This window comes from Myotis daubentonii, chromosome 4, assembly GCF_963259705.1.
Source record: "Myotis daubentonii chromosome 4, mMyoDau2.1, whole genome shotgun sequence".
Taxonomy (NCBI): Eukaryota; Metazoa; Chordata; class Mammalia; order Chiroptera; family Vespertilionidae; genus Myotis; species Myotis daubentonii.
This window is the reverse complement of record NC_081843.1, coordinates 13084961-13153517: the sequence shown is the minus strand read 5'-3', so window position 1 is coordinate 13153517 and position 68557 is coordinate 13084961. Positions and strand designations below refer to the sequence as shown.

The 68557-nt window shown below is 61.7% G+C and overlaps 3 protein-coding genes across 3 annotated transcripts; 2 read left to right on the top strand and 1 right to left on the bottom strand.

Moving 5' to 3' along the window:
- The first annotated feature begins 17161 nt into the window (after positions 1 to 17161).
- Positions 17162 to 22839, top strand: TEKT4 (tektin 4). Its single transcript, XM_059691817.1, has 6 exons — positions 17162 to 17695; positions 19602 to 19672; positions 20065 to 20208; positions 20806 to 21028; positions 21616 to 21770; positions 22569 to 22839. Exons 1-6 carry the CDS (start codon positions 17162 to 17164, stop codon positions 22783 to 22785), a joined length of 1344 nt encoding a protein of 447 aa, XP_059547800.1. The 3' UTR covers positions 22786 to 22839.
- Positions 22840 to 26125: 3286 nt separating this feature from the next.
- C1QTNF8 (C1q and TNF related 8) lies at positions 26126 to 29286 on the top strand. The gene is made up of 3 exons (XM_059691816.1): positions 26126 to 26165; positions 27675 to 27891; positions 28539 to 29286. Exons 1-3 carry the CDS (start codon positions 26163 to 26165, stop codon positions 29087 to 29089), a joined length of 771 nt encoding a protein of 256 aa, XP_059547799.1. The 5' UTR covers positions 26126 to 26162; the 3' UTR covers positions 29090 to 29286.
- A 6526-nt stretch (positions 29287 to 35812) lies between these two features.
- Positions 35813 to 37786, bottom strand: SSTR5 (somatostatin receptor 5). The gene has a single exon (XM_059691815.1). It carries the CDS (start codon positions 37763 to 37765, stop codon positions 36668 to 36670), a length of 1098 nt encoding a protein of 365 aa, XP_059547798.1. The 5' UTR covers positions 37766 to 37786; the 3' UTR covers positions 35813 to 36667.
- Positions 37787 to 68557: the final 30771 nt, after the last annotated feature.

Genomic DNA, 68557 nt, shown 5'->3' with positions numbered 1-68557 from the left:
CCAGTCACAAGGCCCAGCAACGTCCACAGGGTTCTCAGCAAATCCCCTCTCCTCCCAGGGCCTCCATCAACTCTGTGCGGGCCAGCAAGACCTCTGGCCTGGGCGCCCTTGACTCTGACATCCTCTGTGGCCCACACCGTGGGCCTGCTGACAGCTGTGGCTTCTGGCCAGCGTGCAGAAGACGGCCAGACAGCCTCCCTGTGCGGGGATGAGGAGGGAGGGGCGCTTGGTGTCCCAGGTCCCTGTCCCCCAACTGCCCAGGGCAGGGCCCCATGACCATGGGGGCGGGTTCCCACACACGGCACCCACGTGGCCAGGCTGAGCTGGGTCTGCAGAATGTCAGCTCGGAGCAAGAGGAAGTGAGCAGGGTGGCTGGTCCCTCTGATGTCTTGCAGACCCCGGGGAACCGGGAGAGACAGCCCACACCCAGGCCAGGCGAATGGCTGCCTTCCAGGGGACCGGGGCGTCCTGAGGCAGGTCAGGTCTGGGCTGGACCTGCGGGTGTGACCAGAGCTGAAGGAGAAACAGAACAGGGAGAGGCCATGATGGAGCCCGACTCCCACTGGGGACGCTGGAGAGGACAGCTGTGCTGACCACCCAAGACTCAGGCAAACTGGGCTCAGTCCTTCTCTGGCCACTGGGGAGCTGATGTGGGCTCTGAGGCCGGAAGACTGGCAGAGACACGCGCCTGGCCACTCTGCCCCCTGGCGGTCTGACTTACCCCTCTGAGCCTCGATTTCCTCACCTGCGAAACGGCTCAGTAATCATACTTGCTGCGGGGTGGTCATGGTCAGGGGCGGGGCGGGGCTATTTACACCCCACTGCGGTCTCTGGTGAAGGATGGTGCCCTGTGTGTGGGGGTGATGTGTCCCCGTGAGGGGCCAGGGTGGGCCCGGAAAAGGCCACAGGGCATCGGGATGTGTGTGTCAACCCTTGGCCTCTGGGGTGGGTGCACGGGGTGACGAGGGCCCCTGATTTAGCCCTCACTCCCCTCCTCCCCCAAACAGGCAGGGTCGGGGTGTCTGATCAGGTCTGCGAGTCTGCTCTTTGTGGCTCGAGGCCTGATCCCAAAAGAAAATATTTGGTTTCCAGGGCTGATGGCCTTGAAATGCAAATATTGCTTCTCTGTTTCCAACAAATAGCCAAATTTGGGTCTCTCCGAGCCGTCAGCTCCCTGCTGAGAGCTCCCTGAGAGATAACCAGAGGGGAGCCAAGCAGGGCTCTTTCTGCCTCGAGACCCCCCTCTCTCCTCCAGGGCCCACAGGTCAGCCCAGGGCCCAATCACAAACACAAGCCCGTGGAGGGCGAGGGCAGCCCTGGGCAGCAGGGTGGGAAGGGGGTGCAGAGGCCTGGAGCCTGCAAGGTCCCCCTTTCTCCCCTCCCCACCAGTCCCATTCTCTGCCCAGCATCGCCTCACTCTGAAGCGCACGCTGACCTGTGGTGGGTTGTGTTGTCCGGCCCTCTCCCCACCAGACGGGGCAGCTCCGGGAGGGGCTGCGTGTGGACGAATGCCCAGATGATCCGGCACGTGGGCTCCGCTACTTAGGTGACATGGAGCTTCCCAGGCAAAACCTATAGGGTTTCCCCTAAAGGAGGCAGGAGGTTCCCAGGCAAGTGCAAGCACCCAGAGGGTGGGGCCTGCCATCGGGGTGGGGGACCTGCCACATGAGGCAGATTCCATGATGCCTGGCTGCGTGGACCAAGTGAGGGACTCCTGGCAGCTCCCCAGGCCCACTCAGGGGTTCTCTGTGCCCCAGCCCACCTGAGGTGGCTCCCACGGCTAAGCCGACGTAGCTCATTGGCCCCATTCACAGAGCTGCACACAGAAGGAGCGATACACAGGGAGCGATATACTCCTGCCCTCAGCCTAAGGACACTTGGGGGCACGTGTTTCCAACATGGTGGGTCGGGGGTCCCGGGGTCGGGGAGCAGCCCAGGTCTGGTCTCCCTCCAGTCCATCATCCTACAGAACAGCCAGTGTGGTCTCAGGGAAGAGGGCCGTGCCAGCTCCTCCTTGCTGGGGGGACACAAGGCTGAAGTCTTAGCCCAGGACGCTGCGAAGGCCCCTTCACCAGCTTTGGGACAGGGAGGGAGAGGGGGGGCTGCAGGGAGGGGGAGCCCCGGGCCCTGGGGTAGAGACAGAGGACAGGCTGCCCAGTGGCCTGCAGTCCGCCACCTCAGGCCAGCGGAGCTGGAGGTGCTGAGTGGAGGCGGGACAGACCTGCACCGGCACAGGGGCTCTGGTGGCGCAGGCAAGGGGTTGCCAGGCAACCGCCAAACGCATCTGGCTGCTGTCTCTGCTCCCCGGGGTGGAGGAGCCCCAGGATTCAATATTTACCCGTTGCCACTTGCGAAGGCGCTTTTGTTCTGGGCGGCAGGAAGGGACAGTGTCCATGGAGCATCGGGAGCCCCGTGCCCGGGGGTGACAGGGGCCACAGCCATGGGTCCCTGGAGGGGGAAAGCACTGAGCCCCATGCTCTCGGACCCTGGGCTGTCTGTGCTCTCAGGGGCCATCCAAGTTCTCCCAGTGGCTTAGAGCTGGAGGCCCGGATGCTGTGATGGTGAAACTCCAGGCCACGGGCCTCCTGCTGGGCCCTAAACAGCACAAGGGGCTGCCTATGTTCTCTGCCAGCCTGGGCCCACCTTCGCCAAGCCTTCCTCGGTGGCAAGCGCCCCCAGGCAGAGCCTCCCTGCATGGTGCTCCGAGTCACCCCTGGGCCCGAGGTCCATCTCCCTAGGCCTCAGTTTCCCTATAAGGCCCAGGCATCTAGGGTGCCTGGCTGTCCCCTGAGATGCTGGGTGACGCAGGGCTCTGGGCCCCTGATGACGCAGGGGATTCCCTGTGGGTTCCAGGAGAGATGTTGGTTGTGGGGGAGGCAGAGCCGGAGACGTCCTCTCCCGGGAGGCCCAGCACTAGCCTGGGCATTGACCCTGCCAGGCTTCCTCAGGGCGAGGGCTGGGGGCAGGGGCGTCTCCCACCAGGCATTGGGACAGCGGGAGGTGGACACTGCCTGCCAAGGGTCCAGCCTGGTCCCACTCACCCCACCCCCTCATCTGGCCAGACCTGGATGGCCCAGCCAGGCTCACTCAGGGCCCTGCTGAGCAGCCAGGATTTCCAGCACCTTCTGGGGTCCTGTTTGCTCTCCCATGGGGCCTTCTCCCCAATCCGGGTGGGGCTGGGGTGCTTCCTGCCGGGAAGTGTCAGGGGCTGGGTAGCGGCCACTTGTGTGGGAAGGAGCTGACCCTGTCCTTCGCGGAGACCAGCAAGCAGTGTCCTCCAAACTGCAGGCAGGCGGAGCCTCAGTCTTCCCACCCATCATGCGGGCCCAGTCCCTCTCAGCTTCCCCCGCCTGGCCCTGGGCTGTCTGTGCCTTGGCCACACACCTGGGCCCCCCTGCCCACCCCTCTTCCCTCTGCTTCTACGTCCTCATGCAAACTAGGGCATCCCAGGTCTGAGGGTGTCCCCTGGGCAGGCGCTGGGTGCCCAGGGAGTTGAGCTGGCCGTCTCTCCCTCCAAGGGGACTGAGGCACAGCCTCTCCCCCTCAGGTCAGGGCAGCTGGGCACTGGGGCACCTGGACACCCCAGGCCTTAGCCCGCCTAGAGGCTGGCAACCCCAAGGAGTCTAGGGGTTCCCCAGGCTGGAGAACTCAGGTCTCCTGGGAGGAGGACCCTGCCGAACCCGTGGAATTGCAGATGGATGTGCTCAGCCACAATAAGGAATTACGGCCACTGCAAATGTGTAAATTTCCACACGCGAGTCAAACAGATTCGGGATTTCCCTATGATTGAGCATAAATTGCGTGAGATTTCTAAGTGTGAAATGTGCTTTCGGTGTATCCCAGTGCTGGCAGCTGACAGATGCCCTTCTGAGCTGGGGGCTGGTAGATGGAGCGGAGGCCCCAGCCCACCCCCGCTCCCCCACCCCACCCAGCCCGGGGCCTGGCCTCAAGGTCCCCATCCCAGCCACCCGTCCTGCAGCCAGGACTCCCCACATACCTGCTGGGACAGTGCTGCCCACCCCTGGCCCACCTGCATCCGGGACAGTTCTGCTCTGCTGTGCCCTGGGCCGAGGGAAGCACCCCTGGCTGTGCTGTGCCCTGGGCTGAGGGAACACCCCCACACACACACACCTGGCTCTGGATGAGAGGAGGCTCATCGATGCTGGGCTGCTGTGGGGTTTCATTCATTCACATGAGCACATTCTGGGCCTGCCCGTGGCCCAGGGAGGGTCTGGTGGCAGAGCCTGTGCAGTGAGGAATCTCGAGGCAGGGAACACGGGACCCTCCCTCTCCTAGGCACCCTGTGACCCCAGGGGCCTCACTGACCACGGACGGCCTTCTGCGGGTGTGCTGAGGTCTTTGATGCCTCCAGGAGGATCCGAGTGGCCACGTAGACAGGCCGGGCGGGGCTACGTGCCCAGAGTGTTCAGCCCCCCAGTCCTCATGGGAACCTGGGGACACAGCCGAGCACCCCCTGCTCCTAATCCCCACAGCTCTGTCCTTTCAGACATGATTTCCAGGGCCTCCGAGTCTCAGGAACCTTCCGGGGGTTCCAGGCTGAGCTGGGGGAGCAGACGGTGGGGCCTGAGGTGGGGGCTGGGCTGGTGATGGCCCCACGAACCTTGACTCTCCCTGTTTGTCGTGGACAATTAGCTGAGGGCAAACCCCATTAGTCCTCACGCATCACTAGAGACTTTAAAAGTAGCAGTTGATCACTAATACCACAGGAGGGCCAATGTGCAGGGGAGGGTGCTGTGTGTCTGACTGTGGAAAGGTGTCCGCCACCTTTGACGTGGGGCAGGGTGCTGTCACCATATGCAGGGCACCTTGTCTCCAGGGCGGTCTGGAGGGGCAGGCTCTCCCCCTGGGAGCTTGAGTCCACTTTGGAGCCCAGGGCGTTTTGCCTCACGGGCCCCAGGCACCAGGGTACCCAGTGAGCGGGCGTGCCCGGTGGGAATCCTGCCCCTTGCTAGGAGGTAGAGGCCCAACTCACCCCCACCCCCTCGTCCCAGACCTGATGAGCAATTCTCCACCAAGATTAGGAGGCCCCGTCGTCATAGAAACGACCACGTTCCCAGAGTAAACCACAGCCATCTGTGTCCTCTCTGGCCAGAGCTGGGAGTGCGTGGGGACAGGTGGTCTCTGCTCCCTGGATCTGTGAATGGGACACATAAGGTCAGAAGCCTGCTCGCGCCCCACCTGTGCCAGCTTCCCACGGCACAGGGATCAAATCCTGGGGCCCCCTGCATTGCTCCGACCCCGCTTCCCCTGCCCCTCTCATGCACCACACTGGCCCCCACCCTCAGCTGTCCAGCGGGCAGGCCAAGCCTGAGCCCATTCCAGACTCAACGTCCATATTAGTCACAAACCAGGGGCCCCGGGAACTGCCAGGAGCTGGATGGGCCAGAGGACCCTCCTAGGAGAGTCAGGCAGACAGACAGCGCCTCCGCAAGACGCCTTGACTTAGAACTTCCGACCTCCGGATGGTGAGAGTACGACTTTCTGTGTTGAGCCACCAGTTTTCGTCTTTTGTCACATCAGCCCTGGGAAGCTGATACACTACCCTCCGTCATGGCTGTCATGGCGATCTCTAATATGGACAGTTAATGTCTTATGTAAAATCTTTTGCGGCTTTTCTTGATTGTGATATACAAAGGGAGCACTATTTCCTGAAGACAGCCCCCTCGCCGTGTTTTCCAACCGGGTCAGTCCTTCTACCCACGGCCCAGGTTCCTCCAGGACCTCTGGGTGTGCCCTTGGGCAGCTGCGGCCCCCCGCTGCCTCGGCCGGGCCTCCTTCGAGAAGGGCCGTCAGCTGGCCCTGGGGGGGCTGGGGCTTTTGCCAGCCCCAACGTGCCAGACACCTCCTCGCCCACTTCAGGGGAGAGCTTCTGCCAGCGGCGGCCCCTTCGGGACTCTGGCAGTGGTCACGATTCACCTGGCAGGGGGATGCTGGCTTAGTGCAGTGGGGACCGCAGCTCCTGGCCCCCCAGGTCCCGCAGGCCCCGCTGCGTGGTCAGGCCCATGTGCTCAGGAGGCAGAGGGGTGGGCCGCCCAGAGGACCAGCTAAGGGCTCAGCGGGGGAACCTCCTGAAGAAAGGGGCCCAGGCGGGTCCTGAGGACGATGAGAGATGGAGGAAGGGGAGGGGTTTCCAGAGGGAGGATGACCTGGGGGAGGCCCTGCAGGCAGAATGACCTGGGGTTCTCAGGGCCCCTGAGGTCAGCCTGAACAGACAAGGGGTCCTCCGGGGAGCGGGTACGTGGCAGGTGGAACAGCGCATTCGGGGGGCTGGCAGGGGCCGTGGGGCACGCAGAGCCCTCCAGGGAGGAACTTCCTGGAAATCTGAGCAAATGGTGTTTGTGAGGACAAGGCGCCTGCTCCCCTACAGAGGCGGGTCCCCAGAGCTCCCTCTCTTCTCACGGAAAGCAAGATTTACAATAATGCAGTGCATTAGCGCCAAGTGGGAGGGCGGTCTGATCCCACCCCAGGGCGATCGATGCCTCTGCTGACTGACAGCCTTTAGAGCTGCCCAGGGGACAGGAGGGGGGCGTGCTAATGGGCACTGGGAGCAAGGCAGAGGCCCCTCAGCCCCTCCCGCCTGAGCTCCCCTCTCCCTCACCTGCCCTCTGTATATTGTGGGGGCACCTTTCCTCCCCAGCAGAGATAACATCTGCCTCCCTTCTCTGCCCACAAAGAAGGCCCCCATCTCCACACACCTCCCTGCCACCTGGGATCCCAGAGGGAGGATGTTAGCCAGAGCCATGGCCAATAGCTCAGCTCCGAGGTGCACTGGCAGGCAGAAATCGGCTCTCTGATGGGCCAGCAGGGCCAGGCCCCGTCCAATCCCGTTAACTCCTGCGCCCAACAGAGCGGCGGCACACGCTAGGCACCTCATATGATTTAGAAAACTGGCTGAATTACCGTCATTGGCATCTGTCTTGAACCCAAGTGCTACCAAGTGCTGGGGAGCTGCCCACCTTGATTCCATCCTCCCCCTCCCCCTCGCAGGGGTGGGGACACAGGCCGGGTGGGGATGGGCCTCCCTGTTGCCCAGCAACGCCATCCTCCATGCCTGGCCTTGTGACGGTCAGTTCCCAGTGGTGCCTGGGCTGTGCAGGCTCCTGTCTGGGGCGAGACCCGGGAGCTGAGGTCCCTGGCCTGGGCCTGTCCCCACTTCAGAGTCTCCCCTGGCCCTCTGATAAGCTCAGGATCTGGGACTGGGGTCTCCCTGTGCCCCCCATGGCCCTGCTCCATGGACTCCAGGACCATTCCCCAATGTCGGACCCAGCTCTGGGTGCTCCTGGAGGTCAGAGGCAGCAACTCAGTCCTGCCTCCAGGGTCCTGGTCCCTCTTCGCTTTCAGCTGTATGAGCTCTGGAGCTCCCCTCTGCCCCCTGGCCAGGCGGGGGTGGAGGTAGGGGGGTTGTCCACTGGCTCAGACGGCCAGCAACCCAGGTGTCCCAGCTCACGGGTGAGAGACACCAACACCCAGGGGCTAAATTCACTTCTGAGGCCAATTCCAACAGCCAACCCGAAGCCAGGGAACTGAGACAGGGCACTGCTCTCCCTCTGTCCTCTGAGCTCAGACACCCAGGCTGGGCGGGGTGGAGGGTGCAGGGGCTGAGGGGGCTGAGGGCCAGGCCTGGCTCCTGGGAAGGACGGGTGGGTGAATGAGGGTAAGCGGTTGGGCCGAGGCCGGTGGGTGGGTAGGGGCCTGCAGCTGCTCACGTGTGGCCCCGGGCCCGCCTGGTGACCTTGCCCGTCTCCTCCAGGCACTTAGCTGGCTGCTCGCTCCCTCTTGGTGGAGACAGAGCAGCCCCGGCTCCATCAGCTAAGTGGCTCCGCCAGCCTCCACCGCTCCCATGAGGACGTCCGGGCGAGGTGTGCCGACCGGCTCGGCCTATTTTCAGGCCTCTCTGGGCTAAGTGCTGTGTGGAGCCCGCCCCTCAGCCGCGGGTCCTCGAGGGGCTGGCGTTCTCTGACCACAGGGCACATGGGGGCTGGTATGGGCACCCCATGCACACACTGGACTGGCAATTCTAGGAAAGACATCCTTTCCTGCTGCCGAAGTGTTGTCTGCGAGACTGTCTGCACGCAGACCCTCCCGGACCTCCTGCAGGAAGGAGCCGCGCCGTCTCTCCTGGGGCAGGTGTTGGCGCCCTGGCGCTGCCACGCGGCTGACCGGATGCTGAGGGTGCAGGAGCACCTCTTCCCCCACAGTGTGACACCCACATGCCTGCAAACATTGCCAAAGTCACCCCAGGGAGGAGAATAAAGCAAGCTGATGTGAGGGGCCCCTGTATATGGGGGGTTGGGGCCTAGGGACCCCCAGTCACACTGCAGGTAGGACCCTGACTCCTCTTGTAAGGCAGGGGATCTTAGCAGCAGCCCAGCCCCAGGGGGCATCAGGCCACGACCCACGCCCCCAGAAGGAAGGCCACACATCCCAGGTCCCCGCAGGCCCAGACCCCGCCTGCTGGGGCTCTGGGGGTGGGGATGGGGGTGGGGGGCGCATCAGACTTCATCCATCTGCCAAGTGGGCTCCAGGAGGCCCTGGAAACAAGAGGTCAGAGGCAGGAAGACTGGAGCCTGCAGCTCAACAGGCCAGGGCTGGACACTCCACAGCCAGGCGGGCGAACCATGGCTCACAGCTTGCAGCAAGGACACAGAGAGGTTAGGGGGTTGCCAGAAGTCACACAGTGTGCAAGCGGGTGGGAGGCTCACTGGGGAGGGGTGTCAGTTTCAGGGCAGCTCTGTGTCCTTGATCGGCGCCTCCAGAGGGGCAGGATGGGGTGGGGCGGGGGTGGGGGCAGGCAGGAGGCAGGGGTGGCTGAGAACACCTTCTCCACCGTCCTCTGTGCCTGCCTCTGGGCTCTTATCTGCAGCCTGCACACCCCTAATCAGCTGACAGCAGCGTTTGCAGATGATGTTGCTGCGACCTCTTAGCATCAGAGCGGCTGCTCGAACCCCAGCACCTTTGCTGGGACTGTCCAAGGTTGTCTGGGCTACGACTCACCCAGAACCTGAGACTGGGGGCAGAGGGGCCACCGGAGGCCGGACAGGAGGGCCCAAAGCCTGCTACAGACCTGGGCACCCCCGGGACAGAGGAGGTGAGAGGACACCTTCTGAGGTCACTTCCAGGCCCTGAATCCCCCGGTCTGCAGCTCAGGGCTGGCCTGGTTTTGGCTTATTGCTGCGTGGGGGCTGGGACAGCCATGTGCCCCCCAGGCCGCACAACGACCCCTCTCATCTTTGGGCCAGCCTCCTCCAAGCTCTTCTTCCCGGGGTCACAAGGGCAGTGGGGTCCGGAAGGCACATGAGACGGGGGGGGGGGGGGGGGGCAGCGAGCACCTGCCGAGACCTGCCGGACTGGATCCCAGCATCAGGGCTGCTAGGACGGCCAGTGCCGAGGCTGAGAACGGGAGAGGCAGGCGACCACATCAACAGGGTCAAGATGGTCCCTCTGTCCCACCAGTGGGGCCTGACCTGCCACAGTCACCAACCCCCCTCTGAACGCCCCGCTAAAAATAACTCCAGCCCAGCCCTGCGCTGCTCCGCCCCGCACCTTCCCTGGGCCTGGCCCCGCCTGGCCCCCAGGAAAAGGCCTGTGTATCCCGTTACGCCCCTGTGGCAGGATGGCACCGAGGCAGCAGGAGGCTCCTGCAAAGTCACCTAGAGCAGCGGTTTCCAACCTTTCCCACCTCACGGCGCACAGAACCTAGTTGCTAAAATTCTTCGGCACACCAAAACATATATTATGTTTCTGCTGATTTGACAGAAGAAATAGGTATAATTTTGATCCATTCATGCCAGACGGCTATTGTGGTGTTGGCTGTTGTCATTTTTTTGTTTGACACTCTAAGGCAGCGGTTCTCAACCTGTGGGTCGCAACCGCTTTGGGGGTCGAATGACCCTTTCACAGGGGTCGCCTAAGACCATCGGAAAACACACATATAATTACATTGTTTTTGTGATTCATCACTAGGCTTAATCATGTTCAATTTGTAACAATGAAAATACATCCTGCATATCAGATATTTACATGACGATTCATAACAGTAGCAACATTACAGTGATGAAGTAGCAACGAAAATCATTTTATGGTTGGGGGTCACCACAACATGAGGAACTGTATGAAAGGGTCGCGACCCACAGGTTGAGAGCCGCTGCTCTAAGGGAAAAGAGGTCAGTGCCCTGACTGAATAGTCGGGTTGCGTGTTTTAAAAATTCTTGTGGCACAGCAGCTGACACTCACTGGCCTAAAGGGTTGGGGGCCGGGTGGACCCCAGCCACCCTGCTCTCAGCCCAGCCACCCTGCCATCTACACCCCTACCCCCAGGATCTGCCAACTGGGACAAGGGCTTCCAGGATGTGGGTGTGGCCACTGGCCAGGGTTGGCCCCTCAGTCCAGGCATTTCCATGGGGCCTGCTGGGCCCACCTGGCTGAGGGGGGGAGGGGTGAAGGTGCCAGAGCCCGACGGGCTCTTCTGGGCCCACCCGGTGGCGGGACACAAGCGGGGAGAAGAGGTACGTGGACACAGGCAGGCAGCGCGGGCGGTGGCGGCCAGGCCCGGCAGGGGAGGGAGGGGCTGGGAGGGGCTGGGCCTGGGGAACTGTCCCGGGGGCCACCCTCACTTCTGACACAGACTTCAGGCCCAGGGCCCCGCAGAGCCTCTCTGAGCCCGTGCAGCTGGGCGCCTGTGGGTCCTTCTGGATGGAGGCCACGGGACCTGGGTCTCCGTGTCGGCAGCTCTGGGCAGCGACCTGCGTCCTCTGGACGCCGGACAAGAGGCGCTCTGGCAGCCCCCAGTGCCAGGGCTCCTGCTCCGCACGGGCTTCTCCCCTGGGTCGCCCATGGCTCTCGCTGCTGGGTTTCCTGAGGTGCTTTCCAAAGGCTCTGCCCTTCTCCCGGTCCAGAGCCGGAGCCGTCTCGGAGCGGGGGTGCCACCCTGGCCTCAGAGCCTCCTGGAGGGCTGGGGCTCATTAAAGCAACCCCTCTAACCCCCCGACTCCAGAGATGACTGGGGCAGGCTGCTGAGAGGAGCCTGCGCCTCCCCGCCCAGGCCGGCTGTCTGCCCACTTTGGGTCCAAATCCCCGGCCTGGACCGCGGATGGTGCTGCCTCTGAGGCCACATCCGATCCCCCCATTGCCTGCCTGGGTCATAGAATGGCCTGTCTCCTCATCTGTGAAAGGACTGGTTGGGAGGCAGGTGAGGTCCTGCCCTGCCCACGGTGACGGAGCCTCCGTGGGCTCTGAAAGCCTCGCCACAAAGGACAGATGTGGTGCAGGGGCCTGGTAACCCCCACACGTGGCCTGTCGGCAGGCTGTCCCTGCTCCTGGCTGTTGAGCTCCAGGCGGGGCGGGGGTGGGCTGGGCGCCTTCTACCCATCCGCCCACCCGAGGCCCAGGCGTCAGCGGCCTTATCATGTCAGCCTGTTCCTGGCCCTGCTCAGGCAGACGCAAAATCTCTCCGAAATCCTGTATTTAATTTTGTTCTCTGGGAAACTGTAGGAGGTTTTGGAGATAAAGCTGAGCTGATAAGTCGGGGATTTGGCTGTTCTACCCCAAACTCCCGGGCTGGGAGGCCGGTGGCAGCCCAGGATGCCGAGTCAGCTGGGCAGGGCTTAGGAGCCCCCCTCGCTCCACCACCATCTACAGTGTTCAAGGTCAGGAGGCTCCCGAGGGCGACAAGCGTGAAGGACACCAGGGTGAGCATGACATGCATGGGGGTCAGACCCAAGGCCTGCCAAGGCCTGCCAAGGCGCTGGGGGCAGTGGGTCCATGCATTGCAGGAGCTTGGGGGGCTACATTGCATGCCGGGGGGGGGTGCTGATGCTCAGCTGCCCCGGGGCCTTCCCTTGGGGGTATGGTATCAGTCCCTGCCCTCGCTGGATGCGCTGCCCCACCTAGCAAACACCCCCACGTTCTGGAACATTTTCCGAGTCCCTAGTTTGATGGGGTGTGGCAGGCAGTCCTGCAGATTTTATTATTTTATTATTTTCAAGACCCCTGGAAGGTGGAGCTGGAAGCCCCTCGGTGCACTGCCATGTTTTCAGAGTCGTGGTTCTTGAGACTTTTCAAGTGGCATCTGGGTGGTAAGAAGAACAGGCCCCAAAGAACCGAACACAGTTCTGAGCACACAGAGCTGTGTGTGCCCGTGTTCGCAGTAGGTCTGTTTTCAGCAGCCCACACCCGGAAACGACGCAGGTGTCCATTACTGGGAGAGTGGGTGAACTCAACGGGGCCCATCCACACACGGAAGAGCATGCAGCCGCGAGAAGGAGTGAGGCCCTGCTGGCCTACAGCACGGGTGGACCTCGGAAACATTCCAAGTGACGGAATCCAGACGCAAAGGGCCCCGCCTTGTGTGGCTCCATTGACATGAAATGTCCGGGACAGGCAAATGCACAGAGATGGAGAGCAGGCTGATGATGGCCAGGGGCTGGGGGCGGGGAGCGTGGGGAGCATGGGGAGCCAGGGCTTCTGTCTGGGGCGATAGAAAGTTCTGGAACTAAATACAGATGGTGGTTTCACAACCTCGTGAATGTACGAAAGGCCGCCCAACCGCACACTTTAAAATGATAAAAATGACTAATTTTCTGCTGTGTGCGCTCTACCACAATAAAAGAAAGTAGTGATAATGAAAAGAAATGTGTCTGCAGGGCTCGCTACCGGCTGGGCACTGTCCGAGGTGCTGTCTCTCTGACCTGTCTTGGTGGCCTCACCTTTGCAGACGGGCAGAGGGGCGCAGGCCGGGCCCGCTCCCAGGCCACCTGAGAAAACACCGGGCGCTGGGTCTCCACCTCGGTCCTGCTCCGTGTCATCGGCCAGAACTCTCTTTGCGAAGCTGACTTTTTTTTTTTTTTTATCCCCCCGCCCTAGAGAGTCCCCTAGCCTCCCCTATCCCCCAGTGTCTTATGTCCATTGGTTATGCTTATATGCATGCATACAAGTCCTTCCATTGATCTCTTACCCTCCTCCCTCCTGCCCCCCAACCCTCCCCGGCCTTCCCGCTGCAGTTTGACAATCTGTTTGAGGCAGCTCTGCCTCTGTATCTATTATTGTTCAAAAGTTTATAATGGTCTCTATTGTCCATGAATGAGTGAGATCATGTGGTATTTTTCCTTTATTGACTGGCTTATTTCACTTAGCATAACGCTCTCCAGTTCCATCCATGACGTTGCAAATGGTAAGAGTTCCTTCCTTTTTACAGCAGCATAGTATTCCATCGTGTAGATGTACCACAGTTTTCTAATCCATTCATCTACTGATGGGCACTTAGGCTGTTTCCAGATCTTAGCTATGGTGAATTGTGCTGCTATGAACATAGGGGTGCATATATCCTTTCTGATTGGTGTTTCTGGTTTCTTGGGATATATTCCTAGAAGTGGGATCACAGGGTCAAATGGGAGTTCCATTTTCAGTTTTTTGAGGAAACTCCATACTGTCTTCCATAGTGGCTGCACCAGTCTGCATTCCCACCAGCAGTGCACAAGTGTTCCTTTTTCTCCACATCCTCTCCAGCACTTGTCGTTTGTTGATTTGTTGATGATAGCCAGTCTGACAGGTGTGAGATGGTACCTCATTGTTGTTTTGATTTGCATCTCTCGGATGATTAGTGACCGTGAGCATGTTTTCATATGTCTCTTGGCTTTCTGAATGTCCTCTTTTGAAAGGTGTCTATTTAGGTCCTTTGCCCATTTTTTGATTGGATTGTTTATCTTCCTTTTGTTAAGTTGTATGAGTTCCCTATAAATTTTGGAGATTAGGCCCTTATCAGATATGTCATTGGCAAATATGTTTTCCCACACAGTGGGTTTTCTCGTTGTTTTGTTGATGGTTTCTTTTGCTGTGCAGAAGCTTTTTATTTTGATGTAGTCCCATTTGTTCATTTTCTCTTTAGTTTCAAGTGCCCTAGGAGCTGTATCAGTGAAGAAATTGCTTCGGCATATGTCTGAGATTTTGTTGCCTTTGGATTCTTCTAGAATTTTTATGGTTTCCTGTCGTACATTTAAGTCCTTTATCCATTTTGAGTTTATTTTTGTGTAGCTGACTTTTTATCTCCACGTCCATCCATCCTGTGTCCAGCGCCTCCTTTTTCGTCGACAGTCTGGCCTTCATCTGCCTCCTGCAGTTGGGACCTTCACAATATTTCCTTTTGGACTTTTATAGCTTCTTCTAAAAACTGCTTCGTTTGGACACGTCTGGAGTTAGTTCCGGAGGGAGGGGGTTCGGGGGGGCGGGGGGTAAAGGTCAAAGCCCCTCCCCGTTGGCCTCTCTGGGTGGGTGAACAGGATGGGGAGCCTGGCAGGTGCGCCCGCTCACCTGTTTGTGGACCCTCCCAGCCTTCTCTCCCACCTGCTCCGGCCTCTCCACCCAGACGGCCTTGGGCATTGCCCAGAAAGGGCATCGTGCCGGGGGCTGGCACTACGATATCCTCCGGTAGGAACGAGGCCAGGGTAGAGGCTCCCAGACGAGGAGCTGGCCACACCAGGAGCTGCACACACGGAAGGCTCCATGCCACACAGCCCCCAGTGCTGTTGCCCAGATCTGCTGTCCTTGTCGCAGACCTCCAGAGCCCAGCCACAGGGTTGGGGACATCTTGAGTGAGCGGATCAAGGCGTTGGCAGCTGCCTGGGGCTGGGCAGAGCCCCCTGCCCCTCACCAAGTCCTGGAGGAGGACATAGCTGCCCGGGAGCCACACAGAGTACCCACTTCCTGGCAGATGAACTGAGTGAGTCACACGTGTGATGCCCTCCCTGGGTGAGGGGTGGACAGGAGAGCGTCAGTGGTCCTTAGCCCCCACCTTCTGCCCACTGCCCGGGGTACAGGCTCGGGAGCTGAGAGCGAGTCCTCAGGCCCCCCCAGCTTCCCTCCCACCTGGGCTGGGGGCCAGGCCTCTGACTGCTTCCTCACGCCCTGCCTAGCCTTCCTGCCCACACTCACGTCCTCTGTCTCCCCCATTGGCCCTCCCACGCCTGACACCTCCCCAGGGGAGGGGGCCTCCACAGCTGCCTTGGGACCAGGAGCTGCACACACCTCCCCTCCTCCCCACGGACTTGAAGGTGCTCCACCCCCAGGCTGGACTGTGTGCTCTTCAAGCTTCGGTGGAGGGGACCCTTCCTCCAGGAAGCCCTCCTGAGCATCCCTCAGCTGAGCCTGTGCCCCTGCCTCCTGCCCCCGGTCTGGGCTCCTGCATGTGGGGGCAGCCCCTGCCCTTCCTGCTGCTTGGCTTCTCAGACACCCAGCATCTGCTGTGACCGTGCCCAGCTCAGAGCTGTCTGAGCCACTTCCAATCCTCCTGTTATTAAAATGTTCCGCTGGCCCCGAGGGAGGCAGCCAGGGACGTGCTCGGCCCGGCCTCAGCAGGTGCATCTGTGCAGAGACCGGAGAGCTCCTGGAGTTTTCATTCCAGCTGGGACATCGGGGAGGCACAGCTGGGGGTCCGGGAGGCCAGATGGCCAGGTCGCTGCTCCAGTGCCTTGGGGTCCCGGGGGCCCCTCCGCCTTCCCACCTGTGACCCGGGGCCCGTGATGCCCACTGGGACGGCAGGCGAGTGCCGGAGGCTGTGATGCTGAGAAGGGACAAGCTCCTGTCTCCCCATCTCACAACTTCTGGGCCAGGGATAGAGCAAGGTGGGATCGGGGGGGCTGGGCTGACCCACAGGCCCGCCACGATGGCTGCAGGAGCCTCCGAGCCGGCTGGGGGCAGGGCCACCACCATTCCCCCGTGTGGCAGCCCTGCTCCGGGGCTGGAGTCCCTGGCCCTGCAGCCACTTCCCAACTGGCCCTGGGCCGGGTCTGCAAGACGCCCTCCGGAGCTCAAGGTGGAGGCGGAGCAGCCTCTGGCCGGTCCTTCGGGCCCTGGTGGGTGCTCCTGTCCTCAGGCCTGGCCACAGCCGGCTTCCGTACAGCCAAGTACCTGGTGGGCGAACGGTTCCAGCACTGCTATCGCCCCCGCCTGCCGGCCCAGGGTCCTTCCAAAGGCACTGAGCTCCGCTCCAGCCCATGTGTAATAGAGGTTCCTGGAGGGCTCCCAGGGGAAAGGGTCTGTGTGAAAAGCAGGTTCTAGATAAGAGGTGGCCAGTGGTCCCACCCTGAGTGGGTCCCTGGGGAAACCGAGGCACAGAGAAGCTTGAAGGCATTCCTCAGGCCGCACCAGCCCTGAGGGCCCCTGACCTGCCCACGAGGGCAGACTGGCTCAGGGGGGTTGGGAGACTCTCAGGCTCCGGTCCCCCAAGCCCACATGTATGAAGCAGCTACTCTCCGCCGCGAGGTTCAAAGGCCATCAGCACCGCGAGGGGTGCCCGTGCCAAAGGCAGGGCCTGGGGAGGAGGCACCTCCAAGCGAAGCCGAAGCCGCAGGAGCCAGGCTGGTGTGTCTGAGGAGGTCCTGGGGCTCCTGGGGCCCTAGTGGGGGTGGGACAGGGGCAGGATGGCGGAGGGGCAGGGCTTCTGCAGGTTATGCTGGGAGTGGGATGTCCGGAGAAGAGGGGGGGGGTCCCGTGGGAGGAGCCAAGGGGTGGAGGGGTGAGGGGCCACCCAGGCCAGAGTGTTGTTGGGCTGGCAGAGGTGAACCCAAGAGGCACGGGCTGCCCCTCACACGGCATTTTAAGCCAATGGCGCCCTCTGCTGCCCATGTGGGGCATCACCCCCGCATTGGAACTCTCCGCCCACCATGGGGATTAGGGGGGTATGTGCCCCATATTGGGCATACAGCTGGCCCCCCTCCCAGGCCTCAACCATAAGCCTTTCCCTGGGCGGCCTGGGTGTACTGTCCCCAGGGCAGGACCTGTGGGCAGATGTGGGAATCTGATTCCAGGCACCATGGAGGCTGAATTCAACTCCCCATCAAAGATACTTACACAGAGGGAGATCCCATGGGGACAACTGAGACAAGCAGGAGCTGACAGGCCTGGCCCCAGGCACAGTGCCTCCTCTGACAGATGCCAGCCCGGGCGGGTGGGGTTAGGACCTGCCTGGCCCTTTAAGAGGGCAGTTGGGGGTGGGTCCCTGTTGCCCAGCAACAGAAGGGCTTGGCATTTACCTGTCGCCAGGAGACCTGGAGACTTCCTGCTCTGGGGACAGAGTGGGTGGCCAGAGCTGCTCTGCTGACCGTGCCAAGTGCCCTGCCCACCCACCTGTGCCCAGGCCAGGGGCACCATGGCTCAGACGGACGTACTGCTGACCAAGCAGCCCGCCCCGCAGACAGTGCCGGCGTGTGAGCTGCCCCCCAAGCTGTACGATGTGGCCCGCAACACAGGTGCCCACACGTCCGCAGGCCTGGCCACTGCTGGCTTCCGCACCGCCAAGTATCTGGTGGACGAGTGGTTCCAGAACAGCTATGCCAGTTACCACCAGGCCTTTGCCGACCGCGACCGGTCGGAGCGGCAGCGCCATGAGAGCAGGCAGCTGGCTGCGGAGACGGGGGCTCTGGCGCAGCGCACGCAGGAGGACTCCACCCGGAAGGTGGGCGAGCGCCTGCAGGACATGCACTGCTGGAAGTCGGAGCTGCAGCGGGAGGTGGGCGAGCTGGTGGTGGAGACCGACCTGATGCTGGCCCAGAAGCAGCGGCTGGAGCGCGCCCTGGACGCCACAGGGGTGCCCTTCTCCATCGCCACCGACAACCTGCAGTGCCGCGAGCGCCGCCAGTACCCCGACCTCGTTCGTGACTATGTGGAGATGGAGCTGCTGAAGGTGTGAACCCCTTGGGCTCTCGGGGGCCCGCGCCTGGGCCACCCTCACCTTTCTGCCAGAAGGACCTGCATAGAGCCTGGGGGTGGATACAGGTGTATCCCCATCACACGGCTGGCAGAGGCCTTGGTGCCCGTGCCCCTCTGCACACACAGGCACAGAGAAGCTGGGAGTAGGTCGGGACTAGAACTGACTGGGTGCTGGGGCAGCCTGGGCTGGGGGCGGGTCAGGGTGCGGCCCCGGAGAGAGGCACTGTCCCCCCCACCAGGTGTGTGTCTGGTCTGACCTTCCCACGGTAGGCTTGGGGCACCACAGCTCAGACATGCTGGGTTGGGGGCACTGTGGCCTGGGAGCCCCAGTGTGGGGGCTCAAACACATCCGAGAGCCGGGGCTGAAGCTTGGCACTTGCCCACTTGTCCCAATCTCATGTCCAGCGCCCCTGCAGTTCTGCCCCCAATTATTGGTCACACTGGGGGGTAGACAGGGCCCACGCTGTGGCAGGATTTACACCTAAGATATGTGTTGGGGTTGACCTGTGGGTGGCATAGGCAGAGGCTGCGGAGGCAGGGAGAGGCCCAGCCAGCCCACCCCACCAGCCCTGACACCCCTCTACATACCATACACCCTGAGTATGGGGAGGGGCCCGGGCTGAGTCCTGGGGGCAGCCGTCTGAGATTGGAGAATGAGAACCACTGAATGAGCCCTTGGTTACCTCAACTTCTGGTACCTGATGGGCAGCCCCTTGGATCGCCCTGGTCATGCAAACGAAGCCTGGCCCTGAGCCCCAGGAGGCTGAGCGCCCTCCCCCAGGACACGTGTGGTGGGAACCCAGGCACCAGCCAGGAGTGCATTGTGATGGGGCGAGAAAAGGGGGGGGAGTCTACATTTATTCCGCAAGGATCCCCACCCTCAACCGGCAGGACCTGTCCTCGGGCGGCCCCATAAGAAGAATCAGTCCAGGAGCCTGACCCTGGGGGGCAGTTCCCACACCTCTCTGCCTGGGGCCCCACCTATGAACAAGAGGTGGGCATGCGTGAGGGATTCAGAGACACACAGCTGCCCCAGAGGCTCAAGGCATCCCCTGCACCATCCCCCCAAGCTCAGGCCAGAACCTGAGTCCCTTCCGTCACCTTCCTGCCCTCCCCCAGGTTGCCAACCCCCTTCTCTGCCCCCCACAACTGACCCCTACCCTCAAGAACCTCCCAAGTCTCAGGACGTGGCCCCTCTGTCTTGAGCCAAGGCCACTGGCCAGTGGTGCGTGGACCTACGAGCGTGGCACAAAGGGGGACACAGACCAGGGGACAGACCCGGACACATGTGGGTTAAGAGCACGAATGGAGGCGAAACTTCAAATGAGGGGAAAGGGCTGTTTGTCTGTAGAAAATGAGCAGTGGAGGCAGCACAAAGAGAGGCAGGGAACCCCCTGTGTTCTCAGTGTGGGGAGGCCTCTCTGTGCCGTGGCCCCAAGGGGAGCCCCCACTCAGGAGGGCCCCTCGTCCCCAGGGGCCTGCGTCCGAAGAGGCTGTAGGCCTGGCTGTCCAGGGGCTGCTGCCCTCAGTGCCCTGGGCAGGCTGCAGGGACAGCCCCCAGAGCCTAGAGGTGCTGGTGCCCCCAGAAGAAAAGACCCCACACAGTGCACCACCTAGAATGGTCACCAGCCCAGAATAAACCTTACGAGGAAGAGTGGGGTTCATGCCCCACTTTCCAGAAAAGAGAGCGGGGGTCAACAAGGCCCAAGGCCAAGGCCGCTCAGCCAGGGGTCAAGTGCCAGCTGAGCCCCCAGCTCCCCTGGGTGTCGCCCCAAATCTCAGCCCCTCCTGGGCCTCTAAGAGGTTGGCTGTGGGCCCACAGCAGCCCTGCAGCCCTGCCGTCAGCAGATCTTCAGCAGGGAGGGGGTCTTCTCCCCCAGGAGGCTGAGCTCATCCGGAACATCCAGGAGCTGCTGAAAAGGACCATCATGCAGGCTGTGAACCAGATCAGGTGGGTCTCCAGCCCCAGGGTGACCCCTGGCCCCCCGCCCCTCAGGCTGGCTTTGGGCAGGAAGCCAGGGTTACCAGGCCCCGAGGCTCAGAGAGGTGAGGCCTTGTCCCTGGTCACAGCCAGGAGTGCAGGCTGGCAGGGGCACCAGGTGATGGGGGAGTAGCAGATTCCTGCACGGCCCGGGGAACCTGGATGTCCATGTGGCCCTGGCCAGCATCCTGGGGAGGAGGGGCAGCTGCTCTTGGACACTGCTGGCTCGGTGGCCTCGGTGGCCTGAGGACCCTACGCTGGGCAGATGAGGTGTGCCTGCTGTTTGGGGGTGCCCGGCCCAGTGCCCCAGTAGGCCCAGCTCCCCGCTCTGGGCATATTCAAGCCCTGCCCGCTGCCCCCAGGATGAACCGGGAGCACAAGGAGCTGTGCGAGATGAACTGGTCTGACAAGGTGGAGGCCTACAACATCGACGAGACCTGTGCCCGATACAACAACCAGAGCACCGAGGTGCAGTTCCACCCGCACTCCACTAAGTTCGAGGAGAGGTGGGCCCCCAGCCCCCTTCGCACAAACACCCTGTCCCCACACCCTTGTCCTCCCTGCTCCCCTCATCCCGTCTGGCTCCTGGGGGTCCTCCCAGCCCCCTCCCTCCCCCCCTCGCCCTGGCCCTGAGGCCCTCACCATAGAGCCTGCAGCTCTGCTTCTGGGTATCTCCTGCCCAAGTGCTCAGCATCACACAGGCACCAGAGGGGCCAAGGGGCTGCGGAGGGAGACGGGACCAGGGCTGGAGTGGGGTGGGCAGGGCAGAGGCACAAGGGTGGGAGGTGGGGGGGTCAGGGGAAGCCTCGGAAACTCAAGGACAAGGACAAGTGGCCTGCAGCTCCGAGATCGGCCAGTAGGGAGCGCGAGACCACCGCCTATCCTAGCCCAGCCCGTGGGGAGGGGTTGGGGTGGGAGGTGGGGGGGGGGAGGCACAAGGTGCTGGGTGCAGCAGAGGGCGCCTGGCAGAGCTGGGGTAGTGGTCGCTGGAGGCGCAGGATGGTACGGGGCGCGGGAGCCGGGGCGCGCGGAGAGCCTGGTGGGACCCAGAGCGCTGGCAGGTGCACCCACCGACCCCTGCTCCACCCGTGCCCCGCCCACAGCGCCTCCACGCCAGAGTCCTGGGCCAGGTTCACACAGGAAAGCCTGCAGCGCGCGGAGCGCGAGCGCCTGGCCTCCTTCAACCTGCGGGGCCTCATTGACTGCGTCCTGCGGGACACCTCCGAGGACCTGCGGCTGCAGTGCGACTCGGTGAACCTGGCCTTCGGGCGCCGCCTGGAGGAGCTGGAGGACTCGCGCCACAAGCTGGAGCATCACCTGAACAAGGTGCGCCGATGCGCCCCAGCCACACCCAGGCCGGTCCAGGCCAGCCCTGGGGTCTGGGTGCCCATAGCCAGAGAGAGACCAGGCTCCTGTGCCCCGCCTCTTCCTCCACCCCTGGCCACTACGCCCTGGTCCGGACCCGGCCTGGCCCCTGCCCCTCCTCTGCCCCTCCATCCTGAGGGACCCCAGAGGCGGGGCCTCCCCCCCTTCCTGCACCCTCACTAAAGCCAATGGGAACCCAGGTGGCGCTGTGTTTGCCTACTGGCACTGCCACCTGAGTGACTAACCAGGAGGGACGGCCAGGTGCGAGCGGGAGAGAAGATGGGAGGAGGTGGACTGGGCCCGGCAGGGCTCTGACCCCAGGCTGTTAGGGTGGCTTTTGCTGCTTCCAAGTCTCTCTGGTTGTTGACCACCAGCTTTGCTGTCTCACCACCGACGCACCCCCCACCGGGTGCCCTTGTTGGGGGCCCACGCCTCCTCCGGAGCCAGTGGACAGGCTGCTCGCTGGACAGCCCCAGGGCTCAGGGAAGAGGCCAGGCCCCTGCTGGCAGCCTGCCTTGCCCGGGACCCATGGGGACTGTCGTGTGCAGGCGCTTCGGGAGATCGCAGACCAGGAGCACAACATTGCCGAGCTGAAGCAGGCCATCAGGGACAAGGAGTTGCCTCTGAAGGTGGCGCAGACCCGCCTGTACCAGCGCTCGCAGCGGCCCAACGTGGAGCTGTGCCGCGATACCGCCCAGTTCAGGTGCAATCCTGGGCGAGCCAGACCCCCGCCCCTACCCCCACCCAGGCGCTGCCCAGGCCCCCTCAGCCTCTGGGACCCCCATGAACACCCCTTCCCTATGCACACAGACCCGTAGATGAGTTGAGGAGACACTGGGGTCTCACACGGGCACAGCTCACACACGCAGACATTTGCACACCCCACTCCCTCCCAGCACGGCTGGGCACTGCATGGGCCACGGAGGGGCACTGTGTCAGGACTTTGAGTGCCAGGGACCGCGGGGCACTTCCCCCCTCACCCGGTGCTGAGCGATCTTCCCAGGGAGGAATCTCGGGGTCTCAGCGGCTGAGTCCTGCCTCGCAGACCAGTCCACACCTCTGGTGTCACAGTGGACCCTCGTCCTGGGCTGGGGCCATGGGTGGGACCATGTCTTTTGTTTTTCTAACTTACTGAGCTGCCCTTGTGAGTAAAACCACCCCCACCCCACCCGCCTTGCTATTCCTCCCTCCTTGTTTCTTGATTTTGTTCAGAAAACTGGGGGCTTCACTCTGCTCCAAGGGTCCGTCCTGCTTCCAAACGTCAGGAATAGGAGCCTCAGGGAGCCTTCGGGCCTCTCAGAGCCCTGGCCCCAGCCCACGCCCCAGCTCAGCGTGCGGGCTAGCGTTTGGGACCTTTGAGGTCCTTTTATGGCCGAGCATCTTGGCCAGGACCGATCACCAGGGTTTCCAGCCTTTGACTCTCAGGTCCTGCCCCTCCCACCCAAAGGCCTGGTGATCTGGTGCCAGCCAAGCTCATACCTCCTTCCACCAAATCCCCTAGGCTGGTGAGTGAGGTAGAGGAGCTGAACAGGTCCCTCTCAGCACTGAAGGAGAAGCTTCTAGAAGCGGAGCAGTCGCTGCGCAACCTGGAGGACACACGCATGAGCCTGGAGAAGGACATCGCTGTCAAAACCAACAGCATCTTTATTGACAGCCAGAAGTGCATGACCCACCGCGCCCACTACCCCACCATCCTCCGACTGGCTGGCTACCAGTGACCAGGGCTGGCACCACGGCACAGCCCCCCAACTGTCCTTGGCCGGATTCGGGCAGGGACCCGCCCCCCGCCCCTCAAATAAAGAGCACGTTTGCTTTCTACTTGTGGCATGGGGCTCAGAGTGGGGCCTTCGCGAAGTCAGTTCCTCACGCCCAGGGCACGCTCGGCTACCACCCGTGGAGAGGGGTCAGCCAAGGAGGGGCTCCACCTCGTCACTCAAGCTGACCACGTGAGGCCAGGCCCCTCCCCGGCTCCCAGCCAGAGCCCAGGCACAGATGGTTTCTCTGCCCACCGGGGCCACCGCAGGGTGCCTCTGAGGAAGGGTCATCTCTCATCCCATGGGAGCCACACCTCTCGTCACAGCCTCTGGTCACTGCCACAGTGACCTGCTCTTTGTCCCCCACGGGCCCAGGATGCTGTCGTGCTGAGGCCGGCTGGCTCTCCCCTCGTTACCGGGAGGTGAACTGGGGCAGAGCTGTCGGGACACACTGCCAGCCTGCTCTCCCCTGAGGACTTGGCCCGGGGGCGTTGGGCATCCACTCAGTGGCTCAACATCCCCGGGGAACCCCCGGCCAGGCCAGGCCAGCCAGTGACCTCCTGGGAAAACCCCTGCCACCCCCTCCTGGCACAGGGTGGGCACTGGGAGGCAGACCCTGAGCTGGAAGTGGGAAAGTCAAGGCTGTGGGTAGCCTCCATGCCCAGCCACCTCGGCCACCTTTAGGGGGCCAGTCTCCTTGTCCAGCCCCCTCCTTAGCCAGCTAGTGTGTCAGGTGTGGGTGTGGGTGTGAGGAAATTGCAGGGCCCCTGCTGCCCGCCTGGTCCCACGCCTCCTGCACCCTGTGTCCACGGCTCTGGGCAGAACTGCAGTCCCCAGGGAGGGCCAGGCACTTTGTGGAGTGGGTGGTGGCAGCGAAGCCCCCTTGCTGTGCCCACAATGTCTCCCCCACCCCCGGCTGCTGTCTCTTCCCCAGCGGCAGCTCATACACAGGACTCTCAGGGACATGTCCATTAAGAGGCCGGGAGATAATAACTCCCACTGTGCAAACTGCTGCCACTCAGACCCCCATTATCACCCATGGCCAAGGCAGTGTCCCCATCAGCTCCGAGGGTCGTCTTGTCCTGCCTCCTGGAGGGTGGCAGCTGATGGGAGCTAAGTGAGGGGGGCTGTTCGAAGCTCATTAGCTCTAAAGCCTGGTGGTGACACCAGGCAGGGAGGGTGGCAGGCAGAGTCCCGGGGGGGGGGGGGGGTCCTGTCTGGCTGGGTTCCACTGTCTGTAGTCCCCTGATGCCATCTGTGAGGCTGGAAATTTTGTCGCCTTGTAGAGACCAATGACCAGGCCCTGGAGCTCAGCCATGGCTCCAGGCCACACATCGAATGCCCGAGGCTTTCTGTGGGGCTTGGGGTGGGGATAGACAGCGAGGTCACCCCAGGCTGGCCAGTTGCCTCCAGCAGGCATTCAGCCTCCCCAGACCCTCTGTGGTCAGCTGACCCTGTGGGGCCACAACACACAGCCACCTCTCGTTGTCACGGAGATGCGGGGCAGCATGTCCAAGCGATGGCTATTTCTGTCCAGGAGCCTCGTCCTCGTCCTGCCACCCGCTGAGTCACCCTTGGTGCTTGTTGACTCCCTCCGCTCAGAGCCTGGCCTGCCCGCCTGCTGCAGCCACACACCCCAGCTCGTGTCGCAGGGGCCTGACTCAGCCCAACGCCCCCCCCCCATATGTCCTGCCCCAAGGGGACTCACAGTGAATGCCCATCACTTTTGGGGGGCTGCTCGCCTGTTGGAGAAGGGTGCAGGGAAGGCACGGGGAGGGACATCAGCCCTGCAGCGTGGTGAGGCCTCTGGCTTCACCCATGTCCATCTAGTACACTCCGGCCTCTCTGAGCCCATTGGTGCCATTTGCAGGCGGGGACAGCAAGGCTCAGATGCAGAGCTCCAGCGCCCGCCTTTCTCTGGGAGCCTCAGGGACCATACTTGGGTGGGCAGGGAAGAGCCCCAAGCCTGCCCTGGGCCCATCGACTCCACAGGGACTGGGTGATGAGAGGCAGGGGCCTAGGCCACTCACCACCCTGAGGCCGCCGCTGAGCTGCCTCGAGTCTCAGAGCCAAACCACCGGACACTGGGGCTGCAGGGGCTGCAGGGCAGCGAGCCATCGCTCAGGGCCTTGGGTCTTCACAGCCCCTCTGTCTGTGCCACCCTCCAGGTGAAGACAGCTGTCCCCAAAGGGAGTCCCTGGGCCTGCTGGAGTGAGCTGTCCTCTCCTTGAGGTGGGGCCAGTCTGGGAGCCAGCTCCAGCTGGTGTGGCCCCATCCGCACCCCTCACCAGCCACACTCACCCTCATCCTGCACAAGAAGCCCCCCACCGGTGGGGCACCTCAACCTCAACCTCCCCCATCCTTGCCCCTCCCTGGTCATCAGTGAGGAGGGCTGGAGCAGCAGGACTGGGTGAGCTGCCCCGGCCGCCCACAGGCCGCCTGGTTCCCAGGCCACAGCTGGTGCCTCACCACAGGTGGCCGGCTTGGGGTGTGTGGGGGTGCACTTCCCAGGCATCGCATGTCCCCATGTTCAGAGGCCAAGGTGCAGGGTTCTGCACCTGGACCCAGTGTCCAGCTGTCCAGACCCAAAGCAGGGATGAGGCCAGGCTCTGGTGTGGGCTCAGCTTTAGGCTCATGGTGGGCCCAGCCCTGCCCGCCACTGCTTGGGGGGCCTTATGAGTCATTCCCACCAGTGGGCATAACAGGGACACAGCTTCTGTCACAGCAGGCTTCTTGCTCTGCTGGGCACCTTGACCTGGAAGGGTGCAGGGGAGGCCGGGGCCGACACCATGGTTCTGGCCGGACGCTGCTCTCCTGGGCTCCACCCACCAGCCCCAGACCTCGCTTCTCAGCCAGAGACGGAAGGCTGTGACCATTACCCGGAGGGCCCTGGTCTGCCCCAACCCACGTTGGCTCCAGGCCCTCTGACCAGTCTCCTCCCAGCTGCGGCTGCGGCCTCCCTAACTCTCCCCTAAGTCACTGCACCCCAGATGGAGGAGGCAGCCAGCCCATGGCACCACCCCCCAATCCACCAGTCCCAGACGTTCCCGACCCGACCCCGAGACCCACATGAGGGCACAGGGCTGGCAGGAGCACCCGGGAGCCCCTGTGGCAAGGCTATAGACCCTTGGGCAGGTAGTCAGCTGGTGGGGGGCAGACTGACGGCAGGCGGCAGGGCCCGTGAGCTCCTGCAGAGGCTCTGTAGCTGGCCCAGGGCCTGTTGGTCTTGGATGGCCCAGGGGAAACCGTGGGCGCCTGGTGCGGGCATGAAAGGGCTCTTTCACCGGCTGCTGGGCAGTGACACTGGAGGCAGCCAGGCAGGCAGCAGCACCGACGGTGAAATGGTAACAGGGAGCATGAGGGTGGGTGGGTATTCACAGCCGCCCAACCCAGGCTGGTCTTGCAGGGGTCTGTGCTCCCCCTGAGACCCCAGCAAGAAGGAGGCTCCAGCCCAGGCTGTCTTCTGGGCAGGCCAGGCGGCTAGGATGCCCAAGACCCCAGACTGCCAGAGGGGCGGGGTGGGATCCCCTGGAGACACCCACTCCTGTCCGGTCCCTCCATGGGAGGAATCCAGGAGGGTCTTGCAGGATCCAGTGAGGCTGGGAGGGCTAGTCAGGGTCTCCTGGGCGCTAGGGGAGGGTGGATAGAAGGGGGTCCCATCTGCCAGGGAAGCTAAGCCTGAAAGTGGGTCTCAGAAAGAGGAAGGACCTTACACTGGAATGCAGCCCCAGAGGGCTCCCTGGAGGAGGGTGCCTGGGTCTTTGCTCAGCAAGGTCGGGCTACAGAGAAGAGAGCAGACCCTTACCTCACGCGCCTGCCTGTGGCTGAGCCTCCCAGATGCAGCCTCTGGGGACACCAGGGCCCACTTGCTGGGGGAAACTGAGGCCCAGGTGCATGTGGGACTCACCCAGGGGCCCCAGCAGCTGCTGGTTGAACCGGGAAGCGGTGCCCTACCTGGCACGGGTAAGCCAGGTGTCGGGCAGGGTTTCCTAGGGGAGGGTGTTAGGAGGCAGGAGGCCCAGGGCTGGTGGGGGTTGAAGACCATCTTCTCCATCACAGAGTGGGGGGCCACATGGGCAGCCTTCCCACAAGCCCTCCTCCCCTCCCCTGGGAGCTTAGGGCTAGAGGGTGCTCTCTGCCCCGCTAGGCGGCAGCAGGAAACTGCCCCACACAGGCCCCACCCAACCAGGACCCAGGCCCAGCCTCAGGGGCGGGGGAACTGCGCTTCCTCGAAGCTGCCCCCCGCCCCCCAGGGCTCTGCCCGCACAAGAGGGTGGAGTCAGAGCCCCACCTCCGCCATCTGCCAGGTGCAAGGTCCCCAGCCATGGGGGCTTTGGGCACCAGGACTCCCCGGCTGCAGGCACTTCGGGTGCCTGCTACAGCCCAGAGTTAAGGCCCTGGGAGGGTGGAGGTGTACAGGGGGAGCAGCCCCGAAGAAGGAGCCGGCAATACCAGCTCGGACTGGGCGGGGCTGCCTGGGCCACTTTGCCAGGGGCTCTGGAAGGGCCGGTGTGAGCTGTCCCCCGTGCAGGCCCTCAGATTGGTGGTGGCCCTGGTGGTGCTGTGTGAGAAGGATTCTGAGGCCACATCCAGGTCTGGGTGAGAGAGTGTGGGGACTATGAACAATGTGTGTCAGGGGCAGGGGCTGAGATTCTGAGGAGGGCATGCCAGGCCTCTGTCGGGTGCAGGAGACACTGGCCCTGCCCACTGTGGCATCTCAAGGGCCCCAACTGTGTACCCCTCACAGATCCCATCTGCTGGCTTCTAGACAAGGGGGCACAGCCAGCTGCTGTGGGGTCTGGGGGCTCAGCTGGGTATCTCTTTCTCAGATGCCCTCCCCTCCCCTCTCCTAGGCTCCAGCCCAGATGGCAGCCCCTGGCCTTCTGCTCCTCCTGGCGCTGCCTACAGGGGCCTGGCCCAGGCTGGGGCCGCCCCATCGGCCATGTGTGCACTGCTGCCACCCGGCCTGGCCCCCAGCGGCCCCCGGCTCATACACCCCTGAGGGTGAGGGGGAGAAGTGGGTGCAGCTGCCCCACGTGCGGCCCACCATCGACATCTCAATCCTCAAAGGTGAGTGTCACAGAGAGGTGGCCCCACCCTGGTCCCTGCCCGCACAGGGGCACCACCCTGAGGCAGGGGAATGAAGGGGCAGGACAGAGCTCTGAGGCCCTGATTGAGCAGAGTGGTTCTGGGAAGGCACCTGGGGCCCAGGTAAGACACCTTGTAATGGTCATCAGCCCCCAGCCACCCCCTCAAGCGGGAAGCAAGGTGCTTGGAGAGGGGCTGTGAAGGGAGAGGAAACTGAGGTTCCCTTCAGTTTGCTCACCCACTCTGCATCGGCCCTCCCAGCCCAGCACCCACGGGGTGGGAGGGCTGGGGCCCCCTTAAGAGAAGGCAAGAGAAGCTGAGCTCAAGAGGGCCCCTTCCTGGGGTGAACAGCAGGCCACCAGAAGGCTGGACCTGGGTACCAATTTCCCAGCCTCCTCGTCTTTCAAAGCCCAGTTCAGCTGCCTGGACCCCTGTCATTCCCACTGTCCCTCCGTCCCCACGTGATCATCTGTACAGGCTCCAGAACAGCCACAACGTTGGGGTGCGGCCTCTCACCCATCATACGATTGGGAGACTGAGGTTCGGGGAAGTGAGGTCACCCACTAGGCCACGTGGCCAGCAAAGGGACCCCAAGCCTTGACCAGAGGCTTCTGCTTGCTCCCCTGCAGGTGAGAAGGGTGAGACGGGGGTCAGAGGCCGCTCCGGCAGGAGCGGGAAGGAGGGCCCACCGGGCTCCCCGGGTCTCCGGGGCCACAAGGGCCAGAAGGGGCAGGTGGGGCTGCCGGGCACCCCATGCCGGCGTGCCTACGCAGCCTTCTCGGTCGGTCGGCGCGAGGGGCTGCACAGCACCGACGCCTTCCAGGCTGTGCCCTTTGACACGGAGCTGGTGAACCTGGATGGCGCCTTCGACCTGGCGTCGGGCCGCTTCCTCTGCACGGTGCCTGGTGTGTACTTCCTGAGCCTCACCGTGCACACCTGGAATTACAAGGAAACCTACCTGCACATCATGTGCAACCAGCAGGCCACGGCCGTGCTGTACGCGCAGCCCAGCGAGCGCAGCGTCATGCAGACCCAGAGCCTGCTGCTGCCGCTGGCCGCAGGGGACGCCGCCTGGGTGCGCATGTTCAAGCGTGACCAAGACAACGCCATCTACGGTGAGCACGGCGACCTCTACATCACCTTCAGCGGCCACCTGGTCAAGCCTGCCACTGAGCTCTAGCGCTCGACGGCACTCACTCCCCAGACCCCCCGAGCCTGACCTCGCCCTCGCAGCCCAGGCGGATGCCAGTATGTTTGCGCGATGACTGTGCAGTGATTGCACACCAGTTGCATGCAGACGCTGAGCTGAGGGGTGTGGCAGGAGCAAGACAGGTCTGGGGGCCTGGCCTGGCGGGGGTGGGGACAGCAAGTGTCCACACTGAGAAATGGAGATGGAGACTGTGGGAGTGGGTGTTGGGCAGGGTGGGCGGGGGGTCTCTACATGCTGTGGCGTTTGCCTCCTGGTCAAGCGATATTTTGCTTATTAAAGGCTGTGCCAGCACCACTGCCTTGGAGACATTTGTAAAACACCTACTGGGTGCCGGGCTGGACACTGGGGAGTCCAGAGATCAAATGCAGACGTCAGCCCTCTCGGAGCTGATTCTAGCAGGAAACATGCTAATTCCATGGGTGTTAGAGGCTGGCAATTTGGGTGGGAGTGAGAGTCATGCCCTTGGGTGAACAGCAGTCCAGGTCTGGTGAGCTGATTTTCTGGGGTTCCCGGCATCCCCTCGTTTGTCTGGAATGAGCTGGATGGTGGAGGAAGACCACACCTCGATGTGTACCAGGGCCTGCAGGAGCCCGGGGAACCCCACCCCTCACCCTTAGATGTGGCTGAAGTTGGGGCGGGGCAATGATGAAGCAGTCACACCTACTCCCTGCAGGCATGGGCCCAGGGCAGTGGTCGGCAAACTGCGGCTCGCGAGCCACATGCGGCTCTTTGGCCCCTTGAGAGTGGCTCTTCCACAAAATACCAACTTCTGCGCATGGGCCACGAAGTTTCAATCGCACTGTACATGCGCGCCCGCACGTGGTATTTTGTGGAAGAGCCATACTCAAGGGGCCAAAGAGCCGAAAGGCCAGTGGTCGGCAAACTGCGGCTCGCAAGCCACATGCGGCTCTTTGGCTCCTTGAGTGTGGCTCTTCCTAAGCCTTAGGAGTACCCTAATTAAGTTAATAACAATGTACCTACCTATATAGTTTAAGTTTAAAAATTTGGCTCTCTAAAGAAATTTCAATCGTGGTACTGTTGATATTTGGCTCTGTTGACTAATGAGCTTGCCAACCACTGGGCTAGGGGAACAGAAGGCCTCCATCCATCCCCCAGGTTGGAGCCATCAGGCTGCCCCACCTTATAGCCCCTCTGAGTCTGTTTCTCTCCTGCCATGTGTCCCCCTGGCCACGCAGAACCGTCTGCCCAGCCCTCTGACCCCATCACTGCTGCCTCCTCCATGGAGACTTCCCTGGTGTCTCCTCCAGTGGCTGCTTCCTCCTGAGCAAGGATTCTGGGGGAATGAGGCCTCCAGGACCCTGGAAGGAGCCGCGTCTGGAATCACTAGAGCCTGGTGAGCTGGCTGAGGTCCTGAGCTATGTGGAGGTGGCTGGAGTTGCAGGCTGGCCGGCTGAGCAGGAGATGCCGGGGCCTCATAGAAGGGGTACAGGAGGCGATAGAAGGTGGCTGCTGAGAGCCCCAGGGCCCTCTCTCCCAAGGGTGCACCAGGAGCAGGCTGCCTGCCAGGTGGCCTGGGGCCTCTTGGCTGCTGGGTGGGCACAGGCCTACCTCAGTCCTCATCCACCTTTGGGGCGCAGCCTGGCTGGTCCTCCTCTCCCTCCACCCCTCCCATCAGGACCCCAGCCCATTATAAGATGAACCCCACATCCATCTGGCCCTGGGGCTGGAGAACCTTCTCAGGACAATGATCAGCTGATGGCGGGGTTAGAGGCAAGAAGAGGGTGGGGACCCCTCATCCCTTTCATAAACAGGCACCTCCTGCCCCTGCTCTGGGGAGGGGACGTGTGGGAACATGGCGGCCCTCCCCTGCCACCGTGGAGCTCCGTTATCCCACAGGACCATCAACCTCCAGCTGAGGCTGACAGGGACCTCCCCACCACCAGGGGGAGCGCCGAGGGAGGGACGGGGTCACAAAGGCTAGACAAGTGGGAAACGGAGGCCGGCAGGGGTCTGCAGAACCCCCAGGTGTATGCGGCGCTGGGAGCTGGCACTCTATCGGCTGGACTGTCCCCGCTAAGAGCGGCCTGGACAGGGGATGGGCGAGAGGAGGGCCCCCTTTGCTGTCCATGCAAGGCCTGTTTGAAAGTGGAGGGCTCCCTGCCAGCCGCCCCCCCACCCCCACCCCCGAAGCCCAGGCCTGCAGCCTCTGGAGCAGCGGGCCCCCCTCGGCACACCAGGGGGCCTGCCCCATATGTCCCTCTGGCCTACTGAGGAGAGCAGGGGCTCCTGGGGTCCCCACATTCAGGCCCTACAGCTCCATAAGGAAGCAGACCTGGGTGGGGCGGTGACTCCAGACCCTTAGTGCCAGTCCGGGCTCCCTCCTGGGCCCTGGGTTCAGACAAAACAGGACCCTGCCTTGAAAAGCCACGGACACAGAGGTCAGGTCAGACAAGTGCCTGTGCCTGGAGACCCAGCCCCTCAAGGGGCTCAAAGGGGACCCCTGGCCTGGGAACCCAAGGCTGGACCAGACCCTGCCATGGTACATGGCAGGCAACAGCAAAATTGGGGGGTTGGGGGAATCTTACAGTCAAGGATGGAGGGCAGAACGTCATGGGCTGCTGCAGCTATGGCCCCACTACAGACAGGAGGGGCCGCGGGGGCTGAGGGCCCCGGGGCCGGAGTGCCCAAGCCTCAGGCTGGACTTTGTGTCCTTTTATGGCTGGAATCGCCGGAAACGCCCGGGGTGCTTGGCAACCTGTGGGCACATCAGGAGCGAGTGCTCATGGGGGACAGGGTGGCAGACAGGGTTCTGCTGTGAGATAAATGTGCCTGAGCAGGAATGGGGGCCTGTGGGGGGATTGGAAGGATCCCGCCTCCCGCAGGCCTCCTGGCACCTGCACTCCCCTCCCACCCTGACCAGGAACCGCAGACCCGCTGTGTGTTGGGGGCCAGCCTGGCCAGGAGGGGCCGGGAGGGAAGCCCCTGTCTGCCAGCTCCAAACGACGCCTGTGTTCTCTCCAGCCGCCTGCTGAGGGCCACGCCAGGGCCCCCAGAGCAGCAGAGGTGGGGTCTAGAGGCAGGGCCACGAGCGGCCGTTGTGGGGCAGGAGAAGTCTGCAGGCCTGGCAGCCACGCTACCTCCTTTGAACCTCACGGCGTGAATCCGCTGTTAGAGCAGCCGGGCAGGTGGACACTGGGGCATCCGGGCCGAGCGTTGAGGGACAGGCCCTGCTCCGCTGCTGACGCAGGAGGGCAGAGTAGGTCAGGCGAGGAAGGGCGCCCGACAACCTCCAAGTGCCAAAGCGACCACGTCCTCAGAGACCCGGGGGTGTGGAGGCGTGTCCCGAGCGAGGCCAAGACCCCACCGAGAGCCTCAGGACTTGTCAGGGAACCTGCCAGAGGGCACTGCCCATGAGTCTAGGATGAGAAGGCAGTGCCTGCGTCACCCCACAGCCTCCAGGTTTATTTATTACAAAACAAACAAACAAACAAATAAAAAGTGACTGAGAACTGGGGCAGGGTGGGGCCGGAGGGGTCAAGGTCACCATCTCTGCGAAGTGATGAAGGGCCCAGAGACACAAAGGTCAACGGGCCCTGCTGCCCTGACACCTAGAAGACGAACGAGGAGTTGACCCCAATCAGAACAGCAAGCGGGCAGCCCCCACGGTGTGCTTCGGTCGAAATCAGGAACGACATGCATGCGCCGAGGGAAAAAAGCCGGAAAAACACTCGAATACCGGGACAGCCCGGCGACCTCTTGAGAGACAGGATCATGTCTGGGAGCCAATTACCCACACTAGGTCTCTTCGTTTAGCGGAATTCCAATAAAACATCCATGTACAAAATTTAGGTGAAATTCATATAATAAAAGTTACCATTTTAAAGTGAACAACTTAATGGCATTTTGCACTTTCACAGTGTTGTGCAACTACCAGCTCTATCTACGTCTAGAATATTCTCATGATCCCCAAAGAAACCCGGGACCCCATTAGCAGTCACTCCATAACCCCTCCCCCAAATATCAAGGAAGAGATCCTCTGATCTCCCCCCAAGACAGGGGTCATGGGAGGGAGGTTCGCTCAGGTGGAGCCCTTGCCCCCCCAACTTTGGGACCCATCCAGGTGCCCAAATGGCGCCCTCAGACCTCCACCAGCACAAATCTGGCAAATGCATAGCTGCCACCTCATCTCCAGACACACAGCCTGAAGGAGGGGAGAAGAAGGGCCAGGCACAGGGGGAGCAAGGTGCTGGAGTGGCATGAGTGTCCCAGGACAAGGAGGGGCGGGGGGCACCCCCTCAGGCTCCTGGGCAGTCTAGGACCCTCAAGGTAAGGTCCCCATCTGGGCAGAGACCCCATCATTCAATGTCAGTTATTCATTCAACAAACACCTTTCAGAGCTGTGGTAGCTGGACCAGCCCTCAGGAGCTGGGGGATGGCATCGGCCGTCTATACAAGGCAGGACAGTGCCCGTGGGCCTGATGGAGAGGGGGGGGCTTGGGGAGGACCCCTCGACCCCAGCAGCCAAGGTGGAGGAGGGGTGGTGGGTCATGGATCCAGCTGTCTCTCCAGGTCCTCATCTCCATCCAGCCCTGGGCTCCGCGGTTCTGCGGGAGCCCTGCTCAGTATCTTTCAGTCGCTAGGGCACCCCCCAAGGACATTACTGATCTCCGTGGCCCCGGGTTCCTGTGGCAAGTCCTTCCTGATGTCTCCCCTTCCTCCGCTTGTGGTTCTGCCCCGGACCCCACCCAGGGCACCCCGACATAGCTCCTGCTGATAGGGGTTGGGCCGGGAGTGCAGCCTCGGTTAACCACAGGGCAGATCGACCTTGGTTTCCCTCATGGTGGGGATGCAACACCTGCTCTGCGTGCGGGGCTATGCTGCCGTCGCACCACACGCCCACCCTGTGCCCAGCCCCGCCAGGCAAACAGAGCCCTCCTGCTCTGCACCCCACCCCCGAGGCAGCCGGATTTCCTGAGCAAGGTCATTGTGGAAGCCACTGGAGCCCATTGGCCAATAAAACCCATCGATGCAGAGAGAGAGCCCATAAAACAGGTCACCCTCCCCAGAGGGTACGTGCTCTGTGTCACACCCACCCCACTCAGGGCTGGAGCCAGGACCTGCAAGCAGTGTGGCTCCGTCCGCAGCCTGTGCTGGGTGTGGGAGGGCAGCAGGGCTCCCACCAGCTCCCAGGGCTCATGCTCCCCTGGGGCACTCCTGCTCTGCCCCTCGTAGCCCTGGGGCAGGGTCCTCATCCCCTCCCGCTCAGTGGCCCACCCTCACCCAGGCATCTGCAACTGTCCACACTAGCCAAGCCTCTCCTCACTCCCACAGACCCGGGGTCCGCAGGCTGCCCGGAACCCCCTGGAACACCCCACAGGCTCCCCACCCTGGGTCCATCAGGCCCAGGCACAAACACACACTCACCCCCCCCCCCCGGCAGGAACAGATCAGGGTGCTGCTGGCATCTGCACACCCCACATGGTGCTCTCAGCTGGCATGGCCTTGGGGAGGGAGCTCGTGCAGTTGAATCAATTGGGGGAAATTGATCTGGGCAAGATTTCCGAGCCATCTGCTCACTCCCCGAGTCATTTTGATCCCAGGGAGGCCTGATCATGGGGTGGGGACGGCAGGTTGGGCTGGCCTCAGTTTCTCCTGGGGCACCCACCCCTCCCCGGGATGCCGGTCCCTAGAGTGGGTGATGGTGGGTTTGGCCACCAGCTCCCAGTGATTCCAATCCCAGGCTCTGTGGACCCCACATGGAGGAGCCGCCCCCACTCCTTGGAACTGAGCCCAGGAGTGGGGGAGACTCAGCCTGGGTCCCTCAAGGCGGGCAGGTCCCCACACCCAACAACCATGAAGGAGCTGACCCCCAGCCCCCACCCTTAGAGGCCAAATTCAGATCCCACCCCTCCCAGGAAGTGAGAGGGGCTGCCCCTGCCCAGCCCAAGGCAAAGGCCCATCATTTCTTTTAATCCCTATTGTTTACACCTTCCACGATGGCATCATCTAAGTGCCCACTGATCACTTCTGGCTGGTGTTTGCCCACCCCCGTCCTGCCTCCTCCGATCCACGAGCTCTGATTTGCATTGGCTTCTTGGCTCCGGGCACAATATTTGCTTTGGGAAAGAGTCAAACCTTTATTCTCTAATTTATTCAGGAGAGTGGTTGTCAAACACCAGCGCCCTCATTACACCGCCGTGTTTCCAGGGTTTGGCCTCTGTCTGGAATCGGTGGGGTCGGTGGGGAGGCCCAGCAGAGCTGTCTGGCCTTTCCCTGCCCAGCACAGCTCCCCCTGCCCCTTGTGCCCTCCTGAGGCGGGTTCCTGCTCTGGGCTGACAGAAGCTCGAGTGAGGTGGCACTGGCCAGGGCTGTCCCAGGCAGGGGGTCTGCTGGTTGAGTCAGCCCGGAACTCTGGTCCTTTTCCTTCCAGCCTTGGATAGAGGCCAACGGCACCAGGCCCCCAGCAAGGCTCGGGCAGTCCTCTCTGGGACCCCGTTGTGGCCTGAGTAGGGGGAATTGCTGGTACTTCTGGAGGGTCGATGGGGCCACGCTAGCCCGGGGGGTGCGGAATTCCTCAGGGGCCTGGCATTTGCTGGCATTTGCATCTACCCACACAGCCTTTCTCGGCCGGCTGCTATTTGCACTGAGAGGCCGCTCCCGCACTGCTGTCTGGATATTTCTCCTCTTCTGCTTTCATCCCCTGCCACTCCAGCCCAAAGCCCCTGCTGCCCTCACGGGCCCCTCCCAGGACAGCCCCTCCCAGTGACCTAGGCCCCCTGCACTGAGCCCCTCTGGACATCTGTGCCCCCACCCACAAACCCAGAAACCTGGGGGCTAACAGTGCACCCCCAACCTCGGCTCCTCCCTCTCCCTCTGTACTTGCTGCCTTCCCCACCCAACCCCACCATGGAAGCCATGGCTCCGCCCCTCGCTGCCCCAAGGGGACTGTGGGTAGCAGGAAGGGAGGTGCAGCAGCAGGGGTGGGCCAGCTCCTGAGTCTCCTCTGGCATCCATCACCCTTTGTCACTGCCTGGGGCATTTGCAGCTTCTGTTCTTCACACCTGCCATGTCCAACGTCAACAAGCTCCCAGGAGCCGGGAGCCGGGGGCACAGGCCAGAAGCCAGCACAGCGGAGTCTTTAATTTCATGGTGTAGCACTTGACGCTGACCAGGTGGCTGACCAGGTGGCACTGGGCTGACAAGAGGGTGGAGGCTGCAGGGGGGGGGCAGGTATCACCCTGTTACACTTATGACCACTTCCCTGGCCTGGGAGGCTGACACAGGCTGGGGCAGGGCCAGAGGGTCGAGATGCCCTGACCATTGCCTGGACCCCCTGGGCCTCTGCCACCCACCCCCTCAGGCCCCGTGACCCCAGCTTGCCCAACAAGAACAGACAGGTGGAGTGGCAGCTTGTCACGGCAGGACCACCCACAGCATCATTCCAGACAGCTGCCCTCACGCCTCGGAGAGTATTTAGGCTGCTGGGGAGCACCTCAGCAGGTCCCCGAATCTCAGGGAAGGGCTCGGCCCAGCAGGAAACCCAGACCGGGCGGGGCAGGGGTGCCGGGCCTGGCCCATCAGTACCCCTCACAACCTACTGGTCTGCATGAGCCCGTTGGCCTCTGAGCTGCATGCAGCCAGCGTGGCCTCCTGTAGCCGGCTGCTCTTGTCGGGCCGCGGCTCCGTGGCATCCACGTCCTCAGTGCCATAGCCCTTTCGGAAGCACAGAACCTTCCGGAAGCTCTGGCGGAAGTTGTCGGAGAGGAAGCCGTAGAGCACAGGGTTGGCACAGCTGTTGGCGTAGGACAGGATGACCACGAAGAAGTAGACACCCGCGGCGGCGGGCTCCTCGGGCAGGACGATGGCCAGGTTGACGATGTTGATGATGAAGAAGGGCAGCCAGCAACCCACGAACACCAGCACCACCACCACCACCATGCGAGTCACCTTGCGCTCCGAGCGCCGCCGCGTGGAGCCCACACGCACGCCGGACGCCTTCACCTTCACCACGATGAGCAGGTAGCACAGGCAGATGACCAGCAGCGGCCCGAAGAAGCCCAGGACGGACGTGTAGATGATGAAGACGGCGCCCCACAGGCCCACGGGCTCCGGCCAGCTGAGGTTGCAGGTGTCCCAGCCCTCCTGGATGTCCGCGAAGACCACCAGGGGCAGAGACATGAGCAGCGAGAAGGCCCAGACCGCGGCGCTGGCCAGCTTGGCCACCCGTGGGCGGCGCCACTGCGTGGAGCGGATGGGGTGCACCACGGCCAGGTAGCGGTCCACGCTCATGATGGTCAGGCAGAAGATGCTGGTGAACTGGTTGATGCCGTCCAGCGTCATCACCAGGCGGCACAGCACGGGGCCGAAGGGCCAGTAGGAGACGGCATTCTGTGTGGCCAGGAAGGGCAGCCCCAGCATGAGGAGCACGTCGGCCACCGCCAGGTTGAGGATGTAGATGTTGGTGACGGTCTTCATCTTGGCGTGGCGCAGCACCACGTAGATGACCAGCGCGTTGCCGCCCAGCCCCACCACGCACACCAGCAGGTAGAGCACCGGCACCACCACCGCTCGGGCCCCCGGCGAGGATGCGGGCCCCGCCATCGTCCCGTTCTCCCCGCCGCCGCCGCTGGTGGCCGCTGAGGTGTTCCAGCCGGCCGGTCTGGAGGTGGGGAACAGCGGCTCCATCGCCACCAAGGGCAGGGGACTGTCCTCTCTGCAGGAGCAGAAGGAAGGATGCTGGCAATTAATCGGACAGCCAGGCCCTTCCTCCCCCCCGGCCCCGCCCACCTGCCCCAGGAGGCGCAGGATTACCCCATGCCGCAGGGTAAACACGATTACTCATGTTCAACTTGGCTGGGAATCACATTAAGCAAATTGTTTGGAAAACAAGCCGGGAGAGGAAGGAGCAGGAAGATAGCTGCTGTGAGCGGAGACATTGACATGTCGTCCGATGATACTGCAATGACTCGCAGAGATCTCACCACCCCTACGCCTCCCACCTCCCTGGATGGTTCCCGGAGTCTGAGGCCAGCCCCTCTCCCTGCAGCACCACGACCGCACCTCACAGGTAAGGGCTGAGTATGGCAGGTGTCACCTCCTCGAGGACTTTCAGGGACCCTCCTCCGGGACAGAGGGAGTAATTAGCCAGCCCAGACATCGGCTGGGCACGGCCCTCACACCCAACCGGTGCCACCTGGAAGTGCAGCAACACCTGCCGAGCCCTGCTCTCCAGGGTGACCCCAAAGCTGAACTCTGGGTGACCTCCTGTGACCATCAGGAAGGTGCCAGGCCTCGCCTGTGGCCAAGAAGCCAGACCTCGGGCTGCAGAGGTTTTGCCAGCGTCCACCTGGCTCCCAGGAACACTGTCCTCTGGTAAGCAGCATCCGTGCCACCGCGGCCCAAGAGGAGTTGGTTTCCCTGCCCCCACAGCTGCCAGCCAGCCCACTCGCTGCAGCACGGATGTCATTCTGCGAAGGAAATGACCCGAGAAACCGCTGTACAGTGTGCTAGCATCGCGGCCGCGAGGGACACACTCCGCGTGCTCTGTGGTGGGCCCATCACCTCCACGGCAATGGCAGCGTTTCCTCAGCCTCAGGCAGAGGCCGCCATGCTGGAGCAGGCAGAACGGACCCCCCGCCCCCCCTACACACACACACACACACACACACACACACACACACACACGTTGTAAATAGGGAACACAAAGTGGACAGAGTACTAGTAAATACCAGAATGATAGCTCGTGCCGCAGGGCAGGAGGAAATGCATGTGTGGGCGCGCCAGGCACATGTGTGTAAAGGAGAAGGCAGAGAGAGCGAACAGGGAGAGAGAGTGTGAAAGGGGGCGATTCGGGGAGGCTGCGTGGAAGGAAAGACTTCAGCTGTGTGATGGGTTTTGTAGGAAAAGAGCTGAGGCAAAGACGGGGAACATGAACCCCTGCCGCTCAAGGTGATCAGCGCGCCTGTTTGTTGTAGAGTTTCTGTATTTTTCTGTGTGTTTAGGGTAGTTCACAACAATGGTGATGATGACAAAATAAACACCTCCATTGACAAGAGGGAAAGGAGAAAGGGGACACAGGTATAGCTGATGTCTCAGGCCCCCAAGGGATGGGGAGTTAGCGGGGGCCCGGACAAGACCCCGAAAGGGGCTGGAAAAGGGCCATGATGACCCAGCCAGGGCCGCTCAGGCCCAGCAGCCCCCTGGAGCCTTGCTCAGCTAGCCCAGTGCCCCCGAGTCACCTCAGAACAGAGGATGCGCCCAGCAGCTGCTGGTTCTGAGTTTGGGGAGGCGGCTGAAATCTGATAGACAAGTGTTGGGGGCAAGGCAAGCCCAGGATAATTAACATCGACAACGACAGAAAGAAACCCTGTTCTCTCGTGGGCAGCACACTAGCTTTGCCAAGTCCACTTGGCTGACCGACGCTAGGAAGCATGACCTAGGAAATCAACAGGGGGAAGCTGGCCCAGCAGATCCATTTCAGGTGAAATAATAATACTATGACTGAATAATCATGTCCAAACTGTGTTTGACATGTGTAGGATCCTCCATGAGGCCTGGATAAACATATTGTGAAACAAATGTGGCTTCCGGTTAAGAAGCAAATGAACAAGTGTGCTAGGTGTGTTCTTGAAAATGACAACTCTTGGATGTGGAAAATCATCGTTTGGGGAGGGGGGGGAGTGTATCCAGTCTGGATACAGTTGAAGAGAGAATCGGGGAATCGGAAGAGGAGCTGAGGGAGTTCTTCAGGATGTGATGCCGAGAGGAGGCAACGGCAGAGGGCTCTGAGCCCTGGGGGGCGTGCACAGGCCCATCATTCAGAGGATGGCTGGGCCCCTGTGGAACTGACCAAAGGCAAGAGCCCTGCTCGGAAGCACAGACCTGTCGGGAACAGAATACAGTAAGTGTAAGACAGTGTCAGAGCGTTAAGGAGAAGGAGAAAATCCTGGAGAACGCCCGTAGGGAGGCAAGAGGAGACCTCGAGGCGTGAGGACCAGGAGGGCTGTGGGGCTCAGGGGCCACAGGAGCTGGCGGGAGAGGGAAGTGTCACCCGAATCCCTCACCACGAGGGGAGAGAGACATTTTCTGTGTTTTGCTGGATTGGTTGCTCCTGGCGCTAAGCACCCCTTGCTGTGTGTTGTGTCCTGGTGGGAAGCATGTGACCAAAACTCTATGCAAAAAGGGCAAAAGTATGATGTTTGGGGACAACTGCGTTTCAAGACAAAGGGGTCCCTGGGGTGGTGCTCTGAGCCCTCCGTCAGAGGGTGCTGCCAGGTGGGGGGAGCCCACACTTCCCCGGGGTCTTTCAGGCTCTCGGGGCTGCCTAAGGCGCGCTCCTGTAAGAAGGGACTCAGCCTGCTGAGCTTGGCTCCCCGTGCCTGGCACAAAGGGCCCTCCTCACATTTAAAAGAAATCCCCAAGGGGCTTTGAGCCCATTCTACACGGGACCAAACGGGGCGCTGTGGGGAGAAGGAGCCCCCCAAAGGTGTCCTGTTCACCCTGTCGGGGGGTGCGGGGCTCAGATGTATCTGGGGTCTGGGTCTCCAGGCTGCTGTGGCTGAGTGTGCCTTTGATTCTCAATCAGATACACATCTTGTCTTCACGAAGCTCTCAGCAGCTCAGGGCTCCTCGGAAGATGCTGCCGCCAGGTGCCCAGGCCGCCCAGAACCCAAAGTGGGCAGAGCAGACTGCCAGCCCCCCCACCGCCACCCTCCCAAACACCCCACCTCCTGGTTAGACTCAAGAGCGATGCAAAACAAAATTAGGCCACTGTTACTGAGTCTGCCTCTTAGAACATTATTGCACAAGGGCCATTATTCAGGACTTGCCATTTTAGTCACAGAAATTACACGCTCATGGAAAAATTGTCTCTGAGGCCCCTTCCCCTGTGGATGGGGGATTCAATGGGGGGGAGGGGCTGTGGAACTGACCATGAACCAATGCTGGGGGCTGACTCAGACCTCCCACCAGGAAGGGAGCGCCCAACCCACTCATGTGGCACAGGGAACACAGCGGTGCCTCCATCCCCTGCCCCAGTATACCCACCGCACTGCCCCAGCGATCCTGGGTAGTCATGCCCCTTCTCTGAGCCCTGGCTTCCTGTAACAGGTGATCCTATAACATGCAATTTCGCTGAACAGAGTCAACACGCGCAGGTGTGCAGGATGCTGCCTGCAGTGGCGGCACACAGTGGGTTCTCCAGAACTGCTGCCACTCGCCTGCCCCAAACAGCCCAGCATCTCCTCCCCAATGTCAGGAAAGGCACCTGCCCAGAGCTCCTTGGAGAAGTGGGCAGAGCCTTCCCAGGGGCCTGGGCACAGAGATGGGCCTCAGTGCTCCAGCACTCCATGCCAGAGTGAGGTCCGGCCTGTGCCCGCCCCCAAGCCCCGCCCAGGCTGGCCCCTGGCGAAGTCAGCCGCATCCTCCACGTGACATGGAGAGCCCACGCCTCACCTGGGAGGTAGCAGATTCGCAGGTGCTGCCCTCCCCCCACACACACAATTAGGGCAAATGTGGGGACAGCTAGGCTAAGAGGAGGCCCCATGGCTCCTGCCCTCCTGCCCTCCCCCCACATGCTCCATCTGTCCTAAGGCAGCCTGAGGTCAGGCCCAGATCCCCTCCTCACGGGAGGGACACTGAGGCGGGTGTGGGGGGCTGCACGCCCAGGACATTCCCGCACTACCTTCTGCTCCGCACACGGCACCAGGAATCTAGGTCATTACTTCACCAGGAGCCGATGGCGGGTCATGGTCATTGGGGCTACCCACCTCCTGCTGCCTGGGAGGCTCCCAGTCCTTCCCCGAGGGGCTGGCCGCCCCGGGAACCTGTTTTCAGAAGAGTCTGAGCTGCAGCAAGAACCGCCTCAAACTCTGGGCAGTGCCAGCTCCTGGCTCTCGCCCTTGCTGAGGGCCCCAGGCTGGCGGGCTGGCCAGGGCAGCGGGCCAGCCAGGTGAGCAGGGGAGGGCACCCTGGTCCCTGGCAGGGGTGGGGGGGGGCTGGGGGGCGAGGAGGCAGCACCCAGGTGGACTTCCAGGGCATGTGCTCCCTCTGGGGAGGGGGCAGGAGGGCTCCAGAGCACAGGTGCCCAGACCTGGAGGAGCGGGTGCTCCATTTCCAGCGGGCAGGGGCGGCACCCCCTCCTCCCCCTCCCCTCCCCTCCCAGCGCGAAGCACCTGCTCCGCCTGAATCTTCCCACCACGGGTGCCTCCTCTCCACAGAGCAGCAGACCCCAACGCCACCGCCAGTGCCCCCCTCGCACGCATTGGCTCCTGCTCCCTCCCAAGCTCCTGCTCCCTCTGTGTTCTGCTCTCCCCACCCACCTCCAGCCACAGCCTTGCAGGAACCGCCCACCCTCCGCAGCCCCAGGGTGAGCCCACTGCGGTGAGATCAGGCCGGGAGAGGCTCGGTGGGCAACCTCACTGGGGCCCTCTACCCTGACCCTGGCACACCAGGTCCCAGGCCGGCAGACGGCGAGGGTGGGGAGTGAGGGAGTGGGTGGGGATGCGGCGGCTGAGGCTGGGAGGGAAGGGGAGAGGCTCCAGGCAAAGGTAAGTGAACCTCAGAGGTGCACAGGGGGCGCCTGGGGGGCAGGGGGAGCCACAGGTGGTGGGGGCGGTGCGATCCTGGGCGCAGGGTAATGAGACCCCCCCCCCAGAGGATAAGTGATCTGTGCGGGACCCCTCCCCCCAGGATGGGGATGTGGGAGGGGTGGGCGGAGGCTGGAGGAGGGGCAGGGGCATGGCACTCACCAGCAGGGCGCCCTCTGGCCGGTGGAGCCCAGTGCCTGCTGCTGTGCCGTCAGGGCTTTGGGGCGCCAGCGAGAGGCAGGGTGGGCGGGGCCAGCAAGCAGGCAGGTTGGGGGGGTGGCGTGGGGCTGGTGCAGGATGGGCTGGGGGCTGGGGGCAGGCACTAAGCTCCCTGCAACACCAAGCCCTGTACATCTGTCCCTCTCTGTCTGTCCATCTGTCCATGCTCCTTCTTCAAGCCTTCGCATGTTATCCTGTAGTCCTGGTGCCTGTGGGGCAGCCATGTGGGATGAGGGTAGCAAGCAAGGGCCAGGCTGCATGTCCTCCCCAGATGGGAAGGCGGTCTGCGTGTGCACACGCATGTGGCCTGTCACACACCCAGCTGATTCACACAAACCCTCTGGGTGTGTGTCAGTGGGAGACTCACAGTTGCTGGCTTTCCCAGGTGCCCAGCCTGAGCTGGATGCTGCAGACATTGCCGGGGACTAAAAGGAAAGCCCTATTCCAGGAGCTCCGGGAGCGGCAAAGAAGGTGATAAACCCAAAAGAATCTGTTGTTATGGTTCATCCTGACCCGAGGATATTTTTTCCCATTGATTTTTTTAGAGAGTGGAAGGGAGGAATGGGAGAGAGAGAGAGAGAGAGAGAGAGAGAGAGCGCTGGCACTGGGGCTGGGAATGAAACCCCAACCCAGGTATGTGCCCTTGACTGAGAATCAAACCCGTGACCCTTTGGTTTGTGGGCCAACGCTCTACCACTGAGCTACACGGGCCAGGGCAAACCAAAAGGAAGTTTTAACAGAGGAACTTCCAGATTGTCATAAGTACCGTGTGGTGAGAAGGATACTGAGAAAGAGAGAGCCATGGGGACAGGAAGGCCAGGCACAGCCCCTTAGGGAGGGGCCTGACTGCACTGAGGGTGCCCGGGGAAGGAAGACTCCGCAGAGGGACTAACAGACGCAGAGCCCCTGCGGCAGGAGTGAGCTCGGCCGCTCATGGGGCTGTGCAGGGGGGGGAATGGGGCAGCCATGGGAAGGGACAGAGATGGTAGAGCCAGGCCAAGCAAGGGGTGTGACCTGACCTCGAACTGAGGGAGGGCCTTGGGGGTCTGAGCACACCGGGGACCACTGGACTTGTGTCCTGAGAAGGCCGTCTGGCCTGAGAGGTCCGCTCTGTCCTCCACGTGCACAGAGCTCAGAGCGTGTCGAGGTCGGGGAGTGGCGAGCCTGTGCAAGCTCTCACGTCGCCTGGGCGCCCACCTGTGGGCAGGGTCCGTGAGCTCTGGCTCCTTGGCCCTCTTGCCCTATACAGGGTTTGCCCCCTCCATGGGTTTGTCGGGATTCAGGGGGGACAGGAGCCAGTGTGAAAGCCCAGGCCCATTTTTCTGGGGGCTGGTTCTGGGAGGCAACACACCCTGGTGGATTAAGCTGTGCCCTATTCCACACCCTGTCCCGTCTCATACTCCCCACTCCTTTCTCCTGCTTCCTGGGGTCGCCTCCCAAATCGCACCCCCAGACCCAGGCTCTGCCTTGGCAAGGCAGGCAAGTGAGCTGGCCACGTGGCTGCCCAGGCAGGGGCTGGGCGGGGAAGCCTGGTGTGCACACCTGAGCCAGGGGCTGTGCTGGCCCCGTCCCCGCCCTCTGGATCCAGCGGCCCCATCCAGTTCTGGGGCTCCCTGAGTAACTTCTGTGATCCCACTGTCCAGGGATGCGGGGTCCTATATGAGAGTGGGCGCCCCGTGCTGTCCCTTGAATGGAGGAGCATTGCAGGGGTGAGGAGGGGCAGGCATAGGCTGTCTTGTCCATAGGCCGTGTCTTTGCACTGCTCTGTGGGTAGGTGGGTGCTTGGTCCAGTCACAGCCCAGGATCAGGCCGGGGCACCCCAACACCCTAACACCAAAGTGGTCTCACCCAGGCCCTCTCTGACAAAGGAAGGAAGGTGCTCATTCCAGGGCCACCTCCCCCTGCTGCCCCAGGCCTCTGGCAAGAGCCCCCTCCCCTCTCAGCCCCGAGCCTGAGCCCCAGGAGGATCAAGGGAGGTGACGCCCAGGGACACTGCAGAGGTCACACCAGCGCTGGCGGGAGGAGGGCGAGGATTAGTGGCAGTCAGGAGCCATGGCAACAGGACAGGTGGCCCGATGGGCTCCCCAGGGACGACCCCTGGACCCCTTGCATGGGGACCCCCACCCTAGCTGTGAACTCTTCCCTGGCCTGGGGTCCCCCATTTTCAGAGGCTGAGGCCAGAGGCTGCTGGACAACGTCTGCCCCTCTCACAGCCACCCATGCCAGGCTCAGCCATGCTGTGAGGCTCCGTGATTATTCAAAAGCGACGGAGGCCGACTCCAGTCTACCTGGAACACCCAGAGGCCCCCTGTCTGTGTCCCCAGGGTCCCCAAGCTGGGGCGGGCCCTGGCAGCTGCGAGGCACTCTCTGTCCTCTGGCCAAGCTGGCCCTCCCCCCACTCCACCGACGGGCATGCTGCCTCTCACCTTTGCCCTGGCTGTGCCCCTGCCTGGTGTCCCCCATCTCCCTTTCCCCATTTAATGCACCTGTCCGTCTGCATGCCCCTCTCTCCAGGAAGCTCCCCGGGCTGCCCCACATGGGTTGTCTGCCCCTTGGCCGCCCGCTACTCCCAGACCACATCCCTTGGCAATGTCTGTCCTGGTTGCAGGTGTGAATGCTGGTGAGCAAATGTCTGCCCCCCTCCATCGTGCAGATGTCACTGTGGGTTCACGGGAGGCAGGTGCCTTCTGCAGGTGCCTGAGCCCCTGAGGGTCTGGGGGAGGCTGGCTGGCCCTGGTCTTAAGGCTTCAGTGGGCACCTCCTTAAAACAGAGGCGCATTCACATGCAGCTTCCCAGGCCGCCCGGCCTTCAGCATGGCAGGGCTTCACCCACAGGGCTTACTGGGCACTGGGCCAGGCTCCATCCAGGCCCAGGGATGGAGGTGGGACAAGAGACCAGCCCCTGGTAAAGGGGCCACGAGTCTGCCTCAGCTGGGAGGGCGGGGGGGAAGGGAAGGAGGAGGAATTTGGGTGGACTGTACCCTGGAGACTTGGCATCCAGCACCACCACCTCCATTGCTGAGACCCCACCTGCCTCCCCCCACCCCCCGCCAAAAAAAACAGCTCTTTCCTCACTGGCAGGCTGTGTACCACCCAGGGACACTCTCATGGGCTCAGGGCCTCTCAGGTGTGCACTCCCAGGTGAGTCCAGAATGTCTAGACAGCTGGAGCCCAATGGCCAACCCCCAGGTAGAGAGCCTGTGGCATCAGACATGGGGCTTGTGAAGGAAGAGGGCAAGACACCAGGTGGGGGCGCAGCCTGGGAATGGGAGAGGCAAGTCCTAGATCTTCATTTGAAAACGGGGAAACTGAGGCTCAGAGAGGGCAGGAGCTGGGCTGGGCACAGAGCAAAGGTGGACTGAATCTGATTCTCTGGACCCCCAGCCTGGGACCTGCTCAGGACACCCTGCTGTCCTCGAATGGAGGAGCACTGCAGGAGCGGTGGGCACAGGCACAGCTGTCCTGTCCTAGGGGGGCTGGGGTGTCCTGGGTGTGGCTGTGCAGCCCAAGTGGGACCAGGCTCATCCTAGAAGGAGAGCTCCTGGGAGCCCAGGCCTGGCCGCTGCTCTGGCAGGGCCTGGATTGTCCTGGGAGAGCCCTCTAGGTGACTTTGCAGCCCTCCCCCCATAAAGCAGAACTGATCTTCCCCACCTCCCCACCGGCTATGCGTGGCCCTCAGGCCACTGTTTCCAGGGGCTTTGGGCTCAGCCTGGGCAGGGTAGGTGGGGAGCCCTGTCTAGAGTACGCTGGATGTCCCAGGCCACTCTGAACGTGGGAATCTTAATCAGGGTGTTCAAGGCTAAGATGCTGTACGCAGGTGCAAGGACACAGCACTCCATGCACTGCGCAAGCGTGCCCTTCTGTAACCCAAAGGACTGAGGCCACCATTTGGAAGGAAGCCTCTTTGGTCTAAGTAGCATGAAGCATGGTCCTAACCAGCCGGTAGCTAGCTCAGATGATGGCTGGCGCGGCTGCTTGGTGAGGCCGTGGCTCTAAGGATGGCTCCCATATAACTAGCTTCTATGGAGGAGGCTACTGCTTTGTAGGAAAGACGTATTGTCACCAGGCCGGCGTGCGGCTACCTACTGTATGGGACTTCGCTTTGAAGAGCTGTTTTGTCTAGTGGCTCCTTGTTAGCAATGGCTACTTGGCCACTGGCTCCTACAGTAAAGATTCTCTTATACATCCAGGACTTCTCACGGCTTCTTTGTCAAATACCCGGGGTCCAAGAAGGTCCAGCCCCTGGCAGAGGGACTTGGACCGACAGTTGGTGTAGTCGAGTAGAGGATGAAGGAACTGAGTTCCCAACTGTTAGTACAGCGAGCAGAGGAAGGAACTCATCCATTTCCAGGCCTGTCCTCCCCGCTCCCCCCACCCCACCCCCGTGTGAGACACTGGCCCGCAGGCAGAGCACTTGGGCGGTGTGGCATCAGGACAGGCATTGGCCCTGACTCAGCATCAGGTGTGAAAACAGGACACGGGAGGGAGGAGGAAGGCAGCGAGCTTCCACACTCAGCCGTGACATGAAGTGGGGCTCTTACCGTCCCGTGTGCAGACAGCATCATGGATCCAGCAGAGGCCTGCCAAGTGCCTGCCCTGAGCCTGAGCTGTTCCGAGGGCTGGGGCTTCAGGGACAACTGCAAGTGCTGCTCTCCTGGGCACACAGGCAGGACCAGAGTGACTGTCCTTCCTCCTGAGGGCACTGGGAGCAGGTGGCAGAGATGGCGTCCAGCCCTGCCCAATGCCAACGTCCATGGGCTTCCTCTGGCCAAGGGGGTAGAGGGAGGTGGAGGGGTGTAACCCAAGGTTTGGAGACCATGCAACACAGAAAAAGCAGTGTTGTGACATGGAGAGGGACGACACCCCGTGTGAGGATACTGTGTCCCAGGGCCTCTGGAGAAGAGGCCAGGAGGTGGCTCCAGAACATTAGCTGTGGCCAGACAGAGCTGTGGCTCCCCGACCAGTGCAGGCTGCAGGAGCCAGCGTGGGTGGGTCCGCGAGCGACTGGGTTGGTGGGTTTGGGTGGTATCTACCTTTATCACCCTGAACCCCCGGGGCAGGGACAGAAAATGCTCAGAGGAGGTGGCTGGGAGGGGCGCTCCCGGCACAGGGAGAAGCTGGTCAGCACAGGGAGAAGCTGGTCGGCAGGGCCGTTCTTCCAGGGCCTGGGGGTGGCCCGCTGGGGATAAGAGATGGGATATACACATGAATAGTGCCAGCCACGTGACAAGGGGACTCTGACCCACAACGTGCAGCAACCAGCCCAGGAAGCCAGATCACAGCCTCTGCCCAGAACGGTCAGGACTGGTTCGGTGACAGCAGCTACCTGTGTCCCCCCATTTCCAACCCAGGGCCAGCCAGAGGAAGCTAGCGTGCTCCCCAAGCCCACCTCACAGGGCCCCGCTCCGTGAGAATTACTCCTGCATTGGCCCTTCTTCCAGCTAACACCTCCCCGTCCCAGCCCGACTTCAGTCTCTAGCAGGTGTGTTAACTGGCTGACCCCCCTGGCTATAGCAGCTCTGGGTAAACACCCTCTAGGTACTCAGGTGGGTCTATAGCTGGTTGGCCAGAAGCACAGGGACCCCCCTGGATGGCAGCTGGCCCTGAAGGTGCTTCCTGTCTGAGCCGTCCCAGGAACCAAGCCTGACCCAGTGGGATCCAGCCACCCCCAGGGAGACGGTGTCAGGTGAAGTGGTAGGGCTCCCAGCTGGTGCCTGAGACTTGCTCGACGTGTAGCTACACCTGGTGCCTGAAGTGAAGCGTGGAGTGTGCTGAGAGCAGCGTGTTGCGGAGGAGAATTTTCCCACCCAGCATGCAACCCTGTGGTCACCCCAGGCGCCTGGCTTGGCTGAATGCTCTGCTGTGGCCATTCAATATTTCTAATCATTTGACCTTTGTACCAGCGTTTTGTAAGCGAGTTTGATGGCACAGTGGTGAACGGGTAGGAGCAGGGGTGATGTGTGCGACATGCGTGCCCACCACACCCATGAGCACGCAGCATCGGCGAGCACAGCCCTGAGCACACAGCTCTGGTGGGTCCAGCAGGCACAGAGTTCAAGATCAATAAGGTCTAAGGCACCCAGGCGGCCTGCCATGACAAAGGATCGCAAACTGGGGCCTTAGCACAGCAGAGATGTGGTCTCTCGCAGGCTGGAGGCCAGAAGTCTGAGATCAAAGTGTTGGCGGGGCCTCGCGCCCGCTGAGGCTCTAAAGGAGAATCAGTTCCTGGCCTCTTCCGGTTTCCGGTATTGGGGCAACCCTTAGCTAGAGCCAAATCATTCCCACCTCTGCCTCCCTCTTCACTCAGCCATCTCCTCTGTGTGTCCGTGTCTCTGTGTGTCCATGTGTCTCTCTGCGATCGCTTCTCATCTTATAAGGACGCCAGTCATTGGACATAGGACCCCCTAAGACCCAGGATGGTTTTATCTTGAGATCCTTAATTACATCAGCAAAGGCCCTATTTTCAAATAAGATCATATTCTGAGGTTCCAAGTGGACATGAATTTGGGGGGGGCGGGGCGGACACTTTTTAACCCAGTACACAGGTGAGGGTGTTATGTCTACAGCTGAGTAAAGAGGCAGGGAGGGGGGGCAGCTGACAGCCAGGGGCCACCGTCTCTGTCCGAACCAGGCGTGTAGGAAGAAGGCAGGGGTGTCCTAAGAAGCACGCGTGGCCCGGGACCCGTCACACCCTTTCTCACTCGTGTTGCTTCCGGTGGGAGCCAATCACACTGAAATGACGACGCACCACAGTGCCCGGCCACCCAGGCCTCCCTCACTCGCCGAGGCCTCGAGCTGAAGGGCGTGCGAATGGAGTGAAATCAGAACAGCTGCGCTAGGCCTGTGCCATGTTTTCGCTAATCTGGTAACACAATACACATGTGTCTACTCCCAGGCAGCACAAATGGCGCAGTTTGGGCGATTTTACTGATGAGTGAAATGCTCTTGCAGTTGCATTTACAACTGACATCATACAACATGGAGACACATGAGGAAATTCATGCGCATAACTTCAATCTTTCATTTTTCTTTCCTGAGAACAACATTAAATAACCGAATGAGAACACTGCAGCCTGGGGGAGACGGCAGAAGAAAGGAGAACACCTTCTGTGTTAGGTCCACGGGTGGCACCTTTCCCTGAGTTTTGAACGAGGGCCCTGCGTTCTCACCTCGCACAGGGCCCACAAACTGTGTAGCCAGTTAGTCCAGAGGAAGCTGAGAGTGAGGCGGGAACAGGTCCCGGAGCAGGAGACATGCACAGAAGACAGAAAGCGTAGACACATCTCTCAGCGTGGGCACTGCCTGGTACCTGCAGGCTCTTGACACGCTATGCAGAGCTAGCCTTCCTTACAAACCAAGACAAGCAAACAGGCAAAGGATTTAGCCCCAAAGTAGACACCCCTTTAATGAGCCAACTGCCCCTGCCCAGTTAACTCAGTTAACAGACTCCATCCAGGGTGGGCCTGTGCCAGTGGACACTAGCCACAGATGGCCTGATGCCGCCTGTGGGTACCTTTCTCCCTGCACCGTGTCCTCAACCTCGCCCACAGCCTGGCTTATCTTGGAAGGAGACGCTGGACCAGGAGTGACCATCCCTCTCATGCAAGTTGGTGGCCTTGGCTAGACCAGTGGTCGGCAAACTCATTAGTCAACAGAGCCAAATATCAACAGTACAACGATTGAAATTTCTTTTGGGAGCCAAATTTTTTAAACTTAAACTATGTAGGTAGGTACACTGTTATTAACTTAATTAGGGTACTCCTAAGGCTTAGGAAGAGCCACACTCAAGGGGCCAAAGAGACGCATGCGGCCATCTCCCCCTTCCTGCCAGGACAGCCATCATTGGGCTGGGGCCCACCCTGCTCCAGTGTGGCCATGACTTACCTTGATCACAAAGACCTTATTTCCAATACGGTTACTGGGGTGAGGACTTAGACATATCATTTTGGGACCACGATTCAGCGCCCCTCCCCCTGGCTTCTGAGTACCAGGGCCTCTGGCTGCAGTTCCCCAGGGCTCAGGGCAGGTCTCTCCACCCCTCCCTGAAGGGACCACCTGGAACACAAGGAGGCGGGTGGTACCAGCCAACCCCCAGTGGAGACGGAGCCCGGGACTGGGGCTGTGCCCACCCACCCCACCTGCCAAGCTGCTGGGCTCCTAGGGGGACTTCTCTGAGGGTCCCTCAAGAGAAGGTGTAACCCCTAAGTGCCAGGCCACTCAGCCAGGCCGTGGGCTGGTGGTTGCGAGTGAGCGGTGTCAGATCCTCCGGGTGGCTGGGCAGCGTCCCTGGACGCGGATAAACAATTCATTTGCACATCAGCTCTGTGAGCCTGGAGCTTCCTGGGGGCATTTAAGAGCCACTGTCTCTACTTCATTAGGGGAGCCTGGCCCAGAGGTGGCCTGGAAGCCGAGCCCTCCTGCAGGGTGGGGCTGAGGATGGCAGTGGTCATGCGCCCCTGCCCGCCAGTTCCCCAACCTGCCCCAGCTTTGGAGCCCTCCCCTCTCAGGTGGTCAGGCTTTGGGAGGGGTTTCTGGCTGCTGAAAAGTAACCATCAATGGCCCCAGGCCAAGGCACCCCTCACACCAAGCCCCTGGCAGAGACCGAGCAGCTGCCACCAGGACTTTGTCCGCTGCCCCTCCCTGGACAAGAGGGCAGAGGGGCGCGTTCACAGACAGCAGCCCCCTCTCTTGGGGTTTCCGCTTTGAGCCCCTTCCCTTCTCCCCAGGCAGCCAGGGGAGTGGGTAGGCCCCCATGTAGAGCTGAGGGGCTCAAGCTCAGTAGGGAATGTTCTGAGCCGCCTAGAACCTGAGGCCCAGCCTGCGCCTCCACGTGGGTCCGCAGAGCATCAGGCTGACATTGTGACAATTAGCTACAAAGACAAGTTAAGGCATTTAGCCGAGGACACGTCAGAGGCTCTCCACACAGCTGGGAGGGAAGTGGGGTGGGCCGATCGGAGCCCAGGTGATGAGGAGAGGGGGAAGGAAAGGGGATACGGACACAGGGGGTCAAAGGACCCTCTAGCCCCATCCTCTTCTCCCAACCCCCCACTCAATCCGACTGGTGGGTGTAGGGCGTGAGCACCCCCTTGCCCCCCCTCTGCACCAATCCCCCATGGAAGGTCCTCTCCTGGGACCTCTATGTCCCCTCCATGTCCCCTCGATCTGCCCTGGATGCCAGGCCGTGGATGACCTCCCAGCTCTCCCCTTCCTCCCACTTCCCTCCCGCCCTGGACCCTCCCTGGCAGTGAATGGCAGCTTGTGAGGCAGGGACAGCAGAAGGAAAGGCAACAGGATGCTCAGGACCCACTCCCCCCCCTCCCCCCGGCTTCTGGGAGGAGTCAGCCCCCCTACTCTACCCGCCTGGAGGGGAACCGACACCCCTGCACAATCAGGGGATGCCAGAGCCAGGATCTGATTCCTGCTCCACAGGCCCCTAGGCAGGGAGTGTCCCCCGCCCCCCTGCGCGCACCCCTTCTCTCAGCCCTCCCTGCACCACATCTCTCCCCTGCCAGGCCCTGGGGACACACCAGGGAGGGGTTGAAATCAGACACAGTGGGTGATCACATGCCTGCCGGTCTCTGGCGACATCTGCTGGGCACCATGGTCACTGCGGAGCAGAGGGGCTGGGGCTGGGGGCTGCATGGGCACTGATGGGCCACAGCTGCCCCTGCCATAGTCCTTCCTGAATGAGGTGATAGCAGGGTTAGGAGAATGAGGCCAAGGGCACCTGTGGCCCCTACAGTCTGTCCCACAGCCCCTCCCACAGTTCTGCCCACAGCCCAGTCCCCCACAGTCCCTCGCAGGGCCCTGCCCATGGCCCGGCGAGGACTGGGTTCCCAGCAGCTCCGGCTGTGTGGCCTCAGCTGGTCACTCAACCTCTCTGAGCCTCAGTCTCATGGGCAACATGGGGTCATAATTACTGTCCCTCCTGCCCACTCCCCCAGAAGTTTCCCAGAGAGCCCTGCCCTGGGCCTGCCCCCAGGTCCAAGTCCGTCCCCTCTCAGACCTGCTGAAGTCTATGCTGGGGTCCCTGGGGGCCCCTTAGTTGAACAGTCCTTTCCCCAGGGCTCCCACAGCCCCCCTCCCTGCCCCACAGCCCTCTGTGGGTGAGCCAATCTCTTGGGGATCAGTGGCAAGAGCCTCAGCACGCCACCCCCCCAGGGTTCCAGTGGTGTAGACAGAACAGGGGAGGGGGATGGGGGCTTCCTTGAGGAGGGCACTCCTCTGCCCCCTCCTGGGGACCAGCTCACCATTCCTGCATGAAGAACAGCTGGGGTCACCTGGGTTCTGGGTGCGCCCACAGGACAGGCCCGGGGCCATTAATACGCAGTAAAACTGCCGGCCACGGCCAGAGGATGTGTAACGCCGGCTCCTGCCCGGTGCCCCCGGGGCCCACTGCTACGCCCCCCTCCCTTCTCAGGTTTCCTGCTGGCGCTGAGAACCTTGTCTTAAAGCCTGATTTAGGAACCCCTACCCGAGCCGGCCACTTCTCGGTCCACTCCTCCACTTCAGCCCCCTAAACCTGCCCCTAACACCGGAGAGTTCAGATCACTGGAAACAAAGCAAGTGCTGCCACTGGGGGGCGCCAGCAGTTCACAAATGCTCTGACACAACCAGGGGGTGTCCGCCCCCGCTGAGACCCGACCATTCAGGGAAGGGGGTGTTCTCCCTGTGCTTCCTCCCCAATGGATGGCTAGTATTTCCCGTGTCGGATCGAGAACATGGGGCTTCAGGCCAAGACCCAGGTCTGGCTGGCCAACTGCCCTGGCCTGCCTCGGGGCCTGGAGGATCTGGGCTGTCCACTCTGCTCTGGCAGGGGGGGCGGTGGTGAACCACGTGGGGTGACGGCCCTCCTGCAGCCCCCAGCCCAGTCCACCCTCTGCTGGCTTTGCTGCCTGGGCCAGTGGCCAGCACAGCCACCCCACACCCTCGAGCAGCTGGCTGGCGACCTTCCCGGTGGCGGGTGGACTTCGCTCAGCCAGCCTGGCCACACCTGCCACAGCAGCTGGTTCAAAATCCCCAAATTCTGCAAACCGGCCCCGCTTCCCCCAGCCAGGGAGTCCGGGGTCCTGACGGTTGGCCTGTCCTTCGCTGAACTGGCTGCCGGGGGCTGTGGCCAGGCAGGCAGGCGAGGCGAACGGCTCCCCAAGATGCCAAGGGCTGCAGGCAGGCCGGGCTGTGTTGGCCCCAGGCGTGTCCCCACTGGAGTGAAGCAGGACAGTCTGCAGACTCACTTTTCAGCAAAAGGAGTAGCAGAGACTTTCACACACGTCTCACCACCAGGTCCTGGATCCGAAGGAGGGGGAGTTGGGGTGTGATCCCTGTGCAGTCAGATGGCCACCGGGGAAGCCCCAGGTCGTGGCCGTGAGGGTCCCTGTGGTGGGAGGGGAGGGGCACAGCTCCCCACAGGCTCCAGGCACCCACCAGAGCCCGGTGGGGGTGCGTGCTGCCCTGACCTCTGTCATCTCAGGCTGCGGGAAGCAGGACGGGCACCCACGGGAGTACCTTTGTGTGGCTGTGTGGTCAGCGCCTTACCACGCCAACGCCCAATTACTCCTGGAGCATTTGCTGAGCACCTGCATATGCCCATGCATCCTGGCACGCAGCACGCGGGGCAGCCCCCTCCTGGTCCCACAGCTCCTGGCAGTGTCCCTCACCGAGGCCACATGGCTTCCACCTTGCCCCTGACCTGCTGACCCTCCAGGAGGCTCCAGGAGGCTGGTCTCGTCAGGACATGTCAGCCTTTGGAAGGGGTGGGGGCAGCTTCTGGGTGTCACTGTGCCGCCCAGAGGGGTACCTGGACTGGGGACACCCTAGTCACTGAACAGAGGTTCCGAGCTGACCAGGGACGCTGGACATCATTCCTGTGAGCAGCATGACCCCGGGAGGGGGGGCAGCTCAGGAGGCCTGTCTAAGTGGCCTCCTACCCAGGGGAGCCCTAGTGCCACACCCAGGGGCTAGAGGCCAGGCGGGGGCTCACTGCGCTCTCCCTCACGCTGCTCTCCCTCCCCTGCTTCTCTCTTCCCTCCTACCCTTCTCTCCTCTCCTTCCCTGTCCCCCAGCATCTGCAGCCCCTGTAACTGATCCCAAGCAGGGCTGGCTTGGGCTCTGGGCTCTCCTGGCTCTGGAGCCTCCGGCCCAGCTGTTGCTGGGGAGGCCATGTCTGTCCTGGGGACCAACAGCTGCAGGCCCGGAAGCTCCCCACCCACCACAGAGCAGGTGTGCCCCAGGGCCCAACCCAGCCTGCCAAGGGCGAGTCCCAGGGCTCTGGGGGCCCCTTGTCCCCATCTGCTCAGCTTTGGGGGGGGTCCCTGGACCTGGCATTCAGCGTCCCCAGGCTCATGGCAGCAGAAGCCAGGGCCCCTGTGGCCAGCCTGTGGGCGAGGTCAGCCTCATGCTCACGGAAGCCAGTGCCAAAAGGCCCTGCCAGCAGCCACGCCAGCCTGAGCCTGTGAGGCCGGCACCGCAAACTCGGATAGGGGCCTTGTCTGAGGTCCCCAGAGCAGGGGGCAGGGAGGACAGGTCCTCTGAGCTGCAGTGATCAGCCCAGGGAGCCCACCCCTAGCCCCCCATCCAGACTCAGCCTGGGTCCTCCGCCATGTGCTCCCCTCCCCCAGGCCCTGGTACTCAGTACCCTCCCTGGCCCTCGAGTCTGTCCCCCCTGGCCACTCTGATTCCAGGAGAGGGGGCCCCCGAGCTGTCAAGACCACCTGTGAACATTTGTCAAGGGGTGTCCCCCTGCCTTCGGGTGCCTCCAACAGGTGTCGGGCCCTGCTCCATGCAGCCCGTCTGCACGCTTCCTGAGCCGTCATCCATGGCCACAGCAACAGGAGTCTGAGGCTGCAAACCAGGACCACCCTGGATGCCCTCTCCCCTGACCCTGTGCCAGCTCTGGGCACTGACTCCCCTAGGGCTTCTGCATCTGCCCCCAACACCCTGGGCCTATGCTCTCTCTCTGGCTCTCTGAGCCCCTCCCCGACCTGTGTCAGGTCCACCGCCAGTGCCCCCTCTGAGGACAGGAAGCAGCTCCCAGTTAGGGTACAGGGCAGGCCAGGGCCAGCTGGGGGATGCCTGAGGGCACCTGACCCACTCAGAGGAGGAATCCGAGAGGGGGCTCACTCCCTGGGTGGGTGTGAGCCAGCTGGCTGCCCCCTGGTGCCTGTACTGGGTTGGCTAGTGTCCCCCAAAATTCATGTCCACCCAGACCCTCAGCATGTGAGCCTCTTTGTAGGTGGGATTAAGTTAAGAAGAGGTCAGACAGGATTAGAGTGGGCACTGAATACAGTGACTGGTGTCCATAGAAGAGAGGGGAGAGGACCTGGGGAAAGGCCGTGTGACCATGGAGGCGGAGGCTGGAGTGGTGCGGCCATGAGCCCCCAGGAGTTGGATGAGGCGGGCAGGACCCTCCCCTGGAGCCTCCATAGCGAGGCCCTGCAGCTCCTGGATTTCACGTTGGCCTCCAGAACTGTGGGGAATGCACTTCTGTGGTTCGAAGCCCACCCACTCCCCCCACCCCCGCCCCCACAGTCCCCTTTGTTATTCTGGCCTCAGGACACTGGCATGGGCCCATTCCTGGATGTGGCCCGGGGTGCAGGGACTTCCTGAGCAGCTTCTGGGCTGTGGTCTAGCTGTGCTCTTGGTGGTGCCCAGTGCCCAGAAGGTGCCCGGCAGACCCACCTCTGGGCACTCCACCAGCCCTCCTGTACCCCTGACTTTGACATGTAGTGGCCTCAGCCTCGTCCCCCACGCCTGGGCCCTCCCCGACAGGGCTGAGCTCTGGACAAGGGGAGAGAGCACACAGCAGGCTCCAGGACAGGCCGCCCTGGAGTGAGGAGGAGGTGCGCCAGCCCCGAGGGGCTGCAGGGTCAGGGCTGGCGGTGCTGGCACAGGGAGGTGAACTAGCGCATCTCTCAGGCCAGAAACACCAGATCCCTGTGCTGCCTGGAGGATCTGCCACAAAGGGCGTGGGGCCATTTCTGCCAGAGTGCAGGGCTTGATTAGCGATGTCTGCCCTAGACCCTGTATGGACATTAGTCTTGGGCATGCCAGGGCCTGCCATGCTGGCCGAGAGGCACAGAATGAGCCAGGCAACCTCTAAGCCAGTGGTTCTCAACCTTCCTCATGCTGCGACCCTTTAATACAGTTCCTCATGTTGCGGTGACCCCCAATTTCCTTGTTAAAAATTGAACATAATTAAAGCATAGTGATTAATCACAAAAACAATATGTAATTATATATGTGTTTCCCGATGGTTTTAGGCGACCCCTGTGAAAGGATCGTTCGACCCCCAAAGGGGTCGCGACCCACAGGTTGAGAACCGCTGCTCTAAAGAGTCTTCCAACCAGCCCCCAACCAGAGCTGCTCGAGGTCTGACAGGGCTCCAGGCCACTCCCGGAAGCAGCTTCTTCCAGGTCACCGTCAGAAGTCCAGGCGGGAGTGGGCTGGTCAGGACCGGAGCTCTGCTGGTCTCCCCGGGCCGCCCGGCAGGAAGGGGACAGAGTGGGCATGCCGGCTTCCACAGCCTGGTCCTCTCCTGAGCCCCCCGCGACAGGAAGCCTGGGCCAGACATCGCTGGCCAGGCAGACAGGGCCCCCAGACCCTTTCTGGGCCCCCCGGCATTCCCAGCATCGCTTACTGTGGCTCCCTCCTCGGCACCCAATCCATCAGCTGCGCTGCAGGCACAGGCCCGGCCGGCGCAGGGTGGCTGGCTGGCTTCACGCAGGTCATTCATCTGGGCCTCGTTTCTCCCCAGCATCTTCAAACGAACATCGGATGACTTTACTTCGATGGGGCGGCGATCCGCAGGGTCTGGATTTCCCATCTCCGGGAACCTTTTCCTTCTGAGAGCCTGGCGCGGTGGATGTTTATTTTGTCACTTCTCCCCACGCAGGAGGTTAATAATTTAGCAGTGGGTTCGGGGCAGCTCCTCCGAGCCATTTGCTTCCCCAGGTCTCCCCTCTTTTCCAGACCCCCAAGTGTCTGCACCGGCTGGCCACATATCATGTTTTCTCTCTAAAGAAGTGGTTTTGCTATTAAGACCTTTATTTCAGCCAGATTGTTCTACCATCCCTCACCCTGGCCCAGCTGTCCAGAGCCAGCGGCAGCTCCATGGGGCTTGGCCGCACCCCCTGGTGGGTCCCCAAACCGGTTGAGGTGCAGCTCAGGAGCCAGCTCAACACTCAGGCCCAGGGTTCTCAGGAGCAAAACCTGGGCCTCCCGTTGGCCCCTGGGGTGTCTCACCACCCAGAAGAGCAGACCCCAGGCAGCGCTGTCCCACAGGCGACTCGGCTCTGGCCAGGGCTGGTGCTTGCCAGGAAAACTCCAAAGAAAGATGAGCGATCAGTAAGCACCTACTGTGTGGTGTCTTACCTCTAAACTTGATTTTCGTGGCCTTTCCCTCGCAGATAGGGCGTGAGGCCCCGACTGGCAACGTTATTTAACGAACTCTTAGTGCATTCCCTGTGCCAGACGCCAGCCAAAGAGCTGCATGAACGTGTGCTCTGTTCTCTACCCTGAAATCTGGCATAGACGGATTGGTATCCCATTTTCAGATGAGAAAACCAAATGAGCACCCATCCCGGGGCCCTGAGCTAGCGGGTTGGAGAAGCAGGGACCTGGCGTGCACCCGCTGAGCCCTCCAGGCACCACCTCCACAGAGTGTGTGCCCGGCGGGGTCGGGGGTAGGTTTTGATGGAGCAGGTGACTGCAGGCAGACCCTCTGCATAAGGCGGTTTGGGGCACTCGGGGGGCCAGGTCTGCCCCTCCTGGACATGCACGGCCTTGTGGGGCAGAGAAGGCTGGGGGGACTGTTTCCCTTGTAGGTACCCCAGCTGCCAGCCTGTCCCTGTTCTGTGACCTGCTTGACTACCATCAACATCGACTCATAAAGCTCTATGTATCAGGTCTCTGTGTACCTGGCTCAGCCCTGCTCAGGGAGGCTCCTTGATTTAACTCAACCGTGGGGTCAGGCTCCTGGCCCCCCTCGGAGCCCCCTGGACATATCTGAGGGGCTCTGGGATTGGATCTGGCCTCCCTTCTCCACCTGGCAGCCTGGACCGCCAGCCTCATTGGAGCCGGAACCACGTGAAGGAACCCCCAGGATGTGGGGACCCGGGAGATGCATCCCAGTGGCCGAGGAGAACAGTTGTGGACGCTTACGTCCCGGGCTCCGTTGGCTCTTCCAGAGGCCGGAGTGAGGCCAGGCTTATCGGGGTGATGTGATGGGGATGCCCCCTCGGCCCTGCTGAGATAGCAGCAGCTGCAGCCTGTCTCTGGCACCCTGACAGCATCAGGCTCCACACCACGCGGACTCGGGCTGCGAGCCTGGGGAGTGACCTGCAGGGGCTGCAGCTCCGGGACCCTGTGCCGCTGGGGCGAACACGTCCTGACCCCTGACCCCCACTTCCCGGACAGAATGCAGGTTGGAGGAGCCCCGCACAAAATGAAAATGTTCGCAAATGGTTAAGAACCTGAAGAGATGCCCTAACTGGTTTGGCTCAGGGGATAGAGCGTCAGCCTGCGGACTGAAAGAACCTGAAGAGGTGGCCCTGTGTCGCCCCCGCCGAGTCCCGCGGATAGTGAGTGCCAAGTCTCATCTCAGATGTGCACATGTCCCCAGGTCCCTCGACACACTGGCCCTCAGCCCCACAGATGCAGGTTCTCAGGCGTCGGGCTTGGGGACCTGCGTCAGCCCAGCCCACCTCCCTCAACCCTGGCTGCGGCCTCGGCTCAGTTCCCATCTTCTCTCACATCTGTGCGTGCAGCTGTGGCCCCGTCAGAGGAAATCCTTAGCTTTGCACAGCCCCAGGGGACACAGGGCTGCCCAGAACAGCTGGGAGGGGGCGGCTGAGGGGGACGCCGGGCTACTCTCCCACTCCAGGAGGGCTGAGCCCCTGGGCCCCTGGGCTGGCTGTGCCCCAGCCTCTCGATGGCCCCGCACAGGGACAAAGTCCGCCTTCCTCAATCTGACGGCTGTCCCAGAGCTACACCCAGAGGCTCTTTGGGGACCACCTCCCCAATAGGATGTGTCCACAGGCTGCTCTGGGCCACTGAAAGCAGCAGGACAATGCCTGGGGCGCCTTAGCACCCACAGCGCACCTCCCGCCACAACCTGGCCGTGAGGAGCCTGTGGTCCAGGGGCTGGGGTGAAGCCAGGAGTGGACGGCGGCACATGGCTGGTGCTCAACTCTCGGCTGCCCCAGATGCCTGAGGAAGGGACCCTGGGCACGGAACGCTCAGGCAGGACAAGCCCCTACCCCAGTGGGTGCTGGCACAGGAACGGCAGAGGCCTGGGGCACAGGGCCAGCACCACTGTGGCCCAAGGTGGGTTGAACAGCCTGTTCGGCTCCGTGCTGCCCAGTCAGGCAACCGCCCCATACAACGGAGCTCTGAGCCCGGGGTGGGCCGGGCAGCGCTGTCCGCACGCCCGCCTGCCCGCCCGCCCGCTCACAAGGGCCCCATTGTGTGGCTGCGGCTGTGGTCAGCAGGTGGCTGCCCGGACCCACACGAGGAGGCCCTGCCGCCAGCCGCGCAAGCGGAGGAGGGCACGGCGGGCACCAGGGGGGTGGGGGGCCTGGGTGGGCCGGGCTGGGCTAGGGTGCGGCACACACAGCGCCGGGGCTGGAGCATGAAGGGGCCTATTCTCCCAGGCTTGGCCCTGCCCTCTCGGCCTGGACAGCATGTGGTGAGGTGGTCCTCACCCCACCATAGGCCCCACGCCAGTGCCTGGCCACGCCCAGGACTCAGATGCCGACACCGCGGCCTGGGCAGGAGCTGGGGCTGGAAACACAAAGCTGGTTCTGAACAGGGCAGTCTGGGAGGCTTCCTGGAGGTAGTGAGACGAAGGAGGAGCAGGAAGTGGGCCCAGAGAGCCGAGGGGGCAACAAGAGGGCCGAGCATGAGAGGAAGGGTCCCCAGGGGCTGGCAGGACTTTCGGGCAGTAGGACAGGCTTTTGGGAGAGCACCGATTGTGCCTGGTCACGCTCCCACTCGGCTACCTAGAGCGCAGGCAGTGCACATCCCTCTGCGCACCCCCATCTGCGGAGGGAGGAAAGGTGGCAGGAGCTGACCCGTGGACAGGCCAGGCTGGGTAAGCTCCACACCAGGGCTGGTCAGCTGGTCCTCTCAGAGCCAACACACACGCCGCCGGAAGACCTCCGCAGCCTTCGAGCCCGCCCTGGCCCCCCAGCCCTCTCATGGGAAGCCCCTTCCTCAACTAGCTGGGCCTGCCCTGCAGCAGCTGACAGGGAGGGAAATGCAGACAGTCCCCGATTCTGCTCCCAGCCCTGCCCCTGGGCCTGGCCCCTGGACAGGCTACTCTAAAGAAGGAGACTCCCCGCTTGGCCCCCACCCCACACTGGCCCCAGCAATACACGTGGGGGCAGGCGCCCGGCCCCCTCCCCACAGCAGCAATTGGGAAGGACAGTGGGAGCCAGCCCAGAACTGGACTGCCCAACCGTCAGGCAGACCTCTGCCAACCGGACACTGGGCGTTTCACAGCAGCTCCCTGGATGGCCTGGGGGTCCGTTCCGGCCCCGCTCGCTGAACCAACAGTCAGAAGGGGAATGCCCTGTGCCCAGACCCGAAGACAGGCTGCCCTCCCTCCCCGAGCCAACGGGGGCCTCGAGGCTGGTGTTGGCACGGTCGCTCCTCAAAACAAGGGTTTTGAGTTAATGCTGTTTTAATGTGCAGGATGTGACAGAAATAAAAGGTGGGACCAGTTGGCCCCAGTGACGGGATTTGAGTCAAAATAAAACTTGGCCCTGGGCCCGGCTCCCCTGGGACTGCAAGGGTGTGGATGCTAACTCATGCCTTCAGCCGCCCAGCTCCTGCCATAGACATAGCCATAGGGTGTATGTGTCCGGGAGGGGGGAAGTGGGGAGGGCCGCGGGGATGTGAGTCAGGAAGGCCCCACAGCATGCCTGCGAGTGTCCACCATGGGTAGGGGCTGCCTGCCCATGCGAGCTCCACACAATGGCCTTGGGAAGCTGAGCAAAGCCCAGTTGGCCCCATTTCTCAGATGAGAAAACTGAGGCCCAGAACCCAACGATGCCTCAGTGCTAGTGCTGACAGGGTTGGTATTGGATGGCCAGCTCTGGACCAGGCCTCCCTGCAGTTTCCTTGCAAGGAGGACACTCCTAGGGACCTAAACTTCAAAGTCTTCTTCCTGAGCCGCCCAAGGGGCCAAGGTCTCCACAGAGCATCCCTGCCTGCCAGCCTGAGCGAGGCGGGCAAACTGCTCGGCTCGGAAAGCCAACGCTCTGGTGCCTTTGCTTCTCCAGCATCTTGGCGGGGCCTCCTGTGGGCCCCCTGCTTGGCCGCCTGCCCCAGGGCCTAGGTGGCCAAGGAGGCCCCCTGGGGCTGGCACTCCTGGAGGGGCTCCCCACACAGGGCAGCCTGTTGGGCTGACTCCCTCGTGCTCAGGGAAGCCCGGTGTCAGGGAAAGATGTCCCAGGAGACTGAGAGTGCTCAGCCGGGCACGAGACGGTCGGGACACTACAGGGCTCATCGGGAAAGCTCGTTTACTCCACTGAAGCTGGAGCCAGGCTCCCAAGCCAGGGACAGGCTCCCCACCAGGGCCTGGCCACTGAACTCCCTTGCTTCATGGCCCTGTCAAGGCCCTGCAGGTCTCACCTCCTGCCAGGTGTCCTTCCTTCCTCCTCGGCCTGCTCACGAAGCCCTGCCCATCCCCACGGGCACCAGCTCAGGGTCACCTCCTCCAGGAAGGCTGCCTTGGGCCACCCTCTCCTTCCCGTAACAGCTCCTAGCAGGGCTGTGCAAGAGCCCAGGAAAGGGGCCTGGGGCTGGAGCTGCCGGTCTGTCCCCACCTCGGCTCCCCTGTCTGGGGGACAGAGTGTCTTGACCAGGGTCCCTGGCCTCTGAGGTGTTCCTGTCCTCAGGGTACTCAGGCCAGGGCATCCAAGACCTGACACTGTGCTGGCAGGCAGACAGTCCCCGTGTCATGAATGTCGCCTCCAGAGACTTTGGGGAGGGTGATAGGACACCCAGGGGAAGGTCTCAACCACCATTTCTGGCTTCACCTCTCCTGGCACCAGCAGCTGGCCAGGGGTGCATGGGGAGGGTGGGGAGAGGGAGGATGGGGGAGAGGAACTAGACGGGCACTCCCCGCCCGTGATTGCCTGGATGTGGCACAAATCAATTCTCCCCCAATTTCTTTCTGGCCCAATCTGGAGCCGGATCAGACAAGGAATTCCACAGCCGTCGGAGTGGAGCCAGGCTTAATGCCGCACAAGCCCGCCCCACCCCTCCAGAGCCCGAGTCACAGCCAGAGCCCAATTACCCTCTCCCGTCACGCTCTGTGGCTCCGAGGGGGCAGCCTGACGCTCCCAAGGCCTGAGGGTGCCTCAGCCCCACTGACCGCAGCTCCGTGGCCGGCCGCCCACTGTCTCTGTGCCCGGGAGAGGTGGGAGCTGGACCCCTGAACAGTGACCTCATTGTACCACTGAGGGCCGGGCCGGGCCCCTCCCTCAGGCAGGTCTTCGGACAGCTGCCCAGAGCCTCGCGCCCCAATCGCTGCGGGGCCACAGAGGGCGCCGTGCTGTCCTCAGCTCTGGGCGGACGGTGTGTGTCTGTGCAGACACTGACAGTGTCCCCTGAAGGGTGGGGCTTCAGGGCTGCAGGGAGACACACGCTCTGGCTTGCCCCCAGTCCTCAAATTTAAAACATACTCTGTTGGGGGAAGGGTGGGTGCTGGGCTTGGCTTTCCAGTGAGAAGATTGGGGGAATGTCCTGGGCCAGACCATAGCCTTGGGAAACCACACATGACCGCGTCATGCGCACATTAGCGGGCTGGGCTGGGGTCTGACAGAGCTGAGAACACCAGGCTCAGGTGGACTTCACTGGGCAGCTGGAGGGGCGCTGCTGGAGGCATCTCTGCTGGGGGGGGGAGGGGTCGGGCTGCAGACTCAGAGAGCTGGCTGCCTTTGTCCCACCTCTGCCCTGTCTACAGGGGAGGACTTCTGGGCCAGCCCAGCCACACGTGGAAAGTAAAGGTGAACAGGCTCCCCAAACTCGCTGCCCTCCACACCCCTCACAGGGTTTCTGCTTCACGGGGTCGACTCCTCTTGCTTTTCTGCAATCTCCTCCCCTCAAGCCACACGGGCCACGGCAAGACATGAAGCCGCAGGGCCTGGCACTTGCTCTCCTGGAATTTCTACACCCCAGGTCTTGTGTATGTGCTCCGGTTCCGTCCGTCAGATCCAGACAAAGAGGCCGCTTCCCCTGCCTCAGTCCACTCAGGCTGCTCTAATGAACTACCGCACACTGGGGGCTTCACACAACAAACATTGATGGCCTACAGTCCTGCAGGCTGGGAAGTCAGCGTCCCGGCGGAGTCGGTGTCTAGTAGAGCCCTCTTCTTGGTTCATGAACGGCCAACCTCTTGCTGTGTCCAACTCCTAGAAGGGGTGAGGGAGCTCTGGGGGCCTCTTTTATAAGAATGCTGATCCGACTCATGGGGCTCATGACCGAACCACCTCCTGAGTCCCCACCTCCTAACACCATAACCTTGGGGGTTAGGATTTAATATTGTAAATCTGGGGGGGGGGGGAATGAACATTCAGTCTATAGCACCCACTGAGAAGCCCCCGCTGACCATGTAATCTCCAAGCACTGTCCTTCATGGAAGTGACCTTGTGTGTGTATCTATCTGCCCTCCTGGTTGACCATCTCTGTCTTCTAGATTGTCTAGATCAGGGGCTCCATTCCCTGCCAATGGCCCTCAGAGCCTAGTCCAGTGCCTGAAACTACGAAGATGTTCAACACATATTGCCAAGTGAAATGGTGAATGACTAGTGATCAGAATCCCCCTTGCAAACTGAAAATAGAGAACCAGCCATTCGGTTACATGATCTGCCAACATCTGGCATGTGATTCTTTTCACTGAATTAACCAGCTGTTTTGGAGTCACGCATAAACAGGCTGATTAAATTCATTTCTGTAGGTTGACTGGAGTTGACAGGATGGCAGAGGTCAGTAACAGACCTCAAATGTGGGAGAACTTAGCGAATTGGGCACCAGTGGAAGAAGAGCAGGGGCTCTACAATGACTGGTGTGGGGACAACTGTCTGCCTGTAAATACATGTACAGTCAGATCCCTACCTCACACCGTACACAAAATAAATTCCAGGTAGATGGAAGCTGTGAACACGGGCAGTAAAAACATCTGTGTGCTTGAAGATAGTAAGAGATAACATTGTAGTAAAATTGTGGTGGGGAATCTTGTGTGAGTCTGACACTACGACAAAAAATCAAGGAAAAGACTGACATAGTTCATTCACAAATACATTAAATCTCTCAGGTACTACACAGCAACATATACTGGATAAAGTTAAAAATTAACAACAAATGATGGTGGGGTGATATCTGCCTCAGTAACAAAAGTTATAATGCAGGAAGGAGGGGTCTTAATTTGGAAGGTGCGTGGGCAGGTGGATGAATAGATAAATAAAATGTGGTCCATCCATACAGTGGGATATTATTCACTCTCAAAGAAAAGGAATAAAATTCTGACACACACTACAACGTGAATGAACCTTGAGGATATTATGCTAAAGGACAGATACTGTGTGATTCCACTTCTACGAGGTTCCTAATTCATAGAGACAAAGTAGAATGGTGGGTGCCAGGGGCTGGGGGAGGGGGACGCGGAGTTAGTGTTTAATGGCGTCAGAGGGGCAGTTTGGAAAGATGAACATGTTCTGAGATGATGGCAGCCAGAGCTAATGATGCCTGTTCATGCGCCAGGCCTGGTGGAGAAATCTGCCTGGGGGCCCGGGGCAGGGAGACAGCCCAGGAAAGGAGCCTCAGAGGATAAAGGGAACCAGTAATGAGGGGCAGGGAGCCCTCAGGGAGAAAGTGGGGGCTTGGGGTTCTCAGGGAGGTGAGGGCTCAGGCCAGGAAGAGGAGCTGGGGTGGAAAAGCTCGAAGTCACAGGGAACCCAGGTCCGCAGGCCTCCTGGCTGAGACACCCGCGCACTCGCTCCTTAGCTCGGGTGTCTGGTGGAAACACTCGGGGCTCGGCAGGGCGGCTGGCTGATGTCTTCTTTACGGCACCAGGGCTTCTGGGCCGCATGGTCCACCCAGGGCTCTGCGGTCCCCAGCTGAAAGCCCAATTCCCTAATTACACGTTGGGACCGCGGTGGGGCCAGCCTGGCGGCAGTTGCAGGCCTGGCTGTCGTCTCCACAGGCAGTTTCCAGCCTCGGGCCCCAGGAGACCCGACATCCTCCAGGCTCCTAAGTAGCTGTGGTGCCGAGCACGTACACAGCCCTTTGTAGAGTGGGAATGTCTGCGCCCACGAGGTCCCAAGGCCGGGCCCCATGGCACAGGCTGGGTCTCCTCTCTGAGTTATGTTTCCCTAAGACCCAACAATGGGAGCTTCACTGTTCTCGGTTAACAGATGGACTATTTAGACTTGGGTTTGATGTCTACACATCTCCTAGCTGTGCGACTTCGGCCAGGGCACTTCCCCTCTCTGAGCCCTGCTTCTGCATGTAAGATGGGATCGATAATACTCTCATCTCTGGGGGACAGCATGAGGATTGACGGCGAGGATGTGTGTGCAGCAATGGCCACATCACGTGGCTGAGTGCGCGGCTGCCACCAGGCCACCCTGCCCCACGCTGGTGAGGGCGTGTGGGCATCTCCGCACAGAAGGCCAGGATTCCACATCCAACAGCAACGCCGCGTCCCCCTTCCTCCGGATTCTCTTCAGCCTCTCCGTGATCCGCGGAGAAAGTCACGGTGGTATTGGGGTGCCTGGCGCTCCACCCCCCATCTCAGGGAGGAAGAGCAGGTCTCGGGCCCAGAGCCCCCCAGGACGTAGCAGCAGCTTTCATCGTGAGGTTCAAGCTGCACAAATGTGGGGTGCTCCACACCCTCCAAAGGCCGTGCCAGGAGCTGCTTGGGGTAGTGAGGAGCTGAAGACTCCAGACTCACCGGCAGCCTGGTTGGAACCCTGCTCTGCTGCTCTCTGGTCCTGACACTGGGCACATCTGCCTCAGTTTCCATTTTGCTATGTGAGATACTCTAGTCGGTAAATGAATACATCTCACCTTCACTGATAGGAAAAGTGTGTGGAGGGACATGCACCCTGTTCCCTTCCCAGCACAGATGGGATCATCTCGTTAGCGGGTCACAGTAGAAATCTTTGCAGTTTCTCTGCTGCCACGGGCATGTTCTAAGTCAGTGATGGCGAACCTATGACACGCGTGTCAGAGGTGACACGCGAACTCATTTTTTTGGTTGATTTTTCTTTGTTAAATGGCATTTAAATACATAAAATAAATATCAAAAATATAAGTCTTTGTTTTACTATGGTTGCAAATATCAAAAAATTTCTATATGTGACACGGCACCAGAGTTAAGTTACGGTTTTTCAAAATGCTGACACACCGAGCTCAAAAGGTTTGCCATCACTGTTCTAAGGGTTTTGCAACAAGCATATCTGCTTGGTATAATGCTTTAAACCATGCAAAAGAGAAAGAAAGTGAGCAGGACCAGAGATTTCTGAGTCCCAACCTGGACGCTGAAGGCTGCCTGGCAGATCAGACCCCCACTCCTGGGGTCCCAGAGAAAGCGAGAGGAGATGGAGTGCAGGAGTGTGGCCCCACTGAATCGGGCTCCTGCCCACCGTGCGAACGCGCCACAAGCGGGGACCGGCTGCTGCCCCCTTCACTGCTGAGTGAATCAGGGTGTTGTCTGCTGTCACCCGTACGTGTCCACCCACGGAAGTGTTGGCTGAGCCCTGCTCCCAGCAAAAGTCATGAACAGGAGGGAGAGGCTCAGCTTGGTGAAGGCTCAAGAGCCAGGTTTGGGGCTGGCAGGCTTGGGCTAAGTGTGGCTCCTCCTGCTGCAAGGACATCCTTCTCCCTGCAGCACAAAGCACGCCCCCGCCCCGGGGTGCCGTGGGGCTGCACAAGGGGAAGTCTGTCACCGTCCAAGGGCACCACGACGGCAGAAGCGAAAAGCAGGCTGAACACACAGCGGGCTCACCGTCCTCTGGCCCCACACAGAGGCTGTGCAAGGCACGTTGCTACTGCCACCACCACAGCCCTGAGGACCTCTGCCAGCTGATGGCCATGCTCAGGGGGGACACAGGAGCCCACGGAGGTGACGGGGTTTGTTGAGGTCACCTTGCTGGTGGGGATGAAACAGGGATGTCCTGGGCTGAGCCTCCACCCGCAGCAGAAACCGTCCGCATGAGGCCAGGGCCTGAACTGGGACCCTCTGTCGTGACGGACTCCAGTGCCATCCTGCCCCGGCCTCAGTCCCTTTTCGGTCGTGGCCAGAACTGACAGTTACCAAGGAAAAGCCACTGATGACACATGTAACTGTCCCAAACCTCAGAGCAGCAAATGCACAAACCACGCGTAAGGAAGGCTAGGCTGCCCTCGGGGGCATCTGTCTCCAGGCAGATCCCTCTCTCAGCTGGGGGATGTGTCGGCTGGTCCCCCCGGGCCCCCCAAGATGCTGTAATGGCCGCCCTGCCAGCGGCATCCTGGGGGCTGGACCCTTGCCTTCCTGCCCCTCCTCGTTTAGGCCCCTCCAGGATCCCCGGCTCTCATTCAGGAAGCCGCGCTGTTCCCGAAGATGACTGGCCCGGGGGCTTCCTTCGGAAGTTGCTGGCTGGAGCCTGAAGTTGGCGCAGGCGAG

What these genes read in the sequence shown, in the direction of transcription:
- SSTR5 (XM_059691815.1), bottom strand. Translation starts at nt 37,765, where the DNA reads ATGGAGCCGCTGTTCCCCACCTCCAGACCGGCCGGCTGGAACACCTCA.
- C1QTNF8 (XM_059691816.1), top strand. An exon ending in CGACATCTCAATCCTCAAAG is followed by an intron (nt 27,892 to 28,538) that starts GTGAGTGTCACA and finishes GCTCCCCTGCAG; the next exon opens with GTGAGAAGGGTGAGACGGGG.
- TEKT4 (XM_059691817.1), top strand. Translation starts at nt 17,162, where the DNA reads ATGGCTCAGACGGACGTACTGCTGACCAAGCAGCCCGCCCCGCAGACA. An exon ending in TGGAGATGGAGCTGCTGAAG is followed by an intron (nt 17,696 to 19,601) that starts GTGTGAACCCCT and finishes CTTCTCCCCCAG; the next exon opens with GAGGCTGAGCTCATCCGGAA. An exon ending in CGCGATACCGCCCAGTTCAG is followed by an intron (nt 21,771 to 22,568) that starts GTGCAATCCTGG and finishes CAAATCCCCTAG; the next exon opens with GCTGGTGAGTGAGGTAGAGG.